Source organism: Bos taurus, chromosome 16 (assembly GCF_002263795.3).
Source record: "Bos taurus isolate L1 Dominette 01449 registration number 42190680 breed Hereford chromosome 16, ARS-UCD2.0, whole genome shotgun sequence".
NCBI classification, from domain to species: domain Eukaryota; kingdom Metazoa; phylum Chordata; class Mammalia; order Artiodactyla; family Bovidae; genus Bos; species Bos taurus.
In genome coordinates this window covers 55705155-55777243 of record NC_037343.1, presented here as the reverse complement: position 1 = coordinate 55777243, position 72089 = coordinate 55705155, and the positions used below count along the sequence as shown (strand labels likewise).

General features: G+C 36.3%; 1 protein-coding gene across 1 annotated transcript; it reads right to left on the bottom strand.

Annotated features, from left to right (window-relative positions):
- Positions 1 to 25582: 25582 nt before the first annotated feature.
- On the bottom strand, positions 25583 to 29935 carry GPR52 (G protein-coupled receptor 52). Its single transcript, NM_001100304.1, is given in 2 exon segments — positions 25583 to 28722; positions 29843 to 29935. A coding segment is annotated over 1 exon segment (1086 nt). The 5' UTR covers positions 28504 to 28722; positions 29843 to 29935; the 3' UTR covers positions 25583 to 27417.
- Between the last annotated feature and the right edge of the window lie 42154 nt (positions 29936 to 72089).

Below are 72089 nucleotides of genomic sequence, written 5' to 3'. Positions count from 1 at the left end.
GGATGTAATGAGGATCTAAAATTAATTTTTTTAAAATAGATTCTCTGAGCTTAGGGACTGTGAGGCTGACAGTATAAACATTTAAGTATAAAAGAAAAAATGATAACCATTACAAGATAAATGTATGCAAAACGTCAGAGGGACAGCTAATTCCACTCCACCATGCCCCACAAACAGGAAAATGGGGTTAGTCAAAGACTGTCTAAAGAAAGTTTGGTAAGGCCCTAAAAGAACTGGTTGATATGGATTAATTTCATGTGCATTCATTTTCTTGTCTGTAAAACAAGGGAGTTAGAGATGAGAAATCGCCAAGAACCTGTAACATTCTAGGCAGGAGCCTCAGGGGAATGGCTGACTGCAGGTCTCCTCAACCTGCTTCACATAGAGCAGCTCAGCCATCATAAGTTCTGTATACGCATCTAAAGGAGGTTTTACTGGCTTTAAAAGAAAGTTGTTGGTGGTGGTGGTTTTTAAATTTTTATTGGAGTATAGTTGATCTACAATGTTGTGTTAGTTTCAGGTGTACAGCAAAGTGAATAAGTTATAAATATACTCACTCTTGGGTTTTTTTAGATTATTTTCCCATATAGGCCATTACAGAGTACTGAGCAGAATTCCCTGTGCTATATAGCAGGTTCTTATTAGACACCTATTTTATATATAGTAGTGTGCGACTTCACTTTCAATTTTCACTTTCATGCATTGGAGAAGGAAATGGCAACCCACTCCAGTGTTCCTGTCTGGAGAATCACAGAGACGGGGGAGCCTGGTGGGCTGCCGTCTATGGGGTCGCACAGAGTCGGACACAACTGAAGTGACTTAGCAGCAGCAGCAGCAGCAGCAGCAGTGTGTATATGTCAGTCCCAATTTACCAACTTATCCCTCCCCTACCTTATCCCCTGACAACCTTTAGTCTGAATTCTACATCCAGTCTCCTGGCAGACTAGACATGCTTTGAGGTAAGCATAACATGGCATATATAATTCTACAATGCCAAGAGAAAGTTTAAAAATTTAAGACACTTTAGCACTGTGGAATTATACATGCCAAATTATGCTTACCTGAAAGCAAGTCTAGTCTGCCAGGAGACTATCTCAATTACTTGCTAAGGAGCCTCTAAAGTAAGAAATCAACCTAAGGGGGAAAAGGGCTGCAGATACTGTAAGAAGGGAAAACATCATCAAGGCGTCTTGTTCCCTGGAGGCTCTTGAGCCTATGCGAAGTTCACCTCCAAGTTCTAACTGGGATTTGTCCCCCAGTTCCAGATGGCAGATGCCATACCAAGAAAAAGAAAACAAGATGTTGTTCAAAACGTATGTTTGAGACTCTGAGAGTATAAGGTGGGAAGGCTTTGGTGGCAAGGGCGGGGCAGCGGGGAGAGAGTTGGCTTTACTAAATAACAGAGAATGTAGCCTGCTTCTGCAGAACCCCAGAGAAAGCAACACCACTTGGCATATGAGGAATTCTGCACACCAGCATGCTTCACAGAGGTCCTATGTTGTCAAGGGACAGAACTCACAGCACAAACACCAAACAGCAGTGGCCTACCAGGATGCAGAAGTGGACATCATCAAATAAGGTAGCTAGTACCAACTGGGCTCTTGAATATACAAACAATGGGGAGAATGCTGATACGGTAGAATCAGAAAAACCATGTGAATATTCCTATACCATAGTTTCTGCCCCTGTCATGGTTAAGAAACACAATTTTATGACTGGAAGGTTATAGATGAAAGAGCATGCTGAAGAAAGAAAGACACATGACTAATCAACTTTGTTTACTGCACTGATTTTTTGCAGGAAATAAATCAGTTTGTCATTTCTTTTGCAGAGATTTCAGTTCTTTGACTTAATAATATTCTGGCAGGGGTGGGGAGAGAAGGTAACAATATACTATATATGATGTGGTTAATATTTCTACCTCATAAGGAATTCTTTTGCTAACTGATAATGAAGAAAACACTCTAATAGAAATGTAGATAATGAACACAGACATTTATTATAAAGTGGGCATACCTCTTTGAACCTGTCTAGGAGAAGGCAATGGCACCCCACTCCAGTACTCTTGCCTGGAAAATCCCATCGATGGAGGAGCCTGGTGGGTTGCAGTCCATGGGGTTGCTAAGAGTTGGACACGGCTGAGCAACTTCACTTTGACTTTTCACTTTCATACACTGGAGAAGGAAATGGCAACCCACTCCAGTGTTCTTGCCTGGAGAATCCCAGGGACGGGGGAGCCTGGTGGGCTGCCGTCTATGGGGTCGCACAGAGTCGGACATGACTGAAGCCACTTAGCAGCAGTAGCAGGTATTTATTACTAAAGGTACTGTAAAGATATTCTTACTATATAAGCAGATACAACCTAAAATATTGCTCCATGCTTTGACTGTAAATACATGGCAGTATTTCTGTACTCAAAATTGTTTTTTCCTCCTAATACTTTTCAAAAGTATCCTTATAATATGTATGACCAACTGAGGACAATGATGGGTTAAAATCGGTTCCTATTATATATAAACGTTGTTAATGAAAACAGAATGACATAAATGTAATTTTCTCTGTTCTTATTACATATAAACTTTGTTAATGAAAACAGAAAGACATAAATGTAATTTTCTCTTTCTAGTTTAAAATATTACAGTACAAAAATCAGTTAACATAGCAACCCTGAGACTGCTGTCCTTAGAAGGGCCAGCTTACAAGGCTGGCCATTTGCTGGCATCTGGGAACTTGAATTTGGAGTATCAGTATACTCTAACTGATAAGTATACCTAAACTATTTGTACAGACACACATTTTATACTGAACACCTACTTTCCTTCTAGGAATCTGGAATTTCTGTACACACCCGATAAATGTCTATGTGACTCGATAAAAAACTCTGAACTTCTAGGCTCAGGTGAGCCTGTCTTGGAGAACTCAGCTGAGAGAGGACTCTTGGAAGCTCGTGCCTGGTTTCCTTCAGACTTTGTGCCTTTTCCTCTTGCTAATACGCTTGTATCCCTTTTACTATAATAAATCATAGCCATGAATGTGACTATATGCAGAATCCTGTGAGTCCTTATAGCAAATCCCCAAACTGGCAGTGGTCTTAGGAACTCTCACCATGATAACACTTCTGCCCACTGTAGGAAAAGTGGATAAATGATCCACTTGAAGACTCATCAGCAATCTCTAACCTCATCCTTTGCCCCTTATATGTGGTCAGCCACAAGGTCCTGCAGACTCTCTTTTTTTATAATATTACTTTCTTTCCATTTCCACCAGACCAATCTCCTTGATTTCTTTCCAGTTACCACTCTCCTGATCACCTCAAGCTCAGATTATGACAACAGTCTCTCTCATTATGCTCTGACTCCCCAACAAAATACTACAGATGAAGTGGCTAAAACAGCAGAAATTTATTTCTCACAGTTCTGGAGGCCAGGAAGTTCAAGATCAAGTTGCTGACCAATTTATTTCCTGTTGAGAGTTCTCTTCCTGGTCTGCAGACAGTTACCTTCTTGGAGTGCCTTCACACAGCAGACAGGAGAGCACTCTGCTATCTCTTCCTCTTCTTATAAGAGGACTAGCTGTATCATATTAGGGCCTCACCCTTATATCCTCACTTAACCTTTTACCACTTTCTCACAGGTTTATTTCTAAATATAGTCACACCGGGTGTTAATAGTTTGAACACATGGATTTGGGGTGTATGTGTGTTAAACTTTGAGAACATAACAGTCCCGTATCTGGTCTCTCTGACTTCTGTAATAAATTCTGCATTCTGCAGCCAGATTAAGCTTTCTGGGAGGACTGTAGTCACCAAGCAGGGATCTCCAACACCAATGGTATACAAAACAAGTACTTTAACCTGGTGACTTTAACCAGTCAGTATCTGACATCTGAATGGGATTTACTTTGGAAGTTAATAGAGTGGTTTGAAAGAGTATTTAGTTCTGATTTGGATATGTTCAAGCTCTTTTAAAAATATTAATTGCCTAGTGTTAAATTCTAATAAGTATCTACTTTTCTACGGTATTGTCCAATTTGCAAAATTTCTAATATATGAAGAAAGTATCATCTTCATAAACAAATTACTCCCTAATAAGTATACTTGAGTGTTTGAAAGCAAGCAGAATATTTTACCTTCCCTCCCTATTAAAGAAGGTAAACATTGTCTTAATATCAATTTTGTATCCCCAAGCCCCTCAATTTTGTATCTTCATATCGTTGTCTTACTCTTAACTTTTTAAACTGAACTAGAAAGGAATGTTAATTCTTTAAAATAACTAATATACCATCAGTGCAATAATCACATTCAAACAGAAAGGAGCTTCAGCCAAAAAAAACCAACTAAGTGCTAAGTATAACTGAATTTAAAGACAAAAAAACTACATTAAAAAGGGATACATTTTTTAAATCCTAGTGAATCCTTCTCAAAGAAATTCATGGAAAGTGGCTAAAATGTGCTTCTATTGAAACATAATCAATATCAATACATCAAGAGTTTTTTCTAAATTTCTGCAAACCACTACGCTAATAGTTACTTCAGTGGAATTATAGACGCTCAATACACAGTGTCAGCCCTCTTAACTCCTGACTAGAAAAATAAAATAAAAAGGCAAAACCCAACTTTCAGTTAACTTGGCTAGCACACAATGTCAGTGAAGTCATTGGTTTAATCTATGACAACTGGTATGCTTTGTTCCCTGAACACTACATTCTAGAATTCCCTTGAATGCAAGGGAGGGTCAGGCATTATAACACGGACATAAAACTAAAAATTTGCCTTTACTTCTGGAAAATTAATCAACACCTTTGCATATAAAAGGTAGCAGCATTACCATTTACTTTGGCAATATAACTAAGTTTACACAGATTGTGCATATGTCAATTTACTTTTTTTAACTGAGTCTTGAGGGGATTCAAAAAAAAAGTACCAAACTTAATCTGTGAAATTCAGAATCAATTCCTAGTTGATGAAAGAGAGGTAAAAGAAAAAAAAAAAGTATATCAATCCACTCTGTGAGAGAGGGTGATGCTGAGCCAGGACATTTTGGTAGGTACCTGCCAAATGCAGTAGTCATTTTGTGCAACCAGTAAGACCATGAAGGTGGGTAATGGTCATAGAGAGAACTTGATCATGCAACCACTGTCAAGAAATAATCAAACACACAAGGCATATTTGGGCAAAAGTTCTCAGTACCACTGAGAACTCTGCTCTTATAGCTGTAAAATAATCAGAGCTTATTTTTTCTTCTCAAGGCAGCTTAGTTCTATAGTACCTGGCCCTCCTGGGCTTCAGGAGGGTAAGTAAGGTCTGTTTGGCAGTGACAATCCCCAGTGAAGACAGCTGAGCCACTTCCCAGGATGCTGTCAGAAATTGGAACTGAGTAAAATTTGTTTCCTTTCAGTATTGGTCTAGTGAACAATTGTGATGTACCCATTCTGTTCCAGTCCAAAGGGTTTAGAAAACAGTGTATGTTTGGTTCCAACTCACACTGAAATAATCAGTGTCTTAAAACTGATTAGTTTGGAGCTTCAGTGGGACAGAGCATTTATGACGAGGAGTTCTTTCTGCAAAGCCTCTAAGATCTAGCCTCTCCCCAGGGCAGACACTTTCAGCAATATTTAATACAGTGATTCTCAATCTTTTGAGTGCAGAGAGAAATACTTAGTTAAAAATTCAGGTTCCAAAACAGCATATGAAAAGATGCTCAACATTGCTAATTATTAGAAAAATGCAAATCAAAACTAAAATGAGGTTATCAGCTCACAGCAGTCATCATCAAAAAGTCTATAAACAATAAAAGCTGGAGAGCTGCAGAGAAAAGGGAACGTTTCTACACCTGTGGTGGGAAGGTAAACTGGCACGATCACTATGGAGAATAGTATGGAGGTTCCTTAAAAAACGAAAAACAGAGCTACTGTATGATCTAGTAATCCTACTCCTGGGCATATACTAGGAATATATATAAATGATGAAATGTTACTCAGCCGTAAAAAAGAACGAAATATTGCCATCTGCAACAACATAGATGAACCTAGAGATTATCACATTAAGTGAAGTCAGTCAGGCAGAGAAAGATAAATATCTTAGAAAACTACAACCAGAGCTAACATATGACCTAGCAATCACCCTCCTGGGCATATACTGGAGAAACCCAAATTTGAAAAAATACACTCACCCCAAGTTCACTGCAGCACTATTTACAATAGCCAAGACATGAAAGCAACCTAAATGTCCATTAACGAAGGAATGGATGAAGACAACATGGTACATATACACGATGGAATATTACTCGGCCATGAAAAGAATGAAATAATGCCATTGCAGCAACACAGGTGGACCCAGAGATGGTCATACTGTATGAAGTCAGACAGAGAAAGACAAATATCATGTGATATTGCCTATACATGGGATCTAAAAAAAAATGGCACACATGAACTTACTTACAAAACAACCAGAGTCACACACACACACACACACACACACACACACACACACATATATATAGAAAACAAACATGGTTACCAGCAGTGGGGGGCTGGGGGAGGAAGAAGGAAGTGTAAATTGGGAGAACAGGATTGACATATGCACACTGCTATATATAAAGCAGCAGATTAAAAGGATCTACTGTATAGCACAAGGAACTCTACTCAATATTCTTTAATAACTTATATAGGAAAAGAACCTGAAAAAGAATGAATATATGTATATGTGTAAACGAATCACTATGCTGTACACCTGAAATTAACACAACATTGTAAATCAACTATATTCAATTAAAAAAAAAATCAGGTTCCAGAGACCTACATACCAAATACTCTGATGCAGTGGATCTAAGGTGGTTTCACGTTATGCTCAGTTCTAGTAAGCACTATCAGAAAATCTGATGGAAACTGTTCATAGCCTACACTTCTGCAAAATGCTAGATCAGTGATTAATTCACATCAGAAAAGACCTCATTCATTAGAAAGTAGTAAAGATATATTTGCTAGAAAGATATAGGCAACACAACTTTCTGATATTTGGTAACCAAAATAATACCCCTTATCACCAATGTATTCACATAAAATTATTTATACAAGCACATATTTGAGCCTACTATTGAGGACAATAAATCAAAGCAGCACTTATCTGACAATCAGCAATTTATGAGAGGCTCTTACACAGTTACAACTGTCATTTTTCTAATATCAGTTAAAAAGACATGAGCATAAACACACACAAGCATGTGTTTGGTACAGTTACCTCAAATACGTATGCCCTGTTCTTAGCTTTTGTATAAAGCACTTTGCTAGTAGCACCTAGAAATTCTGGGAAAACAATCACACATTCTTAGAAATGTTCAAGAAAAGCTCCAAAATGATCATCAGTATAATCTACTCAAAAGCAAAAATACTCTCATTTTTGTATAGTGCTCACTTAGAAATCCAAGATAGATTGCCTACATATACCTGTTGAACACCTATCACATGTAGGGTGCTACTCTGGGTGACAGGAATACAGTGATGAATGTGACAAAGTCCCTGTCCCCCTGGGATGGAAGGTTCTAGAAAAAGGAAACTGGAATGCTTTTTACATACATATGTCAATGTCCAGTCCTTCTCCTCTGGGTTTTTAATTTTTTTTTAGATTCTTTAATGTCCAATGTCCAATGGTAGCCTAAAAAACTAACCACTATTTGAAATTCACTGTGTAATATTTATACCAAATATATGTCAATTCCATCATATGGATCCTGTTTAGTTTTACCTCATCAATAATACCTGTTTAAACTCAAAATAGTAAGTGTATACTCTGCTATAACACTAGAAGATTATAAAACTAATGTAGAATGTGAATCCATCGTTGAATAACTATCAGGATGAATTCTCATAAAAAACTAAAGCACATTTTAAATGGATACAATTTTGTCAATTATATCTCAATAAAATTATATATCAATAAAGCTGGAGGTAAAGGGCAAATGGTTGTTAAGGGGGGAGCCCAACTTGTTCTAACTCTGTGTGATTGCAAATACAACTTTTTGTGCATTGAACTGCTTTTTTACAAAAGCTAGAGGTGAAAAGATGGTAAAACTGGGATATCAGAGCATAAGGATAATGACTATTTGCATTTTAATATTTTAAAGTAATTTTTTATGTTTAAAATCAAATTGCAAATTTAATTTTTAATTAAAAATTACAATATAATTTTTATAAATATGGCTGACAGAAAGATGAAATAAACTACTAATAGTAGCTCTGATGTACCCCCCACACACACACACATAAAAAGCAGAATTATTTAATATAAAATCAGTCTACTTATTTTTTTGGTGTATAAACTCTCTTACAGAATGTCATCATTAAGTCATTAGATAAACTGGAGCACGATGGTATCTCTCACACACAAAATAAGAATACTAAAATTTCTATTCATTTATCCTTATTCATATGTATCTTTATGTAACCTTTAGATTTAGAAACACAGAGTGAGTGAAAATGGAAAGTCGCTCCATTGTGCCCAACCCTTTGAGATCCCCTGGACTATACAGTCCATGGAATTCTCCAGGCCAGAATACTGGAGTGGGCAGCCGTTCCCTTCTCCAGGGGATATTCCCAACCCAAAGATCGAACCCTGGTCTCCCACACTGGGGACAGATTCTTTACCAGCTGAGACACCAGGGAAGCCCCAAAACACAGAAAAAACTTTTAAAATACATGCATTGTAGAGAAATATCAGAAAGGAAGACAAAAGCTGACCTTAAATGACAATCAAAATATTTCAGACACAAAAACATTAAAATAACCTCTTTATTATATACATATCCCACATTTATAACTGTGAAATAGCCAGAAAACAAAACACATGACCAAAAAAGTCTCTTCTAACTCTTAAGATTCCATGATTTTACAGTATATATAAAATGCTAACATTTTCTTATCGAGGAAAATTTGCCAACTTTAGTCATGATTCTCCTCAATTCTCTGACTTTGAAAATCTCCTCTACAGCAACCCTCCATTAGGTTCCCAAGGAGAGATGACAAACAAAAGGAAGGAATAGCAGCTTCAGGTTAACTGCTAAATAAAGGGGGAAACAGAGAGGCAGCATCTATTGGAGTTGGAAGGAAACGGTTTTGGAGTCAGACAAAACTGGATTTAAATTCTGTAGATTCTGCTACCTAATAGATATGAGATGATGTAGGCATTTAAATTTCAAGGCTTGATATACCTGCCTGTGAAACAGACTTACTAAATAGTTGAATAAAATAATATACATAAAGACATTTTCATAATGCTTGTTACAGAGTAGCTGTGTTATAAGTATTATTTCTCATCCTCAATATATTTTTTATTGAAGTGTTGATTTACAAAGTTACTTACAAGGTTATGCTCCCTGCTATAATTTTATTTTCTGTGTTTAAAAAGATGAGAACCATGGCTAAGTGAAATATCCAAACAACTTGCAATTTTAGTTTCAGCATCCCATGCCCATGTCACACTTTCAACTAGGCTTGAACAAAGAAAAATTAAGGTAGCTATTAAAAGGTCAGATTAATCTTTGAGAAATTGTGGACCAGCAGAAAGATGATGACTAGAGGAAAGACAAAGTTTAAGCTGTCAATATGAATATACAGATTTCAGATATACTAAGTTCTATGCTTCATCTAGTAAAATTCTAGGCAGCTGCTACTGCTACTAAGTCGCTTCAGTCGTGTCCGACTCTGTGCGACCCCATAGACAGCAGCCCACCAGGCTCCCCCGTCCCTGGGATTCTCCAGGCAAGAACACTGGAGTGGGTTGCCATTTCCTTCTCCAACGCATGAAAGTGAAAGAAAGTGAAGTCGCTCAGTCGTGTTCGACTCTTAGTGACCCCATGGACTGTGGCCCACCAGGGTCCCCTGTCCATGGAATTTTCCAGGCAAGAGTACTGGAGTGGGGTGCCATTGACTTCTATGGCTTATAAAATTTAAGAAACAAAGATGTTTCACTGTGTTCACCCCTGGAAAAAAAAATAGCAACAACTTAACTGTGTTTATCTTTGTGTACATGCACGTGCATTTAACTGGTTTCGATTAGGAAAACCTGAGACAGAACATATTTAATTTCTGTAGGGCTGACAACAATGATGACAGCTGCTGTTGCTAACATTTACTGGACACTCTCATATGCCAGGCATTATTACAGGTGATTTATATTCATTATTGCATGTACTCCCATGAAGCAGGTTATTAACCAAGGTTCAGAGAGGTTAGGTAACATGCCCAGTACTACACAGATAACGAGACAAAATGAAAAACTAAAACCCAGATTGGTTTGACTCTGGAATGACTGAATGACTATGCTTCGCTCTCATTAGCAAACATCTCATGAAATGACAATAAGAAGGAAAAAATGTGAATTATATCTTAACACTAGATAAAATGGGAACTAGATATTGGGCAGAGTTAAGAGACAGATACACATCTATGCTCAAAAAGTGTTAATTGAATAAAGCATTTAGAAGGAAGCTTTATAGTTAAGTTCTGTTCTTGGTATTCTGTTTACATCATGACTGTTGACTTGAAGGACAACAGAAAACGTAAGCTTTTCAATCTATAACGAGATTCAAAAATATCACATAAAACTAGAAGGAAAAACTAGTAAGATTAAATTTTACAGGGATGACTTTAAAGCCCTGCAATTTAAAGCCCTGCAATTAAGCTCAATAAATTAACTTTCCAAGTTCCGAATATGAAAAATCTGGTTGACAAACAGTTTAAAATGACAGACCTTAAAAAGTTCACTATAAACTTAGGATGACTCTGTTGTTGAAACAGCTAAGTATATCTGGGATATATCTGGTATATATATATTTTCTTAAACTGGAATTACCAATTCATTTGAAACTATAGTTGGTGAAACAAGGCATTACTGCTACGAATAAACCAATCCCTGTGCTATGCTGTGCTTAGTTGCTCAGTCATGTCTGATTCTTTGCAATCCTGCAAATGTAGCCCGCCAGGCTCCTCTGTCCAGAGGGATTCTCCAAGCAAGAATGCTGGAGTTGGTAGCCACTCCCTTCTCCAGGATCTTCCCAACCCAGGGATCAAACCCAGGTCTCCTGCATCGCAGGCAGATTTTTTACCATCTGAGCCACCTGGGAAGCTCCCAAATACTGCAGTGGGTAGCCTATCCCTTCTCCAGGGGAACTTTTCAACCCAGGAATCAAACTGGGGTCTCCTGCATTGCAGGTGGATTCTTTACCAGCTGAGCTACTTTGTTTTATTTTCTTCATGGCGTTTATTATAATCCAAAATTACCTTACAAAGTCTTAACTTGGAATACTTTTTGTTTACCTCTATTTGCACAGAAGCCCTATGAGAGAAGAGAGTTAGTCATTCCTAATCACCACCATATTCCAAATATTTCAAACCGACCTGCACCTAAGAGGTACTCAATAAATATCTATTGAATGAACAAATGAGCAAAGTGCAGGGAAATAAAGACATTTAATCTGGGAAGAGGAGGAAGATATAAGTGCAGTTATCACATATCAAAAGACCTATATCAAAAAAGAAGATCTATTTCTGTTTTCTGCAGAAAGATGAAAGTAAAAGTTTAGTCACCAGTCGTGTACGACTCTTTATGACCCCATGGACTGTAGCCTACCAGGCTCCACCGTCCATGGGATTTTCCAGACAAGCGTACTGGAGTGGGTTGCCATTTCCTTCTCCAGAGGATCTTGCCGACCCAGGGACTGAACCCGGGTCTCATAAGATTTGGGCTCATAATTAAGAAACATCTTCTAAGTCATACAGCTGTCTAACAATGGAAAGGGCAATCTTACTGGCTACAAAACAATTCCTAGGGGTAGGAGGTTGTGTCCATAAGTTATCAGTTAACTTAAATCTATGATTTAGAGTACATTAAGAATATAATAAGATGATACACGAAGACTGAAAGAAAAGTGATCTAAGTCATTACTCAGAGATGGTATCTTGAAAGACAGTATAGAAAAAAATCAGTACAAACTGGATTCTGAATGAAATGGAGAGTGAGGGAAAAGAAAAAGTTATGATAGACTTTTGTCCAATGAGCATTTACTAAATTCAGAGTTGTGAGCTGGAGGTCTAGGAAGACACTAGGAAGGTACCAATGAAATTAATAAGAAAACAAAACACAACAAAAGGAGATGGTAGTATAAGGAACCAGTTGGCAACAATGAATTCCTTTTGTAATTGTTTGGGTTTAAAATTTTATGAGAAATCCAGAATAAAAAGGGAAAATATGTGTGACAAGATAAAGGTAGAAGGCCAGATTTGGAGAGCATCATTTGAAAATATTTGTCAAAGAATTGTACTTCAAGCCCTGAGAATGGATGAGCTTTCTGCAGAAATATTCAAAGAGAGCAATAAATTAAAGAAAGGGAGAACATCAAAATTATAGCTCTGGAAGGGCCATTTTTAAAGGCCAACTAACTGTTCATTTGTCCTTGGGAGAAGGCAATGGCACCCCACTCCAGTACTCTTGCCTGGAAAATCCCATGGATGGAGGAGCCTGGTAGGCTGCAGTCCATGGGGTCGTGAAGAGTCGGACACGACTGAGAGACTTCACTTTCACTTTTCACGCATTGGAGAAGGAAATGACAACCCACTCCAGTGTTCTTGCCTGGAGAATCCCAGGGACGGGGGAGCCTGGTGGGCTGCCGTCTATGGGGTCGCACAGAGTCGGACACGACTGAAGTGACTTAGCAGAAGTTCACTTAAAAATCCCAAAGGTCATTCCATCTTTGTAAAAACCTGCACCAAAATGCATTCTTAAAAATCCCCCTGCAAAATATATTCCAAACAGTAAAGATATTTGTATTAAAATCTTTCTACATTTTAAATGTAGTTATGGAATACAAATGGTAAATTTTCTTTTAGCAAATGCTATCAAATAATTAATAATTTAAATTTCTATTTAAAATAGCAAGTATTAAATTATACTTTGATTTGCTAAACAGATAAGCAGAAGGACTTAAAACACTTTTTTCCTGAATTTGTAGTTCAACACATAAGTTTAGAAAATAACATCTTATCTTCTAACAAGTCCAAAATATCTATCTGTATTATATCAAATTAAGCACTTCTCAAATGGTGAAAAAAGGTTTCTGCATTTCAATACATGCTCCAATGTTCTAAAATAGTATCTTTCTGGATCAAATTGAGACATTATAATTAATGAAATTTAATTATAAAGATCTAGTTGTTTTTTTCCAAAATGTGATTTTTGTTGTTGTTGTTATTGTTAATTCTTTTCTCAATCTTACTTAATCATAAACAAGGTTAACATAATGATTAAAATTACAGGAAAACTAGGTTTTAAAAACTGTAGAGCATCTTTGTAATTTAGCCCCAATTGGAAGACTGGAAACTACAATATTAGTAAGTATATTGCAATTAGTAATCAGGAAGAGAAAGGAGAGGCAAATTCTTATCAAAATACTACATCACTAAACTGTTGTTTAGAAGAAATGAAAATAAGTAGTAAGGAAAGGTGTATTTCAAATAAAAGGTCTACTGCTATAAAAAATTTTTTAAAAAAAGGTCTAACCTAATCGAAGAGGCCTATATTCAGTTACTTCTATGAGCATAAAAAGAACTGAATGCCTCCCTTGGTGTATACTGTAGGAAACTGTACTCTATCGCTATCCTAAAACATTTATACTATATGTATATATGTATGTGTATGACATTTATATAAGTAAATATCAACATAACATAATGTGTAAAAAAAAGTTAATATAGCTAGCCTAAGACTACTTACCCTTTGAACAGCCTCCTTTTAAGGTTGTCCTTTGGCTAGCTTCTAGGAACATGGCAGATAAACAGTTCCCTACAATCATATAAAACTTCCCCTAAATGATAAAGAACTCATTATGCCTAGACTGTGTGTACAAATAATATGGTTTAAGTTAAATATGTTTTTCTGTGGGAGTCTGGAACTTTGGTAGGTGCAAGGAAAGAATGCCTACATGACCAGTCCTGGGTAACATCCCTGAGAGTTGAGTCTTTAATTAGTTTCATTAATAGACAACATTTTGCACATGTTGTCACAACTCACTGGAGGAATTAAGTGCATACTATGTGACTCCACTGGGAGAGGACTCTTATAACCTTCTGTCTGAGTTCCTTTGCTCATTTTGCTTTATATCCTTTTGCTAATAAACCTTAACCATGAGTACAATTTACTAAATCTTATGAGTTCTTCCAACAGAACACCAAGCCTGAGGATGATCTCAGGATCAATGATAAAGACAGTTTGAGACTCTTTGATTACTAAACATTGATTTACACATTAAAGATGCTTATCACATATGCAGATGGCAAAAGCTTAATGAATGTATTGGAAGATACAGTGAAGTATCAAAAAGGCTTGAACAACTGAGCTGATTCTAACAAAATGAAATTAAGTGAGATAAGATGGTCTAGGACTATGTTTTTAAGAAACAACACAACATATGTATACCTATGGCTAATCCATATTCATGTTGGCAGAAACCAACAAAATTCTGTAAAGCAATTGTGTGTTTTACTTGCTCAGGTGTGTCCAACTCTTTGCAACCCCATGGGATGTAGCCCACCAGGCTACTCTGTCCATGAGATACCTTCAACTAAAAAATAAATAAAATTTTTAAAAAGAGGGAGGGGAAAAAAATAACACAAGCTACTATACATGTAGGAAGAAGGAACTTATAATTAAGTAGGTATGAAAAAGACTTCAGGGTTTATTGAAAATAAATCCATATATTAATATAATATATAATTAAATTAATATATATTATATAATTAATATAAACCCATATATTAAATGGTAAGATATAACTATCAAAGATTCCTAATTTACTTCTGTGCTAAATAAAAAGCATACTGTATACAAACCAAGAGTAAATAACAGCACAACTCTCCTCTGTTACTGGTCATATCACATATAGAAAATTATATTTATCCATTTAAAGAAGAATATATTACAGCACATTCATGGCAAAGCTGGTGACGAGCTCTAAAACCATATTTTACAAGGAACAGCTCAAAACTAAAAGACGACTGGAGACAGGCACAATGGTTCTACTAACATATATACAAAGTTCTTGGGTAAAATAGAAATTTTAATTTTTTCCATATAATCACAAGGAAAAGAAATCAGGAAGACATTCATTCAAGTTGCATACAAATAAAAAAATTATCTAAAATTCAAAGCTACCCCAAAGACCATTTACCCTCCTTTAAAACACATGTTTGAAGCCTAAATGTCCACTTAATGTGGGTTTTGGAAGGAAGAATTCAATTAGGCAGATAGCTATATTAAATAAAACTTAAATAATCTTTCATTTCTTCTAAATACTCTTTTCCATAGCTGCTTCATGTATACTCTACTAGAAAGGCAGAGGGAAAGGACTTTGAAGTACTCTTCAGTCCCACTGCACCCTTAACTGAGTTGAGGAGAAAAGTGATAAGACTTCAAAATACAGTTAAGCCAAATTATTCAATTCAACTCAACAAATAAATGACGTACTAGAGAGCCCTTTACGTTCAGCTCAACAAAGAACTGAGGAGCCACCATGTACAAAGCGCTCTGAGGAACCAGGGCAGTGTAAAAGAATGGGGAGAAAAGCTGGACTTAAAAGCATTCCCTGGCTCCTTAGACATTTATACCAGGTGTCACAGCTCCAGACTGGTAAAGCCTCTCACTTGCTTACCACAGCTCCAGTCACCACTGTGGGAATATGGTTCTGAAGGTTAGAAAAATCCCAAGTATCAAAACCAGGCCTGGGGTTCTCAACCATTAACAGCTTATGTCTTAAGGTCCACCCTCAAAGACACAGGCCTCCAAGGTGTCTGCTTGAGAAAAGATCCTCCCCCACAGCTATAACAGAGGCAGAAGAATACAAGAGGGAAAATGTTCTAAGTCTTTCTCAAACTCTAATATAGGTGGCTGTGTGACACACACAACATGCTTTCCACCAAAAAAAAAAAAAAGAAAGAAAGAAAGAAAGGAAGGAAAGAATTTGAGTACCATAGTTTAAATGAGGCTCAGCAGACCCATCCCAGTTTTAAGGGTTTTAGTGTTGTTTTTCAGTGTATGGAAGATAAATACCACAAAAAACACATTAAACAAAGCAACCTCTTTCAGGGGCTCAGAGGAGATAAAGTGAAAATCAATTCTCTTAATTTACTTGTTAATGTAGAATTGCTGCTGGAAGTCTGTGGTGAAGCAGGTAGATTCATTACTATTTGAACCACCAGGGAAGCCTAAAGGTAGGCTGACAGTTGTTAGCGTGAAGGTAAACAGGCTCTCTTCTTTTAGAAAATTGTTACCATGTATAAATAATCATTTTAATAATACTAAGTATTTCTCTTTCTTAAAAATTCAAACAAAATAATACTAAAGTTTATTTATAAAATGTTCATAAAAAGTATGCAATAACATAGAAAACTGCTTAAGATATAAATAACTACATTAAAAACCCTTTACATAGAAAAAATCCTGGTCCATGGTAGAAAATGACAGGGGCGGGGGAAACAAATTAGTTTTTATATCTATGTGTTAATATTATATAGAATTATGGGTGATTTACTCTCTTTTATATCCTTTTAAATACTCCTTATATTTCCTGCTGGCTCAGACATAGTTTGCCTGCAATCCAGGAGACCCAGGTTTGATCCCTGTGTAAGGAAGATCCCCTGGAGAAAGAAATGGCAACCCATTCCAGTATTCTTGCCTAGAAAATCCCATGGACAGAAGGAAGAGCCTGGTGGGCTATACCCTATGGGGTCACAAAGAGTCGGACACAACTGAGAAACTAACACACACATATTTCCTTAAGGAATAATACTTGTTTAAAGATCAAAAATAAAAACTAAAATGAATTCTGACTGAGGATGAAAAAGGGGAATTAGCTATGTTGAAGCAATGAGAATTAGAAGAGGCAGACTATTATTCAACATAGTTTTGGAAGTCCCAGTAGGGCAATCAGAGAAGAAAAAGAAATCCAGATTGGAAAAGAAGAAATAAAACGCTGTTTGCAGACAACTTGATGCTATACATAGAAAACCTTAAAGATACCACCAGAAAATCACCAGAGTTAATCAATGAAATCTGTAAAGCGGCAGGATATAAAATTAATATACAGAAATCCCTTGTATTCCTATACACTAGCAACAAAAAATCCAAAAGAAAAATTAAGGAAACAATCCCATTCACCACTGCAACAAAAAGAGTAAAATACCTAGGAATAAACTTATCTTAGGAGACAAAAGATCTGCATGCAGAAAACTACAAGACACTGATGAAAAGAAATCAAAGATGACACAAACAGATGGACACATACATTATGTTCTTGGATCTGAAGAATTAATATTGTGAAAATGGCTATACTCCTCAAAGCAATCTACAGAGTCAATGTAATTCCTATCAAATTACCAATGGCATTTTTCACAGAACTAGAAGAAAAGTTTTACCATTTTTATGGAAACACAGAGCACCCCAAATAGCCAAAGCAATCCTGGGAATGAAAAACGGAGCTGGAGAAATCAAGACTCCCCAACTTCAGATTGTACTACAAAGCTACAATCATGAAAACAGTATGATACTGGCAGAAAAATAGAAATATAGATCAATGGAACAGGACAGAAAATCCAGAAATAAACCCATGTACCTATGGTCAACTAATCCATGACAAATGTTGGAAAGACAGCCTCTTCAACAAATGGTGCTGGCAAAACTGGACAGCTACATGTAAATAAGTGAAATTAGATCATTCTTTAACACCTGACACAAAAATAAGCTCAAAATGGATTAAAGACCTAAATGTGAGACTGGACATTAAAAAACTTTTAGAGGAAAACATAGGCAGAACACTCTCTGATATAAATCGCAGCAAGGTACTATTCACTTTGTCTCCCAGAATAATGGAAACAAAAACAAAAATAAACAAATGAGACCTAATTAAACTCAACGACACTTTTGTACTATGCTGAACACTGAACATTTCCTTCCCTTTCACTTTAATAAATTTTCAAATACCCCAAGGTATCCTCTGAGACTAAAGCATCCAAACACATAGCTATATATTTAGGTCAATTCATCTTTAAAATTGGCAACCCACTCCAGTATCCTTGCCTGGAGAATTCAATGGACTGACAGCCTGGCAGGCTACAGTTCATGGGGTTTCAAGAGTTGGACATAACTTAGCAACTAAACTGCCATCTTTTAAATGCATCAAGTTCTCTAATTCTTCAGTCTATTCCATTTTTCCTAAAATTGTTTTGCAATCTCTCCCTCAAATTCTAGAAATTAGATAGTCTGCCCCTTAGCCTGCTTCCCACAATTCAATAAATTACTCTCTGGACTTAAAAGCATCCAGGAGTATCTGCAGAACCACAATTTATGTCACATAAAACATAAACAAATATTTATTGTCCTGATTTATTGATACAAAAATGCAAACATAACCAGCTAATTCAGATTTCAATAATTTGAATTTTGCAATGACTCATCTTGAAAATCTTTTTAATGGGTACCATAAGTTAAATGATCAAAATTTTCACAAAAACCTTAAATGTTTAAAACAACAAACTTTTCAAACAATTCAGTAAAATTAAGTTATATTCAGTTGATGCATACACTAGAAACTAAGGAAACAGTTCATCTAAGGACATTTATAAGGCAATCCTGTGTTAGCCTAATTAGAGTTCCTTTAATTTTTCTATAACCACATTATTTCACTGAAAGAAAACTGAATTATACATTAACAGGGTTTTATGTAAAAATATCACTAATTCAGACTGCTCTCTCTGATTCCCTGAGTACAATTTTTTAGACTATACACAACAAAGCACTTCATAAAGCACGGTAGCCAGAAATGTCAAGACCTTTTCTATCAGTAGGTTCAGAAAAAAACATCCTATTATGACTTCAACAACACTGCAAATCCATTATAAAGAATATTTAGAACATAAAGTGAACAGCTATGACATGTTTACTTTTCAAAAGCGGATATATATATATATATATATGTGCTAGTGTTTTTGACAATTCTTCATCATTAAGGAGAAGGGGGCAACAGAGGACAAGATGGATGGATGGCATGATCAACTCAATGGATGTGAGTTTGAACAAACTCCAGGAGATAATGAAGTACAGGGAAGCCTGACGTACTGCAGTCCATGGAGTCACAAAAAGTTGGACATGATCTGGTGACTGAACAACATCATCATCATTAAGGTTATAGTTTTTAAATATATAACTGCTGCTGCTGCTGCTGCTAAGTCACTTCAGTCGTGTCCGACTCTGTGTGACCCCATAGACGGCAGCCCACCAGGCTCCCCCATCCCTGGGATTCTCCAGGCAAGAACACTGGAGTGGGTTGCCATTTCCTTCTCCAATGCATGAAAGTGAAAAGTGAAAGTGAAGTTGCTCAGTCATGTCCAACCCTCAGTGACCCCGTGGACCGCAGCCTTCCAGGCTCCTCCGTCCATAGGATTTTCCAGGCAGGAGTACTGGAGTGGGGTGCCATTGCCTTCTCTGAACACTGCTCAATTCAGTTTACATATCTCTCAATAAATTCAGCAGATGTTTTTAAACTGTTGTGTTTTTTAAAAAGATAGGTAAATTTTATGACCCTCTATGAATAAGAAATTTCTTTAAGAAATTAGCAGTGCTGAGAATACATCTCATTAAAATTTTCCATGACCTCAAAATCCCACCTTCAATATACAATTAAAACTTCATATGGAATTTTTCCTGTATTAACTAAGTCAGTCCTCATTTTCTACTCAATGAAAAAGGGTCAGATCCCTTAACGACCAGCCATCCATAAATACATTATTCAAGAACTTTATCACAGGCAAAAACGTTGCTGCACAAGGTATACGGTCAGTACTATCTTTGTCTGGCTACGTGATCTTGTGAGGGTCACTTAAAAATCTTATCTCAGATTTCTACATGTAAAATGAGATAGGGTTTACTCACAGGAGCTTTTAGAATACATTTAATTCATAATGCCAAGGGCATTATACATGTTCAAAAGCATTTTAAGCTTTCTCAAAACTTAATTTCTTAACACATATGACAGGAGAGGCAAGTACTTGTCTCCAATCTCCTCTATGCACACAGAATCATTTGAATATATCCCATATTAACATTCCCAAACTAAGACATCACTGGTAATCTCAACAAAGAATGTTACCTCAAATCCTAATAAGTTTTCTATTTAAAAAATATGTGTACCTTTAACTATAGCAAAAGTAAACACTCTGCAATGACTGCAAATTGAAAGCAGAGGGATTTTTTCTCAGCCTGTAACAGGTGCTTCCCTGGTGGCTCAGTGGTAAAGAATCTGCCTTCCAATGCAGGAGACATGGGTTTTGATCCCTGGATCAGGAAGATCCCCTGGAGAAGGTAATGGCAACCCACTCCAGTATTCTCACCTGGGATTCCCATGGACAGAGGAGTCTGGTGGGCTACAGTCCATGGGGTTGCAAAAGAGTTGAACATGATTTTTAAGCATTATAACAAATACACATATATCCACATGCACACACCTTTTTATCTTGTCCCATAAATAAATGCTACCACAAAATGTTCTGGACTTCAAAATCTATAAATGTATATCAAGGTATAGCCCTCTAATAAATTTAAATTTTTTGTTCAATTTTAAGTATTAAATCACATATAGAAACTGAGAAGATAGAGCTGATAAGTCGTGCTGATGACTGAAATAACAGAAGCCATTATAAGACCCATTTAATAATAATATATTCTAAACATAAATCTTCAAAATGTACTTTTCCACAGTTATCTCCAAGTAAATATACCTAAAAATCCAGTAATCTTTTGAGATCTTGGAGTGCAAGAAGTTAAATGCATATTTATTTGTAATTTTCCTTAAATTTGAAAATCTAATTTATGGCAAGAACATTTCACAAAAACCTACATATACATTACACAGAAGTTGTTTTCTTACAAATAAGAAATTATAATTTGCAATTGGCAAGGAATTCTAAAGACAAAATTTTGAAACTTTTTCTTGCCAAAATAATCACAATAAAAATCCAAATACAATTTAACTTGTTAAAATATTAAAACAAGAACTTTATGATTTTTTTAACCTATTGTTCACAAATTATCTTTTAACCTTGGCAAAACCTATCATTTATAGTACCAATTTTACAAATACCATTTTTAATTACAAAACCTGTGGAGGAGTTAATGAAATAATTGTGAAGAAGCTATTTATTATTATAAAATGTATACTCTAAAAATACCTATTTTAAACTTCAGACTTTATTAGGAATATAAGTAAATGTTTTAAAACTGTATGTTACACAGAGTATATGCATGAACACTTGCTCCTGTCAGGCATAACCTCAGACAAATGCACAGGTCATTTCTTGCTACAGTCTGCACTGCATTCAAAGACACATTTTGAATTTTAAAGAACAGACTATATAACTTTGTCCTTGATTTTTTTTAATGTGTGGGCCTTCCACTGAAAATAATGTCATCACTTTGAATTTATAGAGTATATTTGAGTAGTTTTAACCAGCATCAACATCATTTCCACTTGCTTAAGTAGAAAACATAAAATAAAATTGGAGTCAGATTTCTAAACTCAAAGAGAAACGTGATTTATTTTGCATAAAGGAGCATTTGGGGAAATTTCAGAATTTAAGGAAAAAATTCCATCCAATAAATTCTATCTCTATACTTTATGTTGCTTCTTGATACTTATCACCTGCATATTTTGAAATTTTACGATCTCCAAAATTAATTTGATCCCATTTATGACAGTGAAGATATTGATATCATATATGCCTTAAACACCCATCAGACATAACCATCTCCAGCTGAATTTATTACTCTGATTTTCTTCACCATAATAGGGAATCGTATGTGAAAATAAAATAAAAGTTATCATTAAAAAGTTACAGATATGATCTTTGGGGATGGGGGTGCTAAAAAACAGAATCTTGCCTATCTGCGAAATAGGCAGCTAACACATAAGCTGGACTCCACTTCCCTAATGCAAGGTCATCCTTCTGTTATTTAAAGATGTGAAAAATGCATTTTAAAATGTATTAATGGTGCATTTTTTTAAAATGGTGCATTAAAAAAATGTGGTAGGTAACAGAGATACATTTTAGATTCAGCAAATAACACTTAAAAATGATTATGCTGAAGCAAAATTATATAAAGAACATCTAATATCAAAGAAAGGCATCAAATGTCTCTGAAAATTTTACATGTAATAACAAATATTATACAAGTCAGAAACTACATAAACTCTTTAAATGAAAATTGTATTGATACAAAATTTGCTAATGTTACCTGTAAAATCAACAAATCTACTGTGAAACATCAAAATAGTTTTTAAACAGCACACTTAACAAGACAATTTTTCCAATTATAAAAGAAGTAAAGGTTCACTATAAAAATTTTTAAACAGTATTAATAAAGAAGGAAAACCTAATCACATCACTTTTAATATTTTTAAAGAATTGTTACACTATTAAATAAAGGTAAAATATTTTAAATTATAGAGCAAAACTAGCACTGGATAAAACTGCTGCCTCTAGATTTTGTTATTCATTGAAGTGTTAAGGAAATTTCCTCCCTTGCTTATTTTCTAAGAAGACTTTCCTGAGGAATAGATATTAAATTTTGTTGAATAATTTTATAGCATCTGCAGGAACAATTATGTTGCTTTTCTCCTCTGACCTATTACTAATGGACAATATTAATAAATTTACTATTAATAAGTGAAAAAAAAAACTTACGTTTATAAGAAACACTGAAAGGAGGATTATTTTTTCTCTTCAAATCATTTTTCCTCAATGTCCACACACTTGGTTGTTGATTTACAACTTTCTACACATCCTTCCTAATCTTAAAGTTTTACTCAGGGAAAGGAGCGACTGTTGGACCCTACACATCAGAACAGAGCATCAACTCAGTAACAAAGGCTCCTGTGCACTGTGACGGTCCTTCCTGGACAGAAGGATGCTATGCTCAGCACATTACACAAGCAAATTCCCCACATCTTAATTTCCTCTGCTTATCACACATTTATATCGTTTTCACATCTAATGATTACCTTCCAGGGTAGGGAGAGACAGAGGAAAGTCATTTAAGGCAACAACTTCATTTCTAATTTTATATAATAAATGATATAAAGAGAGCAACTCTACTTATAATCTTTGTTTCTTCCAGGTAATACGTTTATGACAAAATACCTTAAATTCCAAGTTAGTACACAAGGAAAACTAAAATGCAAAGACAAATGGCAAGGTACTCAACAATGCTTTCCTACTACTGCCAATCTGATGAAAGAAAAATGTTTAAGGATGTTGTTTTAAATATATAACTAATATAATTTTTGTATTTACTATATTCAATAAAGTGTTAGTCGCTCAGTCGTGCCCAACTCTTTTGCAACCCTATGGACTGTAGCCCACCAGGCTCCCTGTCAGTGTAATTCTCCAGGCAAGAATACTGCAGCAGGTTGCCATTTCCTTCTCCAGGAGATCTTTCCAACCCAGGGATCAAACTCAGATCTCCCGCATTGTAGGCAGATTCTTTACCAGCTAAGCCACCAGGGATGTAGGTTAATCTCAGAGTCATCCTGTCTCGTTTCATCGTCTGCTTGCTGGATACCTTTCATCTCCAATGATGTCTTCATGAACAACTATTTCTGGGAAAAGAGCTTTCAGAAATTAAGGAAGCTTTCTACATTTAAAAAAATCTGGTGGTTTAGTCACTAAGTCATGTCCGACTCTTGTGACCCCATCGACTGAAGCAGCCAGGTTCCTCTGTCCATGGGATTCTTCAGGCAAGAAAACTGGAGTGGGTTGCCATTTCCTTCTCCAGGGGATCTTCCCAACCCAGGAATCAAACCCAGGTCTCCTGCACTGCAGGCAGATTCTTTACCACCTGAGCTATGAGGGAAGCCTGGGTTTAGGCCAAATTCAAGTTTAACAGATTTGGCAAAAAAAAAAAAATGTCATTTTATATAACTCTAAAGTGTTATAAAATACAACTTCCTTATCAGAATCAGTAATCTTTAACTCGTGATAGCAATAAATATGGCAGCCACAAAGACAATAAAACAGCAGCTACCACAATTCGAACACTTTATCTCATTTAATCTTTAAATCCAGCCTACTAGGAAGGTACAAGTCTCTGGATCTTTCTGATCCAGATGAGAAAACTGAAGACTTGGAACATTTAGTATCTTACCTAGGGCTAAACAGCTTATGAGGGCTAGGGTTTCAGTCCAGGCTTCACAAACTCATAGGTTACAAAGCCTTATGACATTATATAACTTTAGAAACAACTCCACAGGTAACAGAACATTTAGAAATAGACTACAGCATTATTGTTTGGCTGCCATCTATAACCAAATTGGATAATTACCACAGAATACAGTATAGTGGTAAGAATGATGGTTATGCTTTCCATTCTTAAAACATATTCACCTTAAAAAGGCAGAATAGTTTCAAAATAAATATTATCTTATAACAAAACACATATTAAGTCAAAAGGAAGTTAAGTGGCTTATCCTGGCATTGCCCACAAAACTTTAAAATAAGTGAAGAATCTAAACCAAGGACTTGCCTTCTAGAGGCTTTCCTTTCAGCCTATAACAAAGCTTTCCTTCTCCACCCTTTGTCTTCAAAAAAATTACTAAAAAATTTATAGAGACTTGGAAAAGATATGCAATGAAAACTTAACAGAAATGAACAAAAGGACTATCAAGGGACTGTCATGCGCCAGGGTTTCAGTTTGATTAAAGACTAAAGCACTAAGTGTGGGCTTATCAGATTGCTATTTTAATAAAAGAGAGTTTTAAGATCAAGGAAAAAGATATCACAAGGAAAGAACTGAAGCAAAGATTTAGGTGAGGGGAAAAAAATAAAAAACTCAAACAAGCTTTGCAGGGAAAAGGTAAAGACAGAGGAACAAAATTTGAAGGCTGTGGGGGGAAAAGGCAGGGTAGCAAAATGGTTATGTGAGTGTGGACGAACCTCTACCACTGACCACTGAACCTTGGATAAATCGCTTTTCTTTGGCTTTCCCATCTTTAGTATGGGGATAAAAACAGTAGCTATCTCCAAGGGTTGCAGTGAGAATTAAAAGTTATCACATACGTAAAACTTCACTGTGCCTGGCATATAATTATTAACTAGCATGAGGAAAAGCAAAAAAGAAAAAATGCCATAAACACAGCCTCAGGTTTTCATTACAAAGGATGTATGAAGTCTTTTCTAACTATACTTACATACCAAACTAAAGGAATCAACATCTGATTCCCAAATAACACACACAATGTTGAAGTTCTATTTATATCACTCAACTTGAAAGTTAGTATTATGTTTCCTCAAACTTTATTTTCCTTAAACTGGTCTGAACTCAAAGGCACATTTCAACTTACCCAAGATGTCACTGGCAAACGGAATGAGAATCAATGTAAACAACCCAAACCACAAAAATGTGAAATAAATTTTTGATTTCCCAACAGTAACCTCTTATTCTAAATGTTTTATTAAACTGAAGCAACTGAAGCAAAGTCTGATTTTCAATATGTAGAATACCGTTTTATTCTTTATTTTAAACCTTTCTTACATGTTTAAAAATATACAGGGGTTCAGAACAACCTCAATAAAACAATGACATTTCTTTTACTAAAGGACCTCTTAAGTCAAACCACCAGTGTGCAAACATTGTTGGCTTCCAATTTGAAGAGTCATAGGCACACTTCACTATATGCATTTCATAAAATAATCAAAAATGCTGAGAATACTCAGTAGTTTGATATAAATTTTAAAATATCTGACAGGAAACTTAAGGTTAAAAAAAAAAAAAGTAAGATTTAGATGTTTTAGCACTTACACCTGCTTCACTATTAATTTCTCAAATGCCATTTTGCTACATCTAAACCCCTGACAATTTATTACACAACTCCATATAGCACACAAAAAATTAAGTTAATTTAATCTCTGAATGGGAAAATAGATCATTACAAAAGAAAATACTGACAGTTCTTACCTGTTATTTGATAATTAAGTATACTTTATTCTCAGCATCTCTAGGAATAAAGCTTGGTCTAATAGAAACACCTAATTAACAACTAACAAAAGTATTTTTCTATTAAAAGACGTTTTTATATATTTGTGTCCAATGTTGACGATTTAAGCAACAGTGATCTATATAGTGTGCTAAGAAGACATTAGGCACAGATCACATAATGTAATTTACATGTTCTTTGTTGTAAAAAATATAGTATGTGCAAATGCATTATCATACAAATTTTAGTGGACCACAACAGTAAGCTTTGCAGACCTAACATAAAAAGGCTAATATTTTACTCTTTAAAAAAAAAGGTGGAACACACCAAGTAGCTTTAAGAGCAATATCCCACTTCTGAGTGAGTCCTCTGCATTTGCATTGTGAATTATCTTAAAGAAAAACAAAGCTTAATTATAGGCCCCCCGAGAAAGGACACCACTTTGGGCACATGTATTATTTCAAAAGCAACTAAATAAAAATGTTTCCCAAACCCATTAAAAAATACTTAACACAATATCTTAAACAATATATAGAATACTTTTTTAGAAGGAATAAGCCATTCAACATTATGACTTTTATATAATAGATTCTTTCATTAGCTAAGACACTTCTGGCTTAAGGTACCAAAGGATGCAGATAAAGAAAAATGGAGGAAAAATAATAGCAGGCTGTTAGAAAGGCGGAGGGAGCATACATTTACCCAGAAGAAACAAACAAACGAAAAAACTGTTTCTTCACTGCAGAAATTTGTGCTACGGATATAAAAACACAAGCATAAGGGTTGTGTGGCAGGTAATAAAATATAATGCTTGCTATGCATCCTCCATGGAGGGACCTTTTAGGGACTGCAGATTAGTGAGTTTAGAAGTACACTTTGATGCAAAAGGTTATACGTTACCACATATAAAATATGTAGCATTTTTCTATAAAGGGCAATTTATGTAAGTAATTCCACAAACACAGAAGAGAGTGAGAGAGACAGAGAGAAAGAGAATGAGAGGCAGAGACAGAGGAGAGAGTCCAGTCAGAAAGAGAGAGAGAGACAGAACGCCAGGGGCTTCGCTCATGCCCTGTGGAAGATCTGAGGTACTTTTCCATCCTCAGAGCTTCACTTTTCCTAGTACTGCATATTTATACTCACACACCACAATTATCTCATGAGATTACCCTCTATATATATTTAGGTTTTTTTTTTTTCCGGGAAAAAGAAAAAAAAAAAAGAAACGTTTAGTCCCTTCCTCTCATAGTCAACTATTCAAGTAAATATTTCTCTAGTGGCAAATTTCCAGATGAAGCAAGGATACAATCCAAAACTACTGTCAGATTACATGTGATTTACTGTGGAGTTTTCTTCAAATGGAGCAGGAATTAGCCCGTTTCCTAGGTTTGGGGTCTCGTGCTTCCTTATCCTTGACACACATACAAGATGTACACATTGTCTCAGACAGTCTTCGGAGGCCTAGCCGGAAAACACTGTTGGAGAGGCTGTATATAACACAGTTACAAAAACTATTACTTATAGCCAGCCAGGTGGTTAGGAAGGACAGTGTTGGATTGTCCAAGACCCGGGAGCTTTCTAGAAGAAAGTAGATGATATAAGGGAGCCACAGCATGTAAAACACACTGGTTATCCGGAACAAAACCATGGCGTAGCGACGATCAGGGCTATGCCCGGCGTCTCCGGAGGCAGCCGCTTCATGGCTCGGGAATCGGGCCCTCCGGTCATTTATCTCTTTGGTGTGCTGCCGGCAAATTTTGAAAATGTGGAAGTAAGTGAAGCAGACAACCAAGGCAGCAGGGGCATAAAGTAAACAAACAATAAAGCCGGTAAAATAGGCACTGGTGAGCCAAGACGTGGCACACCATTCAAAAATGTCACCGTGGTAACCAGGTTTCCCCCAGCCAAAAAAGGAAGGCAAGAAAATTAGGCAAGAGTAGATCCAGATTAAAATAATGCAAATTCTCAGGCGACATGGGGTGACCAGTTGATTGTAGGACAGAGGCTTGGTGATGGCAAGATAGCGATCCACACTGATGCAAGCAAGACATGCCATAGAAACACTTTTCAGTACTGAGATGATATATCCAAAAACCTGGCAAGTCAGTGACTCGTGGATACCTGTGGAGTAGTGGAGAAGTGAGAGAGTAGGAACCAAGCAGCTAACTCCAACAAAAAGATCAGCATATGCCATTGTTTGAATGAAATAGCTGGTCGTATAGTGGTGTAAAAGTGGAGCACAGTGAAAAACAAAGATGACCGTTAAATTCCCAGCAATGATGAGAAATGTCAGCAAGACAATGACAATTGTCTCGAAGATGCATACATCCACCGCACTGTAGTGGCCAAATCCAAGTGGGCAGGAGTGACGTTCAGACACATTCAAAATGCCACTGCTCGTGTTCAGGATCCTCCATTCAGTCCACCTGGAATCATTCATGGCTTGGAATTAAAAGGACCTGCAGCCCTAGCTACAGCAAGCAGGTGCCCTGCCTAGCATCTGCTAAACTCTGCCCAGGAGTGTCTCAGCGTCAGCTTCGGCAGACAGTGGCAGTGCTTCTGTCACAGCTGAGCATCCCGGGGAGTACTCAAGTCTCTTCATCAGCCTCGGTGCAGCAGTAACACACCTCAGCTTTGGGGGGGGAGGAAGAGGAATAAGCTAGAAAGGAGGTGAAAAACAGGTCACCAATTAGCTTCCTCCGATGCTTTCAAACAACTTTTTGCAGACACAAGGCACTTCTAGAGAAAATGAACTTCTTAATGATATCTTGCACTATGAAAAATTAAATCTGTAAAAGGAAAAAAGCAATTGCCAAGGAAAGAAAAGCTCCTGTGGACCATTAGTTCTCTTCAGAAAGGTAGTTTCTTAGGGATCAACTAGGAAGAACGAGGAAGAAAAAAAAAGTCCTAAATAGTAACTAAATAGTCCTAAACAGGTTTCCTGTTTCATCTGTCAGGGGAAATGGATTCAAATTTTAGAACTTAATTAAAATCACAAATTTGGTTGGAAAGCTAAGAAAAAGTTCATTGGGCTAAATAGTGTCTTTAGGTTCAGTTCAGGGTTTGATACTGGTGGGTCAACTTTATGATCCATTTCTCTCTCTTTTATCTCAAAAGCTAAGAATCCCCTTCTCCAACAAGATTAATTCTAAAAGATTCATCTCTATTGGGGCACAAAGGAGCAGAAGAGAGGTAACAGACTCCAGACTGCCCTATAACTCTCATGAGAGGAAGAAAAAAGCATCCTTCCAATAAGGAAGATAATACACAATGGGTCAACACTGAAAAAATAGAAAAACAAACTTCTGAAAGTTTTAATTCTGCATGCATTTTTTAAGCATTCAGATGAAAACAGTTTTAGTCCATTACAGTTAATGATGCTACCACCAGGACTGTAATTTATATCTTTTCCTTTTCAAAAGGAAAGCAAAATCATTTTTGCTATTAATTCAGCATCAACAACTGAAAATAACCTTCATTATCTGATACGCCACCTTCCTTATAATGGAGCATGATCGTAAAATATATAGCTCAAAGTTAATTCTCACCTTTGCAACCACATCTCTCTCTCACAAATATATGTAAATATATATAAAATTTAGACAATAGAAACTTTCCTATATGCTCTGAACTTCTGACTAGAAATGCTACCATTATTTATTATTTAGGTATTTCTAGTAGGCTTTATAGTCTATATTGCTGTATCTTTTCTGTTTTCTTTAAATGATTAATACATTAAATCATTATTTCGACTAAATCTTTTCAAAGTAAAATATTACCTTGTCTGTTATATTTGCAGTTCTATAGCAGCCATATGTTAAGAAAATGTCTCTTCTATTTCTGTACTCTATTTTGAGCAAGTGCTCAATTAGTACAGGGGCCATTAGGTAGGTTATAAGATGTTCTTGTTTTAAAATACTTCTAAAGCATCGAGATGAGTTTAAATCCTAGGGTTTGAAATACTGAAAGATTGGCAGGATAGAATCCATCCAAAAGGCTTCCAAGGTCATTCTGATATCAGGTTAGCATTTGTCAAAAGTCTTTTTTAAAGTACAGGCATTTCAGAGACTCTCCTGTCAGTCTTTGTTATCATACCTTTTGAAGAAATACCATGCATTAGAAATAAAAACATTTCCTTCAGGAACAATGCAGGAGCTTAATAGAAAGCATTCTTCTCAAAGTTATTTTCTTGTGCACCATCAGGTCATCCAGGGAAGTCTTTCTTCTTTCATAATAATATCCACAGGATATTCCTCCTTGTACATTCCTAGTTTCACTTATCACAAAATAGTTTTCTTGTTACAGGAATAAAACAATGCTTCTCACCTACATTCACTCTTTATCAGCTGCTAGGCTGGGCTGCTTGATTCAGAAGTCCAATTTACTGTGATGCAGTTACCGAGATGCTGTCAGTATATTCTTCACAATCTCTCACTGCCTGCACCTGAGCCGAAGCCCTGCTCCTCCTCCTCCTCACCCTGAGCTGATGCAGAAGAACTCACCATCAGAAAGGTGACTCGGTCCTCCTGCCCCAGTCAACAGCACAGCCAATGGCCACTGCAGCTGAAACTGTCACTAGGTAACAGTTGCCAGGCACATGCAGGCTTATAGACTTAAACTCGGCAAGCTCCGATCAAGATTGACAAAAGAAGACAATGGAACTGACCGACGCTTATAACATATTAATGACATGTATGAATGTCTAGAGGTATTGTCCTTATAGCATGTGTAAAGATTATTTTCTATGAGCAGGACAGGAAAAAGACCCTAGGATGCACCTTTAAACCCTGTAGAGAAACTACCACAAGGTACTATGACACTAAAAAGTCAGCAGTAATCTAATGCTCATTGGCAGAAAAAACTTATTAATTATTAAAAATCATCTAAGTCTTCATGAACTCAAGTGACAGAGCAACTATTTTTATTCTCTAAAATATATTCTATTTTGATTAATAGAAGTTACTTTATAATCTTTCCAACCTCTGCCACACCCACACTAAACTGCTGAATCTGATGTACTTAACTGTACAAAGCATTGGAACTAATACCTCTATACTAAAATCTACTAGCTGGGCTATTTAAGGTCAAATATTACCTCAGAAAAGCAGACATTAGAAATAAACAGAATGACTGCTTAGTTCACTTTTTATCCTAATAGAAAAAAGAATTAAAGACTCAAAGAACTTTTTCATATATTTCTTGAGCTACTCATACCCAAGTAAGAGGAAAGCTAATTTATAAGCTCATTTACATAATAGATATTTAAAACCATTTCCACTTATTTTGACTTACTATAGACAAACATTCCCAACTTTAAAAATATTTCTTATAGGGTCAGCAACTTTCTTAAAAGTGATTTAGAATTAATTTATACATTATTTCAGAATTGAATCAGGAAATTTAAGATGAAAACGGATAACCAACATTTAGAGCATATTCTATGTGCCAAACATTATGCTATATGCTTTACATTTTTTTCTCAGTAAAAATACTAAATCCATATGAAGTAGATACCCATCATTATCATCTTCCAAAGGAAGAGAGTGGGTACCTAGAGAAAGTAAGTATAATTTGCTTACTAACAGTCATGAAACTAGGAAGGAAACAGGTCAAAATTGTCATTCTTAAAACCATTTTGATGAACCCCTCCCTCATTCTCTTTGTTTTCCACTTAGAGCAGCTATTAATAAAATGTCTAAGAACAATTATTTTCGGATTTAAAAAATTATTTATAAACCACAGGACCCTATTTTTTCCTTAATTTTTAACTAACTTTCAGGAAGACCATATCATTGCTAAAATCTTCATGAGGTTAGGTGAAATTAAGAAACCACATTTCTCATTACCAGAAAAATTTATAAAATAAGTTAGAATAACAATCTTAGAAAGAGTACCATACTAAGATTTGAAAGTAAATTTTGTAAATATTTTTAAATTATGAAAGTATGACAACACATTTACCAGAGACTTGGAAAATACAGAAAAAAGTCACATACAGTTCTACTCTATATTACAACTATTTTTAAGTAAATTAAATTTTTAATTGGCATTTCAATATCAAACTATCAAAAATTAACAGAAGAAATTAGAAAGCAGAAGTATATAGTAGATCTGAAAAGCAGTATGAACCTATTCAACATAATTAAGATATATACAATTTTCATACAATAGCAAGGTAAAAAAGTTCCCATTGACGATAAACCAGAAGACACCAGAACATATCTAGGGACATAAAACAAGGTGCAAAAATTTCATGGTCTAAAGGTACTGCAATTATACAAAGTCTGTTCTGTTATCTCTGTGGAATTATGTTAGAAACCAATATCAAAAGCTATTTGAAAATAACCCACGTACTTTCAAGTGCAATGTGACATTTACCAAGAGAGATCGCTGACCTAGTCACTGAAAGCCTCAAGAAGGTTAAAAGACTGAAAAAGCACAGAGGGTGATTGCAGAAGAAAGCATTTAAATGAGAAATTAATATAAAAGCTAGAAAAGTTCTATTTTACAGGGAAGCATTTTGACTTTTAGGGACACATAAAACCATGAAAAGCAAACAAGATTTGGCTTAACTAAAACTTTCTTTCACAATAATAATAAATATTCAAAATAAAAGTTATAGATGATAAATATTCATGACTGTAGACAGGTCCTACATTCCACATAAAGAGTTAAATATGAAGGTTTCTGACAAAAACACTGAGAAATAAAATATTACTAATTATTAAAGTGGCTTCATCTAAAAAAATCTTTAAAAAATCATTTTAAAAGTATACACTATACATTATTTTTCAAGTTTTGAATCATAATATTTTTAAAAAATCAGAGAAATGACCAAAATGTCACTTACAGATATTCAAATACTAGATCACTTTGACCCATTTATTTCCAACAAATAATCACTGGTAGAGACTTACATCTAAGAAAAATACAAATAATCCCTAGTTGTACATGCATTCAAAGGTATATGATAATATGGGAGGGAGAGTTCAAGGAGCAATAGATTTGACCCACCAAGCTTCCTTCTTTTCTTCTACCAACTTCAAAAAATCAGCTTCAGGAGTTCTGACAAGGTAATTTTCTTCTTTTCTGAGACTGACTCTTACTACTAGCCCCTCACTTTCTTTCCCTTCTATTCTTTTTTTCTGAACTGATTATAAGAGAAACTAATTTATAAAGTGAAGCTCTAATAACAACAGCACTAATAGCATATATTTACACAGCTCATTACATAAAGCACTCTGTTTTTATATTATGCATAATTCTCTTCATTTTAAGGGTCATTAGATGTTTTATTACTGCCATTCTTATTAGTCATTATCAACCACCCCCCTCTCCTTTCAACTTATGAATCATTATTTGGGATTACTTCAGAATTATTTCTAACAACTAAAAGTTAGAACTTCTTGAGATGATACATCACAGATGTTTAATTTTTCATTCATACCTTATATATGTTTTATATGTTCAACCTTTGTACATATAAAATTCAAATATGAATCAATATTTCATTAGACATCTAAGCAACTACTCAATCGGGGTTAAACAGCAAAAGAAGAGAGAACCATTAGCCACTGGTGGTAAACAGCATAAACAATAGGCAATGATTATCAAGGAGAAATGCAAAACCAATACTGTGGGAGGAAAAAAAAACAGAAGATAATGTAAAGTGTTTTTAAGCTTATTTTTAAAAGATACAAAAAGGTGTATGGACTCAGAATTTACTTATTTCTTCAACTATTCCTCCCCACCTATTAACTTTTCTCCACCTCACCGTCACTACCCTAAGCCAGCTAGCCATCATCGTGTGTGTGGACTACTACAGAGGCTTTCAATCTGGTCTTCCCGAGTGGTTGGTGGCCTCTTTTCAAACCACTATGGGCAAAACAGACAGAATATTCTTTTCAAAATGCAAACTAGATGGCACCATGCTCACTGAAATGCTTCAGCCATTTCATACAGCCCTTAGTATACAATTCTAACAGGTCCTACAAAATCTGATCTCTGTATACTATTCAATCTAACTTCTCTTTTCTATTGGGATTAGCTAATTAGGCTCCTAGAGAAGGAAATGGCAACCCATTCCAGTATTCTTTCCTGGAAACTCCTATAAACGGAGGAGCCTGGAGAGCCTGAGCCCATTGGGTCACAAGAGTTGGACATGACTTAGTGATTAAACCAGCAGCACCACCACAAAACTGGCCCTACCTGCCCCCTCTCCACCCTTTCCTCAACCCACACGTATTTGCTATGTTCCCTACTTGCCACAGGATATTTGTACCTGCTGCTGATTATGACATCATAGTTTTCTTTCTTTTTAGTTAATTCAGATATATATATATATATATATAATCCTAATATATAATTATATATTTTATATATATATATAAAATCCTAATATATTCAAATTAAGGGCAATATTATTCATTTATTTATTTATTAAAGTTGTTCAGTCGAGTCCGATGCTTTGCAACCCCATGGGCTATAGGGGCTTTTTTCAAACCACTGTGCTTTGAAAGAAACCATATACAGTCCATGGAATTCTCCAGGCCAGAATACTGGAGTGGGGTAGCTTATCCCTTCTCCAGTGGATCTTCCTGACCCAGGAATCGAACCAGGATCTCCTGCATTGCAGACTGATTCTTTACCAGCTGAGCTATCAGAGAAGCCCATTATTCATCTATACCTCTACCTAAATCCAATTCAATATGCATACTTAACTGCCACTTTGAAAAATCCTATCTAGTGGGAGATAATGATTATTATCATTTTAAGAATAAAAAAATGCTACAAAATATAGTATCAATGCATTTTAAATGTACTATCAAATGTAGTATCAAAGCAACTTGGTCTAAGCACCAAGAGAAAAAAAAATGAATATAAAGTGGGACATCTTAGAATCCACTGATTTTGTGATCCTTCAAGAGCAGAAAACAAGCTTATAGATCAACTTCATTTTATTATGAGGCAAGTTACTAGCTATTAAAAATATTTAAAAAATATTAGTGGTAATAGAAAAAAATTTCCTCAAACTGACAAAGACACTATATGGGAAAGATCACAGCTAACATAATGCTTAACAGTCAAAGAGTAAATGCTTTTCTTTTAAAACTGGAAACAAGGCAAAGACGTCTGCTCTCACCACATCCACGCACAATATTCTGGAAGTCTCAACCAATACAACAGGCATGACAAATAGTTTAGTGATAAAGGAAAAGAAAGACATGACTGTATATGTAAGAAAAACCCCCAAAATTCTACCCCAAAAGCCCATCAGAACTAATGAGTAAATTTTTTCAGAAACAAGGTTAATATACAAAAATCACTGCATTTCTATACACTTGGAACAGTAAATAAAATTGTAAACAATAAGCTATTTACAACAGCATCAAAACACAGAAAATATGAATAAATTTAACAAAAGACATGTGTGTCCTCTACCCTAAAAAATACGAAATGTCACTGAAAAAAAATAAAAGGTCCTAAGTAAATGGAGAGATATATAATCTGTACAAATTAGAAGACTCAATATTGTTACAAATATTAATTTTTCTCAATCCGACTCTGTGCGACCCCATAGACAGCAGCCCACCAGGCTCCCCCGTCCCTGGGATTCTCCAGGCAAGAACACTGGAGTGGGTTGCCATTTCCTTCTCCAATGTATGAAAGTGAAAAGTGAAAGTGAAGTCACTCAGTCCTGTCCGACTCTTAGCGACCCTATGGACTACAGCCTACCAGGCTCCTCCGTCCATGGGATTTTCCAGGCAAGAGTACTGGAGTGGGGTGCCATTGCCTTCTCTACTCCAATTCAAATCCAAGTAGGTTTTGGTAGAATTAAGAAGTTGATTCTAAAATTTATATATAAACACAAAGGACCTAGGACAGCAAAAACAATCTAAGGGAAGGATTAGAAAAAAATCTGGAGGACTGGCACAACCTGATTTCAAAACTTATTATAAAGCCACAATAATTAAGATTGGCATAAAGATAAGCAAACAGATGACTTAAAAGAATAGAGCCCAAAACTGTCCATACAATGAAATTCTGCAACAGGAAAAACTTTGATGAAAGAAATAGGAACATGGCTGCTGAGGGCGGGGGGGGGGGGTGGGGTGTGGGGGTGTGTGTGGGGGGGGGTGTGTGTAAGTTATAGCTGAAGAGAATGATAAAGATGACTACACTTGCTTTTTTCAAGTGCTCCCATTATGGTGCAAAGCCATCAAATTAGAGGCCTAAATTACTTGAGTGCATTTAAAGGCAATGCCAGGAAATCATATACATTGATGTTGAAAAAGAAAAACACCAGAATTCTCCGAAGCAATGTCTGAAAGAACAGAAACTGCTGGACAGAATAAGTACATTCAGCCCGTGTCTACTTTCACACTCTCTCAGTCATTATACCTGACTCACTCACTGCTCACTGTTTGTACTCACAGACACAACAGTCCAGATGCAAGTGAGACACTGAGCGAGAAAAGGCTTCTTATTAAATGCCAGTTACACAACACTCTGAGACTGCCCTAGCTAGCTGGGATCCGAGACAGCTGGCTGAGAAAGCAAGACCTTTGCGACAATCCAGTATTTGTAGTCAGTCACAAAGGAAAATGGACAAACAAAATACTAATTTATGTGCATGTTTAACTCAGTGGGGAGAACGCTCAAATATATAATTAAAATCAAATTAATTGGTCAAAAGCAGTATGCAGAGCAATAAAATACAACCATGCACAGGATGATCTTCCCTCACGTTTCTCCAAGTTATGCTATTCTTTTTAATAAACATCTATTTAGTTTGAAGACTGTGACTTAGAGAAGAAAATATAGGCTTTAGAATCAGCCAGATTTGAGTTCGCACTGGCTACAGCACTTAATAGCCGTAAGGCCTTAGCTACGTCATTTTCTTCATATATCTCAGTTTCCATATGTAAAACTGAGATAATAGTTAACTTTTTTAAAGTTGGTTATGAAAATCAGGAATTAAAGTAAACCTGAAAAAGCACATAAGGGTAGTTCATTCAATTCTCACTGATAATGAAGTTAAACATATTCTTCACTATAAACAGGCTTTTTGTTTAGTCATTTCTCCTCAAGAAACCATGCCCACAGTAACCTGCTGAGATTACAGAATTAAAAACAATACTCTCACTTTTCTCTTGAGTTGCCCTCTCTCTCAACAGTCCTTTTAAAAAAATATATTTTTAACATATACATTAAATATACATTAAAATATAATATACATTAAAAATACATTCTTAAAATATACATTATCTGAACCTCACCACACATCTTAGAAAATTCATGTAATTAGCAACACAGTAATATAAAAATTACCAAACCCTGGTCCATAAAAATCTCAGTTACAAGGATCCTGCAATTCCCAGACAAATGTTTCTTTTTTAATTTTTTAAATTTTGTTTTACTTTATATAATTTTACATTTAAATCTTTATAAGATGTATCATCCACTTATTCAGAATTCTGAACATACTTTAATTTTTGCCTAGTAGGCTGGAATCATCACTGTTAATGTCAATTAGAATACTATCTCATAACACAAATCAAAATTTGGATTCAATATACATGTATACTGAATCAAGAGAAACTAATTTTTACGAGCAATTAGGTACCTATAAGAGACTATATAAATTGTATATATGCATCCCTATATATTCTGACTCTGTTTGCACAGAAAAGAATACATAGCTCCCTATATTTTTATATATAAATACAGCAGTATTCTTCCTTCCTCTTTTAACTTGCTGTCTTTAATTTTCTAGAGGATTAAATATCAGAAACTAAGTTTATAAGAACTTTTTCCTCCAACAGTAAACAGAAGTACTGCTCTATGAATAAAGCGACATAGCTCAGGTCTGCACTGTCAATTACTTCCAGGTAAGTGAAGTGGTCCCTATTTTAATATGGCAATAGACATAATAAATACACTGAAAAACAACACAGGAAAAAAGGAAATTCCAGGCTTTCTTACAACATTCACATAAGAGCTATCAATCATTCATGTTCTTTTCTTACTTCATATAACAACAAATTTGGAAATTTAATTTTTATATCAATGAAATCCCATCAAGTATTAATACTGTCTCTCAGAATGGGCTCAATACAGTCACCTCCCTTTAATTTTTGTACAATAAAAACACAGAAGGAAAAGTTAAACCTTAAAATATTTCCGAGGAAAGTCTGTTAAAATTATATGAAAATAGAACAGCACAATTTCATTTTAAATAATGGGTTCACATTATAGGAAAGAAATGTTGATTCAAATTCATTTTTAATTGAAAGAGATTTTTCCCTTATAAAAGAAAATTGCTATTTTTTAAGATAACTTATTGTTATGGCAACTGAAGTGCTAAAAATAATAAAGAAATATCAAAGTTGTTATAGCAACTGGAATTTTAAAAAGCCATGAAGTATAAAATAATCAAACCTTTACTTGGCTTGAAATGCAACATCTATGACTCAGTTTTCAAAAGAAAATTTGAAGTACTCATGCTCTTGTCTTTACAAGTTGTCTCCGGAGTCCAAATTAAACGCACACACACACAAACTTAGGCATAATAGTTGAAGTATTTCTTATATTCCTTACATTTCTCTCACTGTTCTATACATATTAAACAATGTGGCTTTGCTAACCATACGAGTTACCAAACTTCATGAACAGCAGAAAATGATTACTAAATAAATGTGTGTTGAATTGAATTAAACTATACAGAGTTGGCTTGGAGAAGGCAATGGCACCCTACTCCAGTATTCTTGCCTGGAAAATCCCATGGATGGAGGAGCCTGGTGGGCTGCAGTCCATGGGGTTGCTAGAGTCGGACACGACTGAGCGACTTCACTTTCACTTTCACGCATTGGAGAAGGAAATGGCAAGCCACTCCAGTGTTCTTGCTTGGAGAACCCCAGGGACGGGGGAGCCTGGTGGGCTGCCGTCTCTGGGGTCGCACAGAGTTGGACATGACTGAAGCGACTTAGCAGCAGCAGCAGCAGCATACAGAGTTGGCACAAAACCTGGAGTTTCTGATTTTCTAACTCATTTCTAACCTCTAGGCTTCACTGTTCTGCTCTAGAAAACACTAAAAATGCAGGAAACTTTTACCCATTGCCAAAGTGCTTTGCCCAGATTCATCTAATTAGCTCAATTAATTTAAAAGTTTATTGAAGTCCTGTTGCATACTTGATACTACGCAAGGTTCTAGGACTTTTTTTCATAGAGTTCACAGTATAGAACAGAAGAACTAAGACAAGTTGCCACCATTGAAATGTAAAGTGCAATGACAGAATATAATGAAATTATCAAGAGAAAATTCATAAAGGTCCTCTAATCAGTGGTAGGATCCTTCAAGAAATTAAACCATGAGGTAACATAAATTTCTTGTCAGTTCCCAGAGAAGCTCAGATTAAGAAATTAAAACTGCAGATTTATATGCTTAAATCAAGACACATCTTTATTCTCATAGCTTTGTATGTTCCTTTTTGATAACTAATGACCAAGATAACAAATACAGTAACATTTGGTGCTAACTCCAGCATTTACGGACTGAAGAGAATTGGCTGCGAACAGACTTCTTGATTCCCTTGTTTTATTTGTATCAATCTGCATTTTAGTATTTTCACCCTAAAACCATCAGCTTATTTTTAAACAAGCAGTGATTTATCCTGTGAGCTACTGATGAAGACTTGAGAAGTTCAGACTTGGCTCAGTGGGAAATAGGAATATCTTAGACCTAGAAAGGGATTGTTGGTGTGACTGTGGATTAGTAAAGCCTCCTGTTACATATAATAAATGTGCACACACACACAAACATTTCCTTATCTACCTTACCCAGTAAAGAGAATGACTAGTGATGACTGGTACTATTTTGATCCTGACGCCAATACAATTCTATTGCTTTTTATTAAAAATAAATGATATGATCCCTTATATGAATGATTTGTAATAACTTGCTTTTTCTGAATCCATGTTTATTAGTATCATCCAACAAAATCTTATTTTTATAATTTTTATGAAAAAAATACAAACACTCAAAAACACCAGGAAAAAAACCTAATTTAAAGTCACAGAGTTGTATTAAGTGCTTAGATTGTATGTACAAAATAAATTATTCAACAGTTAACTTGATTTAAAAATGTAGTAAGTTATATCCACACAGTGCCTGTATTATGACTTGTATAACAGTTGTTAGACTTCTATTCATTTATGCCAAATATATAGTGTCTATGTGTATGTACACATTACACATTTTATAATATTTCTCAAACTGGAGTCCAACGAATCTTTAAGAGTTATCTTTTGGATCCCATGAGTATTCAATAATATCTTTTAATTTTCAGTTTTTACTTCCACAACAATCTTTAAGGCTTTACTAGAAGTAGATTCTGATAATCTGATGGCTATCTCATAATGAAGTATTGTTACACAATACTGGTGCCAACATTTGTCCAAGTGTTTACCACTGTTTTGGAGCCAAGTAGTTCTTAATTTGTGCAGGCTGAGAAATCAGAACATAAAGAGGTTTAATATGTAAATGATGTACCAAATAAAGGTTACATGACCTAACACCACACTGTACAAGGAAGTTTTCCAGTGGGTCAGAAGAGTGTGTTGGGAACACTGAGTCATCTGAGGGCACATGGCCCCATATGCATGCCAAACTCAAAGAAAATCTGTACTATAACTGTCAGGATCACACGCAAACTGTGACCAGCAGTTTAGTTTCAGGAAAATAACCTCATCCATAACATTAAATTAATATGGTAAGTGTGCATTTTTATTGATTTTACAGCTTGTTTCTGTTAGATTTATTATGGTCATCAGAAATAAAAGTATAAAGAGTTTATATTTAATTTTATATCACATATGGTTCATATTGAGGTAATAATGAAATGATATTTATAGTCAACACTGGTAAAAGGGGACTGTTGAGGACTTCTCTCCCCATGAAATGGTGTGGCATAGTCTTCAAAATGAATATTCTGGAAATACAATGTGATATATTTCCATCCCATATACTGTACTGTCAGCTCCTAGTCCTACACTATCATCTCATTTTTCTTTAAGCCTGGTACACAGTGCTTCAATCATATATACTCAGAACAAGTTTGTTGAAAGGATAATATTTCTGTTGATCCAGAACTCCCTACCCTCAAAGATCTCAAAATGCTTTATCAATAGACTTTATTGCTGACTTTATAAATGTATTTTATGGCTTACTGAAGATCACATTAAAAATATGATGAAAGAGAAAAAGTTCACAGAAAGGAGTGAAATGAAAACCCTCAGACCAGGGATGTATTAAGGTCATTAAGATTCTGTTGTAGCAACAAAAAATTATTTACTTGTCAATTTAATTCACCAACCAAAAAAAGGTTAAGTATATTTAGCCATCTTCTTCACTAGGTTATAAGCTCCTCTGAAAACATCTTTCACCACTGTTACTCTGAGTGGCAAGCACAGTGCCTGGCATATTACAGAAAGTGTTAGTTGCTCAGTCATGTCCGACTCTTTGCGACCCCATGGTCTGTAGCCCGCCAGGCTCCTCTGTCCATGGGATTTCCCAGGCAAGAATATTGGAGTGGGTTGCCTTTTCCTTAGGTAATAGTATTTTCTAAATAAATCAAATTAATTGATTTGCATTCCCCTCTTGCTAAATATCAACATAAAAATTATTTTATAAGTGTGGAGTCTAATCTAGCAGGTTGCAAAGAGTCCATGGGGTTGCAAAGAGTCGGACACAACTGAGTAACTAATTTTAATCTAGAACAAACGGCAGAATTCTCTTAAAATATCAGAAATTATGGTAGCTTAAACTCGTCCATATAAAGCTTTTCAAAAGAAAGCTAAAAACATTATACTGTCTCATTATCCTTGGGTCATGTTATGGGGGAATGAGGAAAATGAGAAATCAAACGAATTGACCTACATTTTCCAGCACAACTTTTTCACCAGGCAGTATCAAAGCTAAGTAGCTAAAGTGATTAGGTAGCATAGAGAACATCTCAGAATACTGAACCTCTGACAGAAATCACTTTTAAGAGAAAGAAACTGAGACAGGGAAGAATAAACCTATTATGCTGTTTTCAAGACATGACTAGGAGGAATAAATGTTGCTAAACTGGCAGAAGCTTGTAAGAAAATGTCTCTATTGAGAAGGATTTGAGATCAAAGAAAAAAATGTGATTAAAAACTGAATTAGAAGATTGAAGTAGGGATCAGCAGGGTGGTTGGGTAATTTGGGGCCCCCTAAGTAGAGCCAAGCAACAATGTTTACAAACTCCTGAGCTGAGGGATAGACTTTAAGTAAAATGAATGGCTATGTATTTATAGACATTCATTACACACACACACACATATGTATGTATGGATTTATTTATATATTTTGTTGTTTTTAGTCACAGAGTCGTGTATTTTGTTGTTTTTTAGTCACAAAGTCATGTCCAACTCTTTGAGACCTCATTGACTATAGCCTGCCAGGCTCTTCTGTCCATGAGATTTCCCAGACAAGAATACTAGAGTGGATTGCCATCTCCTTCTCTAGGGGATCTTACCAACCTGGGGATCAAACCTGAGTCTCCTGCATTGGCAGGCAGATTCTTTACCACTGAGCACACACACAGCGTGTGTGTGTGATTAAATGTCCTATTAATCTAACACTGACACCTTCACAAAGCCAGCTTCAACTCAGCAATGCTTTAGATGTTTACAGGGACAAGTGTAACAAGGTTAACCTTGAAAAGTGTAGCTGTACAACATGAACTCACATTACAAATGCTATAACCCTCTGGTTTTCCCATTCACTGTCTCTTAACTATCCCTACCTTCAGGTGCTGAAATAGCCTGATACACAAGCAGTATTAAATATAAAGATGATTTATAGAAATACAGTTATTTAAAAGTTACAGATTTTTTTGAAAAAAACGTAGTTTTATTTAAAGAAAACTACGCTTTGGATTAAAAGTAGATTCTCATAAGATTTAAACGTGCCAGTAGGGTAGAATTAACTGGGTATTTAGAAGTCAGAACACTAATCCTAAGTAATTAATAATCAACATTTACACTAGAAAAAAAGTGTTTACAGAATTTTACTCAATACCCAATATTATGAAGTTGCTTATAACAACTGAGATAAATCAACCTGATTCTTTTTTCTTTTCTCATATATATATTTTGACCATATATATTTTTTCTTTTATTAATATACTTCCTGTGCTTATGCTATTTGAATAATATCAAAACCTTGGAGTCTTTATACTCCAGTCTTTCAGTGATTGTGACAGGGAGAAAACATGATTAAGATGTATTTGTGATAGAAAAGTTTTAGAAAATTTCAGGAAACCATTTATCCAACATCTCTTGTATGTCTTTAAATTTATAAATTTAATAATCCTGTTTAAATGCTTACATATGCAAATCTTACCAAATTTTTGTACCAAAAGATGGCTGCAAAAGTGTGAAGGATTCTAGTTATAGTAATGAGTTAGAATGACATTTTCCTTAATAACTCCTTTTATAAATGTATCGCCCAAGCTGAATGTCATTATGAGACTATTTATAATTTAGAACTTTCCATCAAGATGATTTTATGCCCTGACATGACACTGAGTAGGCTGGAAACAGCTATATGCCCCAAAGGAAAATGAAATTATTGGTGTTATTTAAGAGCAAAGGTATTAAATACAAAGTATTCTTTATAGAACTTCATGAGAATGATGGTGGATAAGTGACTGCAATGTACAGTAAAATTAAACCTTTCAAGCAATAACAATTGCAATAATAAATGTTATTCCACCAATAAAGTTTCCTCCCTCTAAGGAGATGAAAGTTAATTATAAATATAATTCTAACCCTTTGAGCTTCCTAATAAACTAGATATATGGAATGGTACTACTACAATTAAGGTTTTTGCTGCACACAAAGTGGGTATTAGAAAAGTTTTGGAAAAGATAACTTACGCAGTATTTATGGAATGTCTTTACATTTATCAATTTCAACTTTGCATAAAATGAGTTTAAGTAACACAAGCAGTATCAAGAGGAAAATGTCAATTACTAGGGAACATGAGGATTAACTATATTTATGGAAAACATTGGTCTACACCCCATCATTAACATAAAACTGTGAAAAGGACAATCAGACTAAAGTGCTTGCTTCCATTTTCCTTTATTTACTTTCTTAATCTATTAAAAATAAAAAATACTAGGTTATATCTAATTTGCTCCTTATGTTTAGGGGGCTTTTCACAAGAATTCAACTCTGTGGAGAATTCTGAACACAGTATTGTGAATGCTCTTCATGTCTTAGTCAAATGCTACTGGAAATGAGAGAAGAAAGTTTTAGTTCACTTATGTACTGCATGATATAAAGGAAACCCCTTGACTTCTCCCAGTCCCAAATGCCTAACATATCTCATTTATATAAAGTGAGATACTTAACATATGAAGCATGAAAAACACTAGATCCTTTTTTAGAGTTCTTGAGAGCCTTGAAATTTTTACATCCAAACATTGCCTATTAAGAATAAGCATGGGCTAGAACACAAAGACTGTAGACATGAAAGCCAAAGAAAACTACTAATAAGAAATAACATACTACAGTATATATTGATTATACAGGTCAAATCCTATTTACAGCAAATGCCATAACAAATTCAAATGGAAAAACCTCAGCATGACAAAAAGATTCCCAATGCTGTGGCTGATAACCTAAGCATCTCAAATAATACTCAGTATGTAACAACGTTCCTTACCAACTGAAACAGAAAAAAAGAAAAAGGGTGGGGAAAGGTGGAAATTCCCCTGTTATTTGCTTACACTGACCGACAAGGATGAACTAACCATTCTGTTCTAAATGTTAAATCATAATCCTATTGTTGGCTTATTTTAATTCCACAAAAGCCTGCATTCCATTGTATACCACAATTTTAGAACAATAATAATGCCAATAAAGCACTAATTATGGGCACAGATAGGACATAAAAGTGTGCCATAAATGATAATATATATGCCAATGAAATGCAATAAAGTCTGGAATTTATTCTTGTTTTTATTTCAGAGTAACAGTAACACATTTCAGAAAGAGTGTGATTTCAAGGAGATTTTGTGTTGGTTGCTCAGTCGTGTCTGACTCTTTGCAACCACATGGACTGTAGCTTTCCAGGCTCCTCTGTCCATGGAATTTTCTAGGCAAGAATACTGGAGTGGGTTGCCATTCCCTTCTATAGTGTCTTGAATATGGTTTACATTAGTCAGCACCTTTTTCCAGAAATTTTGATCTAAGATAGTTATTCTTTATTTAAAATATGGTTGAGTACACTTGACTGAGATGACTTACATTAAAGTCTGAAAAGTATATGATAAAACATTTCTAGAAGTCAGTAAAATGTGTATTTTACCACTATCAAAAAGAGTTTAATAACTGAAGAAACACAGAAATGACATGGACTTGAGGAAATAAATGAAGGTTAAATCTGCAGTTTATTAGTTGGAGAAATCAGTCCTGAATATTCATTGGAAGGACTGATGATGAAGCTGAAACTCTAATACTTTGGCTACATGATGTGAAGAACTGACTCACTGGAAAAGACCCTGATGCTGGGAAAGATTGAAGGCAGGAGGAGAAGGGGATGACAGAGGATGAGATGGTTGGACGGCATCACCGACTTGATGGACATGAGTCTAAGTAAGCTACATGAGTTGGTGATGGACAGGGAAGTCTGGCGTGTTGCAGTCCTTGGGGTCACAAAGAGTCAGACACAACTGAGCGACTGGACTGAACAGGTTGAGAATGCAAAAGCAACAGAAGTTAAACTCTGAGGCAGTATCTCTACTTACCCAAAGGGCATGAAGTCTGAGAGGAAGACACATAGAGATTATTACTTTCACACCATAAGCACATCCTGCTCTAGGCCAATACTACTGAACACAGAAATCTTAACAATCTCTCTTTGGCAGTGGGTCAGAAAGAAAAAGATAAATCCTATATTCTAGGAAGGCCACAAAAATGTAGACACACATTTTTATTCATTCATCATACTTCTTGAAAGCCTACTATACCAATACTTTCTTTTTGAAATCCTCTGGTTTTGGTCAAATGCATCTTTTCTTATAAACTGAAGTGACTTTTCCTTTAGGAACAAGGATGCTTATTTCTCAGATTTGCCTTTGGCCTACATATCCCAAAATAATTTTTTTCCTGTTTCTGAAAAGAGAGAAAGTTTAGTTCTAAACAGATGTCACATATAAATCAAAAGTAAAATGAACACTTAGTCTGCCTTCTGTTCTTAAATTACCTACAGAAGTTGTTTCAAAATTAGACATGAGGGCTTGGCAGAAGATAGAATATAGCTTTTACAGAATAGTAGTCTATCCTAGGAAGGAAAGAGAGAGGAAAGAAAGGAAGGAGAGAGAGGAGGAAAGAAAGGAGCAAACAAAGAAAGGTATGTTCAAGACATCCAAAAAGGAACTTTAGAAAAATTATTAAATATAAATATTTATAATGCATTTAATTCCAAGGCATATTACTTAGCATTTAAATAGCCCCATTCGGAGAAGGCAATGGCACCCCACTCCAGTACTCTTGCCTGGAAAATCCCATGGGTGGAGGAGCCTGGTAGGCTGCAGTCCATGGGGTCGCTAAGAGTCAGGCATGACTGAGCGACTTCACTTTCAATTTTCACTTTCATGCACTGGAGAAGGAAATGGCAACCCACTCCAGTGTTCTTGCCTGGAGAATCCCAGGGACAGGGGAGCCTGGTGGGCTGCCGTCTCTGGGGTCGCACAGAGTTGGACATGACTGAAATGACTTAACAACAGCAGCAGCAGCAGCAAATAGCCCCGTTGGCCCAGAAGTCTTTAACGTTTTTTCACTAGTTGACTCAAAATTTAAAGTACAGGTACATAGCATTTTGGAAATACTATGCAGGTCATTCTAAGATTTTTTTTTGATGCAATTTTATTCATAGTAACTTTTCCAGAAGAGAATAAAGAAAAGTCTAAAAGAAAGGAGGAGATCTTCCCAGGTCCGAGCAGCTCTAGTACAGCCACTATGGAGAACAGTGTGGAGATTCCTTAAAAAACTGGAAATAGAACTGCCTATGATCCAGCAATCCCACTGCTGGGCATACACACTGAGGAAACCAGAAGGGAAAGAGACACGTGTACCCCAATGTTCATCGCAGCATTGTTTATAATAGCCAGGACATGGAAGCAACCTAGATGTCCATCAGCAGATGAATGGATAAGAAAGCTGTGGTACATATACACAATGGAGTATCACTCAGCCATTAAAAAGAATACATTTGAATCAGTTCTAATGAGGTGGATGAAACTGGAGCCTATTATACAGAGTGAAGTAAGCCAGAAGGAAAAACATAAATACAGTACACTAACGCATATATATGGAATTTGGAAGATGGTAACAATAACCCGGTGTACGAGATAGCAAAAAAGACACTGATGTATAGAACAGTCTTATGGACTCTGTGGGAGAGGGAGAGGGTGGGAAGATTTGGGAGAATGACATTGAAACATGTAAAATATCATGTAAGAAACGAGTTGCCAGTCCAGGTTCGATGCACGATACTGGATGCTTGGGGCTAGTGCACTGGGACGACCCAGAGGAATGGTATGCGGAGGGAGGAGGGAGGAGGGTTCAGGATGGGGAACACATGTATACCTGTGGCGGATTCATTTTGATATTTGGCAAAACTAATACAATTATGTAAAGTTTAAAAATAAAATAAAATTAAAAAATAAAAAAAAAAAGAAAGGAGGAGATAATGCCAAAATATTTGTTTTCATTATTGTCAATTTAATAAAGTGTAAGTGCTTCCCACAATGATACTATGGAGAATGATACTAAAGATATTATGGAGAAACGTTGGTGATATAAGTATATATTCTATAGGGGCCACAGTCACCTATAAGCAAAAGATGATAGTGTAGTATAGAAGAATGGACCCCAAACTTAGTGTTAGAGATCTAGGTTATAGCTTCAGATCTTATAATTATCACTATGTACTATATATCCCTACAAATAAGTTCCTGTACCTTTGATTTCTCATTTCAAAATAGAATAATACACCAATTGTTTTGCTTATCCCAGATGGTCAGCTGAAATATTGATAAAATATTTATAAAACATTGAGAAAACAATTCTAAAGTACGTTAAAATATCATTTTTTTCACTAATAATAATTAAAAGAAAATATTTTAAAGAAGATTTTACTCAGAAGAATGGATACCTGACCAACTACTTCATAACTTCCATTTGGCCTCTATTTCCACATCCATAAAGTGGGGAGAATCATTACTGGCCTAATTTAATATTATATGAGGCTTTCAATAAGGATAAAATTAGAAACAATATAAAAAAATCTTATAAACTATGAAAGGCTATTTCTATGAACTTAATGTTGATGTCACAACAAAATTCATACCTTGAAACTTGAATTTTGAAATATTAGGAAATGGGGACTTTGGGAAGTGATTATAATTATGTCCGAGAAAGCCTGCCCCTTCCACCATGTGTGCAAGAAGGTACCATCTATGAAAGTTCCCCCAGGAAATGGGCCTTCATCAGACACTGAACCTGCTGATGCCACGATTTTGGAATTCCCAGCCTCCAAACCATGAGAAAAAACTTCTATTCTTTATAAGCCACCTACCCTATGATATATATTTTGTTATAATACCCAAAAAGGACTAAGAAAGCTATGAAATAAACACAAATGATTATTCCTATTATTATTAAAGTTTCTATTCTTAAAACTTTTTTTGGAAGTTGCTCAAATATTAAGAAAAATTGACTTAAATCTTGATGTTCCTTATTAATCGGGCACAGGAAGCCTAGATACAAGGCAGAGCTCACCCAAAAGGCAGAGAAAAGACTCTAGTTTGTTACATCTACAAGTCTCCAAACTCAAAGAAATCACACAAAGCCTTTTTTTCTAAAACATGTGCTCTTAAACCAGACATCTCTACTCTCTGGTTTGCTTCAACTTTGGACAAAATCTTTATAAAATATAAAATCTTTACACTTCAGTGGCAACATCGTAAGGTAAGGTTAAGTGAATTAAAAGATTAAATTATACTCAAAATTATTAATTATCACTAATATATCATTAATATTTATATTTAAATATAATTTAATATTGTAATTATAAAAAGTATAAAATTTCTACCTAACAAACCTCAGAAGAATCACTCTTGCTTCCCTTCAAAAGTAATAAAGCTTGATACACACAGGAGCTGTACTTCTTGTACGATAGGGTGTACCTTAACAGACCAAGCATAAGTTATAGACTAAACACATCCAAAAAACAATTCACTGAGCACTGAAGAGAGAGAGTGAGTGCAGGTATACTTTGGAGAGGTAGTCAAAATCTGGAGAAAGGGAGTAACAGAGGTAAGTTCACATTTTTGTACCTTTGGCATGAGGGCAGGCCACATTCACAGCGTGATGTTGGGTGGCTGAAGTTCCAAAAGAAAGCCCACCACTTCATCTTTGTTTCCTGAGGAACCAGGGACAGTACCCAAGGTAATTACAACTGCCACAGCGTGAGGAGGGAGATAATAGGGAAAAAGAGCTAGAAAATGAGAACCCTAAATTCAGTGCATAATATCTGCCCAAGTCTCTGGGTAACCCCCAAATCAAACACACACGTGACATTCAGACTGCAACCTGGTAAGTTCAAGATAAATGGACTGAACTGAGAAATGGGCTGCTGACCACCACAGGCAAGACAGAGTTTATAGTTAAAAGTTAAATACCTGCAAAAAAAAAAAAAATCCTCTCATAACATTCACACTTTCCAGAGGACAATTCCAAAATTATCTGACAAACAAATACCAGGAAACTATGACCCATTTGCAAAGGAAAAGGCAATTAAAAGAAGAAAATTTTAAGATGATCCAAATGTTGAAATTATCAGACAAGGACTTTTCAGAGGCTGTTGTATATGTATAAATAATGTAAAATGCTTCACTTCCTAAACGTTTCTATGCACAGAAACTGTTGCCTATATGAAATAGTTATTTTGTTTATATCACAAGGTGACATTGAGTCTCATTCCTGCATGAAATTTTGTGAATAAATTCCGTTATCTTATTAAAAAATTAACATTTTTAAAATATGTCCCATGAATAAGCACAGTCTGGACATGGAGCTATCAGCAAAGGAGCCCCAGCATTAGCTAGAAAAATCCTCAGAAAATTAAATTATTCTTTAAAAGTCAAAAACATTTCTATATAACAATTATACCCTGATTATATATGTTATTCTGTTTTTTTCTCTTCACTCCAGAGTCATCATCATCTCATTTTTAGTCTGTTTTATTAATATATCTTTGAAAGGGGAAAAAAGGCTATTATAACTATGCTCACTGATAGAAAATTATACTTGTAATGAATAGAAAGAGAAGAAATTTCAATACAGAAACTGAAATATTAAAAAAAGATCCAAATGAAAATTCTAGAATATAAACACGCAATAAAAATTCACTGGATGGACTAAGAATTGAGACAAAAAATAAAAGATAAGTAAACTTTAAGAAAGGTCAACAAAAATTATCCTATCTGAAGAAGAAAGAAAAACACCTGCAAAAAAAGAAGTACAAGAATGTGGGGGCATGATACCAATTTCTGCTTTATTGACTATGCCAAAGCCTTTGACTGTGTGGATCACAATAAACTGTGGAAAATTCTTCAAGAGATGGGAATACCAGACTACCTGACCTGCCTCTTGAGAAATATGTATGCAGGTCAGGAAGCAACAGTTAGAACTGGGCATGGAACAACAGACTGGATACAAATAGGAAAAGGAGTACGTCAAGGCTGTATATTGTCACCCTGCTTATTTAACTTATATGCAGAGTACATCATGAGAAACGCTGGACTGGAAGAAACACAAGCTGGAATCAAGATTGCTGGGAGAAATCTCAGTAACCTCATATATGCAGATGACACCACCCTTATGGCAGAAAGTGAAGAGGAACTAAAAAGCCTCTTGATGAAGGTAAAAGTGGAGAGTGAAAAAGTTGGCTTAAAGCTCAACATTCAGAAAATGAAGATCATGGCATCCGGTCCCATCACTTCATGGGAAATAGATGGGGAAACAGTGGAAACAGTGTCAGACTTTATTTTTGGGGGCTCCAAAATCACTGCAGATGGTGACTGCAGCCATGAAATTAAAAGACGCTTGCTCTTTGGAAGGAAAGTTATGACCAACCTAGATAGCATATTCAAAAGCAGAGACATTACTTTGCCAACAAAGGTCTGTCTAGTCAAGGCTATGGTTTTTCCTGTGGTCATGTATGGATGTGAGAGTTGGGCTGTGAAGAAGGCTGAGCGCCGAAGAATTGATGCTTTTGAACTGTGGTGTTGGAGAAGACTCTTGAGAGTCCCCTGGACTGCAAGGAGATCCAACCAGTCCATCCTGAAGGAGATCAGCCCTGGGATTTCTTTGGAAGGCATGATGCTAAAGCTGAAACTCCAGTACTTTGGCCACCTCATGTGAAGAGTTGACTCATTGGAAAAGACTGTGATGCTGGGAGGGATTGGGGGCAGGAGGAGAAGGGGACGACAGAGGATGAGATGGCTGGATGGCATCACTGACTCGATGGACATGAGTCTGGGTGAACTCCGGGAGTTGGTGATGGACAGGGAGGCCTGGCGTGCTGCAGTCCATGGGGTCGCAAAGAGTCGGACACGACTGACTGACTGAACTGAACTGAGTAGAGGAAAGAATTGGAAAATACGAGATATTTTTTTAAATGTTCACAATTTCTCCAAATCTGATGAAAAACATAAATTTATGGATTTATGACCCAATGCAGGATTAACATGAAGAAAACCATGCCTATTATAGTCAAATTGTTGAAAACTAAAGTTAAAGAGAATTATCTTGAAAGTAGTCCAAGAAAGATAATGTATTACATACTGGGGATGTGAATGATGATTGTACGAATGATGCGAGACCAGCTATATAATTTGTGGGCTTCAGTGTAAAATGAATATTCAAGACTCATTGTTCCAAACTATTAAGGATTTCAAGCAACAGCAGAAAATGTAACCAATCACAGATCCTGTCTAAATATGGGGCCCTCTGCAGCTGCACAGGTCACATGCCTATGAAATTGACTCTGAAATGATCATTTACTTTCATCAGGAATTATGGAAGCCAAGGATGGTAAATAACATTCCTCGAATGCTGAAAGAAAAAACCGTCAACCCCAATAGTCTGTGGTTGTTGCTGCTTAGTCACTAAGTCATATCTGATTCTTTTGCGACCCCATGGACAGCAGCCCACCAGGCTACTCTGTCCATATCCAGAGACAGAATCCTTCAAGAATAAAGCCAAAATAAAGGTACTTTCAGACAGTGGAAAACTATGCTGTTACCAGCAGATATATGCCATAACAAATACTAAAGAAATTACTTCAGGTTCAAGGGAAATGAGAGCAGAGAGAAAACATGAATCTTCAAAGATGAATGAAGAACACTGAAAACAGTAATAAAAATCTGGATTTTGTTCTTTATCCTAAAAGCATCAATGGAAGTTTTTTTTAAAAGCCTTTTCTGGCCATAATATGGAAAACAGGCTGTAGGTAAGTTGGTGGGGTATGAAAAAATGGAAGTGGGAAGACCATCAAGAAAGTTACTGTTGTCATCTTGGAAAAAGATGTACCTAGGACTCTAGCAATAACAAAGATGAAGGAAGTCCATGTTTGAATCCTAAGTAGGCTCTTCCCAACTACACTGGTCTATACTTCAACAGGAAAAAAGTACAAAGTATTTTCTCAGCTGGAGATACTGGCAGAAGATAAAGCTTAGCTTAAGCTTCATTCTGTTCTGGAAGGGTCCCAGAAATATGTTCACATCATTATATGCTTTGGTAAAATCTGCAAAAAAAAGAATATTTTCCTTGAAAAGCTTCCACTCCCCCCTCCAAAAAAAAAATTATATATGTTTCACACCCAAATTCTGAATCCACATTAGATACTCTGACAAAGCTAAGCAGCATAAAACGGAGAGATGAAAGGTATATGAGAAATGAAAATCAAAAGCTATTTTAAAAATCTTCTTGGGTATTTAGCTAAAAAGTCTTGAATGATGAGAGTCAGTTAAAAAGCACTCCCACAAATTGAATTAGTAACATTCGACCTAATGGTCTCTAAATCAATAATGTAGTATGTTCAAGATACCTGTTAGTAATCAAGATTTTCTTCCGAGGAGTGATTTCTAAGGGTAATACAAATAAAGAGGCTTTGAGGGTTAATGCATTTAATATGCATCATTTCACTTTCACAGCAAAGGCACTGGTTAGGTTCTCCCAGAGGACTGTTTTGTCACAGTATCTCTCTGGCTACATAGTCACCCAATTTCAAAAAAAAAAAAAAAAACCATCCAATAACCTTAAATTCTGTGTTAAGCTACTATCTCTGTGATAGAATATTTAAAATTAATGTGGTTGGTTCTTTCACTAAAGGACTCTTCTCCCATATAACCCGAAGGAATGGGAAAGAATGGGAATGGGACTTATGTTCCCAAAAGTAAAATGTACTATGGTTTTAAATGTGATGGGTTGAGTAGCACAGAATGAAGATAAATGGAAGTAAAATTTAATTTTTGTTCAATAGGCTTAAGAGGAAAACCTAAAAGACTCCACACAATTTGAGCATTAAAGAAGAAGCCTGAATCAAAAATGAAAGTGGACAGCCAAAATCCAGGAGAGAAAAACTGTTCAAAAGAATCATCTTCTACTTCTCTGATTCTCTGACTTTCCTTTCTTCTTTCCCATCAAGTAAAAGCCAAGTATCACATGACTTGTTTGTTACATAAAGCATAAATTAAGGAAAAAATGTAAACCTTATAAGGCAACTATGTTTAACCCATTTTATGTTTCTTTACATAGTATTCTTTTGACAAGGAACTACTGTATAACTATTTTACTTTTTAAATTATACTGACTCATCTGTCCATCTGTAAACTCTTTATTAATGAAGGCTATCTATGATTATAAACAATTAACTATTTTATATTAAACAGTAAACTACATTGTGACCTTTTAATATATTTATCTTTCTTAACTACAATAAGCCAGAAATAATTACACCCATTCACTGAGCTAATAATCATTTTAAAAATACTTCAGAAACATTTTAAGGTGTTTAAGGTATTTAAGGTCTAGGACCCAGATCTTTCCTAGTCAAACTGTGGTTCATGGACAAGTACTGGTGTTGGCATCATCTGATGGGTTGTTAGAAATGACAATCACAATCCCCATCCCAGACCTATTGAACCAGAATCTGTGTTTTAACAAGAGTGACAGGTGCTCTGAATGCCCATTAAATGCAGATGTCTGTCCTAGGTAATGTTTCTGACAAAAGAAAAAAAACAAATGGTTGAAGTTAAAACTGAAAGCAAACAAACCAAAAACAGATTTTCAAGGTGTGACTCGGTGTTTAATGATTAAATCAAAACTTGCAGAGGGATATGGAATTGGCATCTTAGATTATATTCAAAGTTTATAATCTACATAGGATCCAAGTGACATAATGCTGGCATTTAGTTTCACTGACATATTTTCATGGGATGACTGAAGTGACTTAGCAAACACTCTTAGCTCAGATGGTAAAGAATCTGCCTATAATGCAGGAGACCAGGGTTTAATCCCTGGGTCAGGAAGATCCTCTAGAGAAGGGAATGCCAACCCACTCCAGTATTCTTGCCTGGTGAACCCCATGGACAGAGGAGCCTGGTGGGCTATAGTCCATGGGGTTTCAAAGAGTTGGACACGACTGAGCAACTAACACTAAACACTCTTTAAAGACTCTTTGGGGTGCCCCTGGAGCATCATATGATTCTTAACCTTTAAAATTAGCAAGATAAGACACGGGCTTCTCTTGTTTTTAAAGGATGCTTCACTGCTGCAAGCATTGTTAAAGGACTTCTCTATCTCCAAAATAAAAAGACATAATCATAACTTAATTATAACTATTCACCAATGGCACCCCACTCCAGTATCCTTGCCTGGAGAATCCCATGGATGGAGGAGCCTGGTGGGCTGCAGTCCATGGGGTTGCTAAGAGTTGGACACTACTGAGTGACTTCACTTTCACTTTTCACTTTCATGCATTGGAGAAGGAAATGGCAACCCACTCCAGTATTCTTGCCTGGAGAATCCGAGGGACGGGGGAGCCTGGTGAGCTTCCGTCTATGGGGTCACACAGAGTCAGACATGACTGAAGCGACGCAGCAGCAGCAGCAGCAGCAGCAGCAGGGTATTAATGTGCCACCAGAGGACCCTATATTCAAGAATTTTCAGTGACTTAAGACACCAACAAATTTGGTACAAACTGGATAGAATTTAACACCAAATTAACTCTCTTTAAACGGTAATAAAATTATTCTTGGGAGAGATCCACAAACAATACAAGTGGAAATAATACCTACTCCCTTGCTAAATCTAAATCTGACCTTTTACCTAAGAACAGTAAGTGACTTGCGTGCCTGATTTGGAGCAGCATCATTTTGAGTGAGGCACAGTTTTCATCCACAGCCATGTGTACACCTAGGAGGGTAGGTAGCAATACTGGCGAGCAGCCCAGAGAGCAAACAAAATGAGTTCCACATACGTGCTGTCATGCCTCAGCATTCAAAAGCTCAGCTCTGGAAAGCCGGCAAGTTGCTGCTTAGCATTTAGTCTCAGGAAGTATTTATCTATTGATGAGAACTTCGATAGGCTTATAGTTTTATCACCATATAAAGAAGAAATATTCTCTGTGTTTATATGCTCCAAGCAATGTTCAATGCAGAACATTAAGAAGAGAGTTATAAATCACAGATAAATTAAGGTAAGTCCAGTTTTTACTTCCAATTTGGACACACCTTTGACTTTGGCCTGAATAGTTAAATGTTTAGACTTCTGCATTAAGTTGTAATACTATTACTTGAAATCAATCTATTCCACAGATAAGTCACAAAGATAAATTAACAAGTGTTTCTAAATCAATTTTTAATTAATGTATTAAACACATCAGACTATTTCAAATAATGTGAACATCTGAGTAAATCAGTTATTCAAATTAACACAAATCCACCTACCTAAAGTTCAAAGAAAACCCCAAACAAAAATAAGACCACATATGAATAAAGCTATGGCTTCTGGCTTTAATACTGTTCTTGTTCAAGACACTGACTTGCTCCCATCAGACACATCACATACCATATAGGTGAGCGACCTTCTGAGGTTAATAACTTTTCTCTCTTTGTTTAAACAAACTACAGGTCTAAAAGAAATGCATCTACTTTTAAAAAGCAATTACACCTTCATTCTTGAGACTATGTTTGCCCTGGCTAAGCACACCATGAGGTTTGTAAGTATTAGATTGTGTTGTATCAGCAAACATCTGTGCAAGATTTACCATCTTGAATTACAACCAGTTTGAAATAATTGCACAGAATAAACTGAGTGCCATAAGGCTGCAATTCAAATCAACTTTACTAAAGTATGCTCTGACTCTACCATGTGCCAATGGGTGGGAATGGGAGGCTGGTAAGGATACAAGGAAGAGTAAGTTACAATTCTAGCCCTCACTAAGGGTAGCTTTCCTGCCCTTATCTTCCTAATTCTTCCAAATATCTGCCGATTTTAGAAACTAATAAACCCCTATATGTGTATTAGGACAAATATCAAAAGACAGGGAGTAAAATTAACAAAAGCAACATCAGGAAAAATGATAAAGTTCTCATTAGTAGTCCATTATCAATTATGATTTGGTAAATTAAGAAATAACTGATTAGCTGTATATAATAATCATCACAAACATAAAAAGGCCTAGGAGACAAGACATATAACACATACATAAAACACATACCTTTGTTAAGTACTTTCTTGTATACAGTAATTCTCTAAGATGACTTCAGGTAAGACAGAATGTTAAGTAACAGAAAATCCAGTATGACTTAAATAGATAAATTCACTAATTGTTGTTAGGTATTTATGTTTATTTTGATCTTGTACATTATATATATATATATATATATTTGCTTATATGTATCTATATGCAAACCCGGGGCTTCCCATATGGTTCAGTGGTAAAAGAATCCACCTGACAAGGCAGGAGTTACAGAGGACCCAGGTTCTATCCTTGGGTACGGAAGAACCCCTGGAGAAGGAAATGACAACCCACTCCAAGTATCCTTGCTTGGAGAATCCCATGGACAGAAGTGCCTGGAGGGCTACAATCCATAGAGTCGCAAAGAGTCAGGCAAGACTGGGCACATGCATATACAAACCCAAAAGTTATCTACTATGATACTTTCCATATAGCATGGTTTATTCCGGGATTTAGAAAACATGATAAGATGACAAGATTGTAAGTTAGAAAGCCTTGCAGGTCAGCCAAAATATTCTAACTCCAGAATTACTGCTATTATGTAAATCTATATCTGAAAACAAGTTCATCAAATACCAAAGTTTATTACCACAAAACAATCTGCTAGAAATTCTTAAATTACCCCTTTCCCGTAGGAGACATAAGCAGTTAAAGAACATTGCTAGAACCCAGAGAGCAAGTAGTTATAAGTCTACAGTTTCTTTCTATAAAAAGCCTGAGCAGGCAGCTGATGAGCAGTTTCCCTTTTAATTAGAGTAGTTTCCTGATTAATTAGTCCCAGAACACCTAATGTAAGACTATACTGTGCCACTGGGATGAACAATTCTCCTCACGGTACTACTAAGTATCACCTTTTCTCTAGGATCAAGCTCAACCTGTTTTCTGATCAGCTGGGAAAGGACCTTCTCTCACAAAAAGTGAGTTGGAAAAACTATAGCTACATGGAGAGGCGTTACCATCAGACCCAAAAGGGGAAGAAAAAAAAAGAACACGTAGATTATCTAGGGGAATTCCTTCACTTCCTTAAGGTTCTCAAATAACTTTATTTACTTAGAAAATCTTGATTTTCAGTAGTATGTAATAAAGATCAATTTCCTTTTTGACTGCATGATCAACTCTATAGTTGATCTAAATGAGACAGAAATTTTGTAAACATATGCAAATCATCTTTGCACATACTTGAGCTTTGAAACCCATCAAAGTAAAGATCGTGGGGTTCTCCAGGCAAGAATACTTAAGTGATTTGCCAATCCCTTTTCCAGTGACAATTTGTCAGAACTCTCCACCATGACCCAGCCAGTATGGGTGGCCCTGAACAGCATGGTTCACAGCTTCCTTGAGTTACACAAGGTTGTGATCCATCCAATCACTTTGGTTAGCTTTCTGTGATTGTGGTTTTCATTCTGGAGGCTGTGGGATTATAGTTCTACCTTCCTGATAGGAGGGACACACTGAGGAAAACTGGGTTTTGCTCTGGAGGACTGAGTTATGCTCAGTAAATCTTTAATCCAACTGTCTGCTGATGGGTGGGGCTGTGCTCCCTCCCTGTTAGTTGTTTGGCCTGTTAGTTGCTTAGTCCTAGAGTCTGCAGGCTCAATTATAGGGCTACTGGCAACCTCCAAAAAGGACTTATGCCAACATCCACCTCACAGGACTGCTGCTGCCATTGCCTGTGTCCCTTCAGCAGGCCACAGCTGACCCAGACCTCCGCAGGAGATCCTCAAACACTCACAGGCAGGTCTAGCTCAGTCTCTTGTGAGGTGACTGCTCCTTTCCTCTGGGTCCTGGTACACACAAGATTTTATCTGTGCCCTCTAAGAATCTCTGTTTCCCTCAGTCCTGTGGAAGTTCTGAAATCAAATCCCGCTGTCCTTCAAAGTTAGATTCCCTGGGTATTCCCAGTTCCTCTGTCAGATCTCCAGGTTGGGAAGTCTGATGTGGGGCCTAGAATGAGATGGGAATACCAGACCACCTTACCTGTCTCCTAAGAAACCTGTAAGCAAGACAAGCAGCAACAGTTAGAACTGGACAGAGAACAACCGACTGGTTCAAAATTGGGAAAGGTGTACATCAAGGTGGTATAACTGTCACCCTGCTTATTTAATTTATATGGAGAGTACATCATGCAAAATGCTGGGCTGCATGGTTCACAATCTAGGATCAAGACTGCCAGGACAAATATCAACAACCTCAGATATGCAGATAATACTTTAATGGCAGAAAGCTAAGAGGAACTAAAGAGCCTCTTGATGAATGTGAAAGAGGACAGTGAAAAAGCTGTCTTAACACTCAAAAAATGAAAATCAAGGCATCTGGTCTCATCACTTCATGACAAATAGATGGGAAAAAAGTGGAAATAGTGATAGATTTTATTTCTTTGGGCTCCAAAATCACTGTGGACAATGACTGTAGTCACGAAATTAAAAATCACTTGCTCCTTGGAAGAAAAGCTATGACAAATCTAGACAGTGTATTAAAAAACAGAGACATCACTGACAAAGGTCCTTCTAGTCAAAGCTGTGGTTTTTCCAGTAATCATGTATGGATGATTCTTGGACCAAAAAGAAGGCTGAGTGCCGAAGAATTGATGCTTTTGCTGTGGGGTTGGAGAAGACTCTTGAGGGTCTCTTGGACTGCAAGGAGATCCAACCAGTCAATCCTAAAGGAAATCAATCCTGAATATTCATTGGATGGACTGATGCTGAAGTAGAAGCTCCAATATTTTGGCCACCTGATGCGAAAAACTGATTCATTGGAAAAGACCCTGATGCTGGGAAAGATTGAGGGCAAGAAGAGAAGGGGGCAACAGAGGATGGGATGGTTGGATAGCATCACTGACTCAAAGGACGAGTTTGAGCAGACTCCAGGAGATAGTGAAGGACCAGGAAGCCTGGTGTGCTGCAGTCCATGGGGTCGCAAAGAGTCGGACATGACTTAACAAGTGAACAACAAAAGTAAAGATTTGAGGTCCCTAGAAAGTAAAGCAAGAGAGCCTCAGAGACTTTGATTAAATAATTTGTATGAAAAGACAGAACCTTACTTAGTGTACCTAAGTACCAACTAGAAAGAGGGTAAAAAAATTAACAAGCATTCAATTAAAAATTACTAATTATACTTTTTCAAACACGGACTGAAGGTTCAAGAGTTCAATGAAATTGCTCCTTTTCACATCATTTTTACAGGTGTCAAGGTAAAAGTTTCGTGATGCTGTCTTCAAAAAATTAGTCATCTATTAAAAGATTAAGTAGCTTTTTTAAACATGTCAGAGATCATCCTCTTAAAGGGTAGAAGTGATTGAATTATTCTGACAGTAGTAACAAGTAAAGCTCTCTCTTGTAGAAGAAAATGTGCATACCTATAATATTCCAATCCAAAAATTTTAAAGTTCTGAGCAACTTTCACCTACATGCCCTGGAGAAGGAAAAGGCTACCTACTACAGTATAGTACATGGGGCGGCAAGAGTAGACACAATTGAGCGACTTTCACTTTCACTTTTCACTCTTCTTCGCCATTCATAGGGATAAAAAAAGTTTGTATGTAAAAAACTAAAGTCTTTTGTGTGCTTAATAGAAGTATAATTGATAAATTGTGATACTAGAAAAAATAAAGATTTAACATAAAGAAAAAAGGAAACAAATAAGAATCATATTTAATTGTTATGGTATAACTATTCTTTCAAAATTGCAACATATTGAATTAATTACAATATTTAGTTTGAAACACTCTATGAAATGAATATATTAAGACAAAAGCCAGTCTGTACATTACAGCTTTAAATCTGAAAAAATTTTGCAGCATCAAGAGTATCCCCAACATGGCATTTACCTAGTATTTTCTTGAAACAGTTCAAGAAATTTCACAAAGAAACTGAATTTTTCTAAGGCTATGATAAGCTTAAATTTACTCAGTGGTTCTTCTGGGTTTTTTCCCTTTGTTTATTTTTTTCCTATTTGATGAAAAAAGGAAATAGAAACTAGGATTGAGTCTGCAGTAAGAGACATAGTCCATGTCAAATGTTCAGATCTTTGTATGCATATCAGAAATTACATATAGACTACATAATCTGGAAAGAAGTAATGATAACAAGAAAGAATAAATTAAAAAGACAACTTTTCAAGGACTAGTCTTGTGTCTGGTCCCTAAAAGCTACTCATTAAATGTGACGAAAAAAGTGAGGCTTCAATTAATCAGCTCTGATCTATAACTTGAAATGTTCTATTTAAAAAAACCCAACAGTCATAATTTCTAATCCAATTCTTTACATACAATGTCACAGCCATTAACTCCTACTTTTTTAATTCAAATCATGAAGTACTAACCTAAAGAATTTAATTCATATAGATATTCAACAAATATTTAGTAAGAACTAATGCCAGGCTCTGGGAATACAGAGAACAACAAAATGACAGCTTCTGTATGATGACACAATCTACTGTCCTGTTAGTTTAAAAATCAACTAAAAGCCATTCAAGTAAAAAGCAGCCTAATCTGAGAAATTCACTGGTAACATGAAACCCAGCAAATAAAAAACAACAAATTTTTAAAAATCCCACTTTTCAGAACTACATTATGATAGTTAAGAAAGGGAGGCAGGTAATAAAAAAGAATGAAATATACGATGGAGAGACAAAGAAATATAAAGTATAAAGAGACATAGAAAGAGAAGATGCTGAGAAGGTCATGAAGTAATCAAGCAAGAAGTTGCAAATAAAACTGTCACTAAAATACAAGCAGAAATAAATAATACGCTGGAGGAGGGGGGATCTTTGTGCCTGCCTCATGGATATCCACTTTCATTTTTTTTTTAACCTTGGCACTAATTAATAGTAAACATGTGCTGTGCTTAGTCACTCAATTGTGTCCGACTCTTTACAACCCCATGCAACCCCAGGACTCTTTGCAACCCATAGCCCACTAGGCTCCTCTGTCCATGGGGATTCTCCAGACAAGAATACTGGAGTGGGTTGCCATGCCCTCCTCCAGGGATTTTCCTAACCCAGGGATCGAACCTAGGCCTCCCTCACTGCAGGAGGATTCTTTACAGTCTGAGTCATCAGGGAAGTAAACTTATCTAAGCACAAATTTGAATGGAAAAGTAAATCAAAGCCAAAGAAAAACCCTGGAGAAACCTTATTACACTATATTATCCAATAAAATATAAATATGCTCTAGAAATATATGCAGGTAAGTCCAACACTGCTGCTGCTGCTGCTAAGTCACCTCAGTCGTGTCCAACTCTGTGCGACCCCATAGAGGGCAGCCCACCAGGCTCCCCCGTCCCTGGGATTCTCCAGGCAAGAACACTGGAGTGGGTTGCCATTTCCTTCTCCAATGCATGAAAGTGAAAAGTGAAAGTGAAGTCTCTCAGTCGTGCCCGACTCTTAGCGACCCCATGGACTGGAGCCCACCAGGCTCCTCCATCCATCGGATTTTTCAGGCAAGAGTACTGGAGTGGGGTGCCATTGCCTTCTCCGAAGTCCAACACAGTTATTATAAAACTGGGACCCAGGAATCACATTATAACCTCAGCCTCTTGAAAATTATGAGATTTAAGAAAAATATTAGTGCCTTCCTCTTATCCTTAATTCTATAGCTATAAATATAGCTTTTATGCCACTGAATCCATGCTCAGCAATAGCCCAAAAGTCTTCTCTCAAAACAGTATGCTGCTGCTGCTGCTGCTAAGTCACTTCAGTCATGTCCGACTCTGTGCAACCCCATAGACGGCAGCCCACCAGGCTCCCCTGTCCCTGGGATTCTCCAGGCAAGAACACTGGAGTGGGTTGCCATTTCCTTCTCCAATGTATGAAAGTGAAAAGTGAAAGTGAAGTCACTCAGTCGTGTCTGACTCCTAGTGACCCCATGGACTGCAGCCTACCGGGCTCCTCTGTCCATGGGATTTTCTAGGCAAGAGTACTGGAGTGGGGTGCCATCGCCTTCTCTCCTACTCTAATTCATTAGAAAATCATCTTTTCCTTTAATTTACCTCAAAACTATTTACTATGTTTAAAGAATAACAAAAACAATACTTAGTACTAGAAGTAGAACATTATCACTTAAGTACATGAAAACAATTAAGAATATATTTTTAACTTTTTATAGAAACATCGATCGATGCTGGGAGAAAATTCTGACGTCTCAGATTCACACATATCATCATAGTTTTTATACATGTGGTTGTCCATGTTGATACGATAGAAAACTAAAGATCTCAGGTAATGAGAACAAAGAAAATTTAATAAAATTTATCCCATAAATAACAAGCAAAGGTATAATTATGTATTAAGAAACCATCGCCCTTATTATGCAAAAGAAAATAAAAGGCACATTTTCTTAAAGAATCTCAATAATTCTTAAGTTTCCTTTAATATAGACCTTCCAGTATGTACATGTTCAAGTCATTTCATTACAACACAGTGGGTATTCTTTAGTGTCCTTGCTCCCCTTATTTTTTTGGTTAATAAATTTTAAAGAATTATAAATTTTCTGGAGAAGTTTGTATAAATTTTATGGCAATATCAGTAATATACCCGTACAAGCGTCTGTGACTTTTATAATACCAATGGTACAGACTCAGCAGGAGTAACCCCATTCTATCAAAAAGCTCATTTCCTACAAACAGACAAGGTGATGACAGACAACAGAACAGCTATGTAATTAAGCAATGCCCTGCCTCTCAATGAAACTAGTGTTGAATGTTATTTGACTAACATGCAGCATTGAATTTTTAAAAATTAAGCCATGTAAAGAAAAAGCAAATATCTACCTGGTTAAATGACATACAAAGTTTACTTTAGTTGGGGAAACTGAAAATAAAATGTAACTGATTCCTAATTTCACTTTTCAAATATTCACTAAATTTCATTTGATCATTAAAAAAAAACAATTTAAACATTCCCTCTTGAGACTGTCCAGTAATTATAATTACAGTACAGTCCACTAAAATAGGGTAAAATTTTTTCTTTAGCTACATGTTTTATTAAAAGCCATCTGCTACAATAATACACGGGAGAACAGAGAGAAGACAGGCTTTATTCTGAGCAGCACCAATAACCTGACAAGAATAAACACAGTGAAGCTTCATCTGTCCATACAATGCTCAAGAAAGCAGAGAACGTGCAGAATCTTAAAACAGGCCACTCTTACTGTTGTTTTTTATTTATATTCCAAAAAATATTTTTTGGCAGCAACTACCGAACTACCAACTACTTACAACTTTGCCCTTTTTACTCGCTGATAGAGGTTTAAGCATATGCTCTCTGTACTATGTCAAATTAGACTTCTTCTTTGCAAGTTTTACTGTTTTGTACTTAGCGTGTGGTATTTTTCAGTTCACTGATTTTAAAAATGAATGTGCATTACCATCCTAGCACAGTACCTGACACACAGTAGGTACTCATTTACCGAATAGATACTGTAAAATTACTTGTTCGAATTCTATTACTTCAACTCTAGGTACATCAACCAATTATGATGATTACATCAACTCTAGGTACATTAATTAAATATAAATATCCATTTTGATATGACATATTTTCTAAGGTTTTTCACTTCACATACTTATTCTAAGAAGAATAGACTTGTATTATGTTCTTTTCATTTTACCAGGGAACAAACACTGACCCATAAGTAGTGGATGTAGTTAGCCAACTGTGGTGGAAGTGAGGGAAGGAAGGAGCACACTGACTTCACTTCCTAAGGCTTCCAGGATAATCCAAGCTAAGTCACCAAAGGGCACCTGAATCATCATGTAAACTACTCCCTCCCCTATCCCACTCAGACATATTAAATTCCCATCTCAGGCATCAACTTCCCCATGAAGTCTTCCCTGACTCACCCAAGCAGAGCTGCCACTACCTCTTTCATATTCCACACACTTGGTTAAAATACCTGTTATAACCTGTATCATCATATATTTGATCTATCTGCATATAGGTCTGGCTTTCCCTAGGCCATGCTCCTCAAAGCTGTGAGCCCCTTTTGTCTACACAGGTTTAGAACTGCACAGGGTCTGGCCCATAAAAGATGCTCAATAATGAGCTACTGAATGAGTGAATTAATAAGTGAATGACACTTTATCTGCCTTGCAGTCTTGATTACATCATATAGCCATTAGGAGTGATTTTTAGAGAGTATCATTTAACTTTATTATATACTTGAATACGCATGATGACTAAATAATAATTCATATAATCATTATAAAGCCAAGTTTAAGGATTCAAACATTCCATGATATTCACTAGCCAGAAGGAAAAAAAAAAAAAGACAAATCTGATTTTTTCATACTTCTAAAAAGATTAATGCTTAATTCTATCAGCTACTGTTCACATCATATGCTCTCATGAAAACTATGTGACTGGAAGTTGACTAACACTAAAGTAGCAGTATACTATGCTATGCTAAGTCACTTCAGTCGTGTCTGACTCTGTGCGACCCCAGAGACGGCAGCCCACCAGGCTCCCCCGTCCCTGGGATTCTCCAGGCAAGAACACTGGAGTGGGTTGCCATTTCCTTCTCCAGTGCACGAAAGTGAAAAGTGAAAGTGAAGTCGCTCAGTCGTGTCCGACTCTTAGCGACCTCATGGACTGCCACCTAACAGGCTCCTCTGTCCATGGGATTTTCCAAGCAAGAGTACTGGAGTGGGGTGACATTGCCTTCTCTGAAAGTAGCGGTATACGCTGATACAAATATCCATTATTACTAATATCATACATTCATATCTTAAATACACACTATACGCCAAGCACTTTATCATTTTACTTAATTCCCACAACAATTCTAGTAGGTACTACTATTATCTGTGCTTTACAAATGATGAAGCTGAGGCTTAGAAAGTTGAGATAACTTCTCAAGATCACAAGTTAATACATGGCAGGGGTGAGACTCACATTCAGGTCAATCTAGCACTAGAATTTAAATCCTTTAAAAGAAATTGTGTGTGTGCACATATATATACAAACACTTCTTAAAGAAAAGATTCATTTGGAAAAAAGAAAATTTAAGTGAGAGAAGGAAATGGCTTATGATAACATTACTTCTGAAGGCTTATCAATTAAAAGCTTATTTTTAACAAAATATAAAGAATGAATGTTATCGATTAGATCACTTCTACAAAAAAGGAGAGAATTACAGTCCAATACTTGTTATGTTATATAAGCAGTAATCAGATTTGATAAACTATACCACACATGCCATGTAATTACAAAAATTATACATACATTTCTGTAAAGCTACATAAAATGCAGATTGCCCTAAAACACACACAATCTTCCCTATGTCAAATGGCTCATAATGTGTGAAAATGTTGTCATTTTCTTATACTCTTACCCTGTCATACTCAAGGGCTCCTAAAGCCAGCAATTAAGATTTAATTCTGGACTTCCCTGGTGGTACAATGGACAAGAATCTGCCTGCCAATGCAGGGGACACAGGTTCAATCCCTGGTCTGGGAAGATCCCACTACTGTGCAGCAACTAAGCCCATGCACCACAACTACTGAGCCTGTGAGCTGCAAGTACCAAAGCCTACACACCTAGAGCCTGAGCTCCGCCACCAGAGGAGCCACCACAGCGAGAAGCCCGTGCACCACAACGAAGAGTAGCCCCAGCTCACCACAACCAGAGAAAGCTGCACCCAGCAACAAAGATCCACTGTAACCAAAATTAAATATTCTTTTTAAAAAGATTTGATCCTAATCTTTGAAGCTCTAAATTCTTTTTGTTTCTATAAGGAGCGGCAAGGTTACAATCCTTCCATTGCCCTTTCAGATCACCTCAATATCATGAAGAATGCTAATACAAATAACAAGAAATCTCAATGATAAGCAATAAAGAAATTATACTTTCAGAAGTATGTGGTACAAGTCTGCCACTGATCCATCAACAGTGTCGGCGTCCTCAGCCTCTGGCAGAAACCCTGTAGCAGCACACAGTGATTGAAGCATCACGTCAACTTTAGGAGAGATGTGTCAATACCCACTTGAAGAGGGACGGCTTGAAGTTAGGTGATTTCGGCTTTTCTATTACTGATTCTATAAAGTACTGTTAGAAATTTTCTATCATATGGAAAGTTTATACATGTTTTTTGCTATAAACAGAATTCCTCAAATAAACTAAAATCTCATTTCCATACAATGATGAGCATAAAGTAGAGAAAAGGAGATAATACTGCTTGTATTTCTCTAACCTTTTATTACCCTTAATGATTAATGATGGGGAAAATACAAAGAGTTTTCCCTTCCAAAGCATCTTTAAAAGACAAAACATAAGAATGCCCTATCCCTTTCACGTCTATTTTAGAGTTCTCTACTGTATGGATTCACATACTAACTCTGCTGTTTAGTAACTGTGGGTCTCTCAAACTCTCTGAAGCTCACATCTCATCGATGGTAAAAATGGGAGTGCCATCATTGAAGTTGTCAGGTTTGCCTGGAAAGGGCATATGAAAGCACTAGACATAATACCCATCACACTTTCCACTGGTTCTCTCAGCAAGTATGTTTTAGCATCTGCTAAAGGGCAGTCCTAGTATTAAGGTTACAGCAGTGAGCAAATCCATTCGCAGTCCTTGCTGACCTAAAGCTGATAGTGAAGAGTGCCCTGTGGCTCATACTGAATTTCCTACAGCCTCTGACCATGGCACAACTTTTCACAACTCTGTGTCTTTGGGTATGGCATTGCCTCAGCCTAAACACACCCTCCTGTTCTTGGCCCCTGGGCAAAAGAGTTGGCTCCTCCAGTCTCCGTGCTCCCCTATCACCTTGTTCATATCTCTGTCACAGAACTTAACCATGTCATCACCATTCCTCTGCCTTCCAGACTGACTCCCCCACTGGACTGTGCATTTCTACTAGATAAGATACCAGTGTTACTCTTCACAGAGAAAACACCTGCATGTTTAATAAATTAAAGGATGAATCAGTGGCACAATTACATAAAAGTGTTACACATATTTCATTTTCCTTCTTTCTCTTTATTGCTCAGAACAATGTCCTTAATCTGCACAGATATCACGAACCCATAGTAATCTCCATATTTCCTTCTTTTCCATGCTACTCATTTAACATTGAAACATACACTGTTCTATAATTTTTCTCATCCCCTATCACTAGAGAGTGCTTACCATGTATTAGGCATGCTCTGAGTGCTTTATGTAAACTACCTTATTATCTTATTCAACCCTCCCAATTCTATACAATATGTATTATTAAGACCACTTTATAAATGAGATGAAGGATAATTAAGGAATTTGCCCAAGGTCACGAGCTAGTAACCAGCAGAGCTTGAAATCTGAACCCATGGTCTCCCTCCAGTTGTTCAGTCACTGTCGCGTCTGACTTCGTGACCCCATGGACTGCAGCACGCCAGGCTTCCCTTCCTTCGCTGTCTCCTGGAGTGCGCTCAGACTATGTCCATTGAGCTGGTGATGTCATCCAACCATCTCATCCTCCCTCCAGAGTGAGCACCATTTCCTCCCAAAGTGGAGTTATAGCTTTCACCAAGGCAAGTTGTACCTAATAGTTCCCTGATCCTGGCACTGGAGTTAACATAATTTCTCCATGATTTAGATGGATCAGCTCATCTGGCTTGTTCTGTTTGGTCCTCAGCTCCAGATTAAGGTTACCAGTTAGTCTGCAGCTCCTGTCCTGGTTCATCTTAAATCTGTCTAGAGTTTTCCATCCTTTTTAAAACTGTGGTCCCTAAAGTCTTTTTCCTATCAGTCAAAAAGGCTTGCAAAGTGCTTTTATCAACTAAAAGCACACTATGACAGCTCCCTCCCCCGAGGCAAAGGTTGATATGCTAATATGATGGAGTCACAAAATCAAGCATATTTCAGGGCTTAGTCAGGTATTACAATGTATGAAGAACAGAAAGTAAGTAATAAAGAGTAGGAATAGTATGTCTATGAAACAGGAAGTACAAGCTTGAGTGAGCAACGGATACTATTCTTTAATGTATTGTACTGATGATTACACAAAGCAGATGACAGGCTGATTCAGTCTGTTGGCTATATGCCATCTCACCTGAAAAGAAAGCTTTAGAATGTGATTTGTTTTTTCAAAGAGTGAACCAGCACACTACTACCAAAGGATGAAATGATAAACAGACTAGTTTTTCTCCTAAGAGCCCAATCACCTTTTCCTTCTTCCTTATATTATCTGATATATTTGAGAGTGATTTTAGCAAATTTATTTGTTCAAGCTGAACCAGTTCATTAACTGATCTTGAATTCTTGCCATTCCCTTAATAAGAGAGGAGAGATTAATGGGACCAAAAGAAAATACTACCAGCTTTGGACTAAATATGCAGGCACTTCTTACTGAAAATCCTCTAGGTATTCACCTTCTTTCTCCTGAGCATCTCCTAAGCTCATATGCATTCACCACCAAAGTGCATTCTTAATGTTCTTGGCTACAAGCACTTGCTGTCTGATTTCTACCCAAAAGCAAAGAGAAAGAACAATACTGTCATTATTCGTCTTATTTTTATTATGTTTGGCTATCAAGCAAGGAAGACAATGAAGTTAAATATACCACTGTACTTCCTCTCACAGAAATGTTATGACTTGAGAGCCCGAATAAAGGCACATGATCAGAGCCACACATTTCTACATTGTTTATATTAAAATGCTTTTGATAAATGGCACTGTTAATGATAGAAATATTAATAACATTAAAAATTTTATGTGGTCATTGATTTATAAACCAAAGGTGAAAATATTTATTATACTATCTTTAAATTGTACATTATTAGTCAATCTCAAATGGCAATTAGTGAACATTTGCTGTCCTAAAATAAGCTACTAAGCTTAGTTCATTATAAATTATTCCACAACAAAGCTCAATCACTGTCACTATCAATAGGCAGGTCTTGCAGAGAAAGGCAGTTGTCTACCTAGTATCGAGTCTCTCTTTCTTATTAATAAACTCGTATGTCAGTGGATGAAGAGGAGCCACAACAAACCATTTTAAAAAAACATTTCCCAGCTTTCCACGGAGATAGTCATGTAACAGAATCCCGGTCAAGGAAATTAAGTGGAAGTTGTTGTTTGGGGGTTTAAGGAAAAGCTCTTTATAAGGGTGACACACCTGGTCCAGATATGCCAACGAGTTCTAGATTCAAGGAAAGTTCAGGCTCATGGAAGGTAACCTTTAAACACTTGGAATTTCCCAAATGACAGAGGCATCTTTGTCATTCATGGTAGGACCCACCAATCACCTCTTACAATTTATGCTTACATTTTAGGTGACTCATGGAAGAACTATAGACAGTTTATTCTAAGAAGAGTACTAAGCATGGGAGCTGGCCAAGCCAGAAAGACCAACCATGAAATTAGAGGATAGGGTTGTTGAGCCAGGTGATTTCAAACCAATCTCAGTGGAGAGAAGACTAAAGACTTAGTTCAACCAAATGGTTGGCAATGATTCAATCAATCACCCATGTATGTGATTAACTATATATATAAGATTAACTATATATATAGTCAAGTGAAGTCGCTCAGTCGTGTCTGACTCTTTGTGACCCCATGGACTGTAGCCTACTGGGCTCCTCTGTCCATGGGATTTTTCAGGCAAGAATACTGGAGTGGGTTGCCATTTCCTTCTCCAGGGGATCTTCCCAACCCAGGGACTGAACCCGGATCTCCCACATTGTAGGCAGATGCTTTTACCATCTGAGCCACCCGGGAAGTCTCTAACTATATATATAAAGAAACCCCAATAAAACTTCTGGACACCAAAGCTTGCTGAAATGCCTGGGTTGGTGATGCATACTACTACAGATTGATGCTGGCAAGTTAAGGTGTCCCTGAGGACAATGTAAGCTTCCTTGGAACCCTTGCAGTTGCAGATTCTTTCCAATGTATCTCTTCTTTTGGCTGACTCTAATTTATATCTGATGTATATCTTTTTGCTATTTAAAAAAAACTTGTAATCATAAGTATAACACTTTGCTACATGACCGGGGGAGTCTATTCAGTTCAGTTCAGTAGCTCAGTCGTGTCCAACTCTTTGCAACCCCATGAATTGCAGGAGTCTATGAGGACCCCCAAATTTGTAGCCACCTAGTATGAAGTGAGAATGGCACTGGGGATCCCCAACCTTGCAGCTGATTTCAGAGATCTTGGGCAGAACTTGGCAGTATGGAGGACTACTCCTTTAACCTTAAGTTTGGATGGTTTTGTCTTTCCATTCCTCTTTACTGGACACAATACAATGCAGAGAAGTCATTTGAGACAACAAGGTGACAAGCACAGACCAAATATATTAGAGTTCAGTCAGGGACACAGAACCTGTTAAACATTTCAAAATGGATTAATGCAAGGACTTAGGTCCTTAAACACTGGAAGACCAAAAGATTGGGAACATCACTGCTAGCTTTTAGGTCTGCCACAACTACAGTCCAAAGAATCAGGAGGTTGCCACTGCTAATCAAGATAGGAAACTGCAGGGAAAAGGAACACAGAATGAAGGCGGGAGATTCATAAGGGAATGTCCAGAGCAGATGAAAATCTCACAAGTGGCAAAGGCCAGGCATCTGCCTACTACTGCCAAAGAAAAACAATATGGCTTTTTCCTCCCTCCAGTCTTCTCAGGCAGAAAGTAAACCACTGTCAGAATTCCAGAGTGAAAGGAGTCTGGGAATATTTTGTTCAATGAAAACATCTATGTCATTCTGTCTCTTGGATCTTCTTCCTGAAAACTGTATATTCAAAACCACCATGGTGCTTAGTATATGTGTATAAGTATATGCTTAGTAAAGCTTTTATCACACATAAAAACATATACTATATAGTCTGGAGTTTATAAACAACATTGTGTCAGACTATTTTCATTTTTCTCTCAAAGTTTGAAATCTTAAAAGGTATGAATTAACAAAGCCTCTTAGCGAAGAAAGGAATATGACAGTAGCTACTACCCCATAAATAGTCATTAAAAGTACACAATTTCTTACTCATAGGAAAAAGTGATTTGATGCCAAGAGTTATGGTCTCTGGACATTTTTGCTCAGATGGGTATCATTAATAAAAATGTCTGAGCATAAACTTCCAATATATGTATATTTATTATTTATGTTTATTATTCACAAGTGCTACTGAACTAATAAAAATACTATAA